Here is a 72,089-nt window from a genome sequence, read left to right as displayed (position 1 = left end):
ACAACACAAAAAATTCATGGAAGAATATACAATATGATTCCATTTACATAAAGTTCAAAATCCAAAAGTAAGTCATATACTGTTTGGAAATACATATATAGCAAAGCTAAAAGAAAAGCAAGGAAATGATAAACACAAAATTCAGGAGAGACGTTATTTCTATGGAGGAGGGTAAGGAAATTGATGTAAATGTGATAACATAGGAGCATCAAAGATATTTCTTAAGCTAGATGGTAGGTATAGGTGTTTGTTGATTTTTAAAATGGTATACATTATATATTTTTATATCTATAAAACTTTAAATAACACAAACAAAAACCCCATAAAATTATGTTTTCACTTTAATGAAATATGTTCAGCAGCAAGTAGTTACTACATATTTTCCCAAAGAAGCCTCTGTAATCGCACTATCCAAATCAGCACCCTACATCATTCTTTATCACAGTAGTCAATTTTATTTTGTTCACAGAATTTAACTAAATTTGTGGTGATTCATCTGTTAGCTTAACTTACCCACCACGATATCAACTCTAAGGGAGTAGGAATGCCAGCACACTAGGTACTCAATAAATATTTGTTGAAGGGACAAATGAGTAAATATACATGTGCTTATTATGATCTCAGCACCCTGCAGTATACAACTATAATACACAGTTTATGCTTTCAACAAGTGTATAAGTTGAGGAAAACAAACACTTAACAGTGAAAGAATATGACACATCTTTATATAATTAAGTGCTAATGGTACAGTCTTTAGGTGTGACATGAATTAGAGACAAAAAATAAGACCAATGTTAACTGGAAAAGTTGGGAAAACTCCAAAACAGAAGGGGACTAGTGCTAAGTACTGAAGGATGAGAACACCATAGAGTCACATGGAAAGGAAGGTATTCAGTGAGGTGATAAAGAGCAGAAGCAAAAACAGAAATGGACAGACATATCTAGCAAAGACAGTGAGATGTAGGCATAATGTTTTTAGAGCCAAAAGAGTTTGCTGACCCTGCAGTCCCCTCTCTACACACTTCGGAGTTACAAAGGAAATAAATGTAGGTGGTTAAATAAAATCATATTTCAAAATAGCTCATAAACAGTCAAAACTAATTACTAATCTTTATAGAAGAAAAATGCCAAGTCTACTGAAATGCCAGCAGTCCAGCTTCCTAGCACACAGGGTACATATGATAGGAGGTAAGGCCAATTAGGCAGGCTGGCTGGACAACCCAGTAGGGAGGTGAGAGGTAAGAAGACCTGCAATAACCCAGGTTGGCAAGTAGAAATGTTGACCTGATCTAGGCTGGAGGTAGTAAAAAGAAAAGAAACAGGGAGAGAGAGGAGAGGTGAAGGATGAAAGAAAAGTTCAGGTATAGTCAACACGCCTTGATCACTACTCAGACATGAAGGAGAGAGGAATCAAAAATGACTTACTAACATGACAGAGCCTGAATGACTGAGACAAGTGATGTCATTTCAAAATTGGAAAATCAGGAGGAAGGTAAGAAAGAGCTGCTCAGTACAGGAGGTAATGAGTCAGATTTAGGATATAAACGAGGATTCCTCAAAATGTTCACAGAAAGATTCCTATTATCTTTTGATCCCATTTTTCCATGAACTTTTTGAAGTATGCTAGTATGTTTAAGATTTTGTTGAGATACACAGCTGCAACATCTTGCTAGCAGGTTGCAATATGAGTGGCTCATAGGAAAGGGACTGACGCTAGAAAGCTTTAGACAGGAAGGGAATAACAATGGATACTTTTAACACTGCATTGACTAATTATTTGCTCAAATATCTGTTCCCTTCCACTGGCCTATGAGCTCTTTGGGATTAAATCATAATTTCTTAGTTACCCCAAATCCTCATTCAGTGCTTTGAGGCAGTATTACACAGTGTTCAGGAGTCCGGATTCCAGGTTCAAATCTCAGCTGTACCACTTCTCAGCTTTATGATCCTGGGTGAGTCAGTAACATATCTCTGTGCTTCAGTTTCTTCATCTGTAGATAGGATTAGGCATAATAATAGTGCCTATCTCATAGCTTTGTTAGGAGAATTAAATTTATTTATTACTATATTACTGTTAATTTTCAAAAAAGCCAGATCAGAATGGTTTAACAAAACAAAGAATGGTTGAGGGCCTTCAAAGGACCTATATCGTAGGCACATTCCATTCCAAGATCTCCATATTTGGAAAAGCAACTTTGCAGTATGTCATGTAGAACAAAAGATGAGTAAACTACAGAATTTTTTCTTAATATTTAAAATGAGCAAAGACTGCAAAGTGGAAGAAATGAGAAAGAAATGATGCTAAATACATCTTTTTAAAAGTCTGTCCCTAAGATTACAGCACCAGCAATTGAAGCCTCATTACCACAATTTTGTCATCCCCTTCTTTTCTCCCTCCCTCAGTCATGCATAACCACAACTTTGTCATCCCCTTCTTTTCTCCCTCCCTCAGTCATGCAATATTACTGCATGAAAAGAAAGATAAATCCAGATAGCCTTTGAGGCTTATTCTTCTTCCATTCCAGTGGCTCGGCAATTTGCTGGCCCAGCAGATCTTAGTGACCTCAACAAAGAATAGTATAACATGAGTTGCTGACGTCTTGGAGGTGCCCCTTTTCTAAAAAGGCCACTCCTCTGGTCAGGGAGTTGCCACTATTACATAGATAATTAGATACTCCTTGCCATGTCATGAGAGTCAGGTCACTATTTACTAGGATACAAGCCATGCTGAGTCCAGTCCAGCCACCTCCAGCCTAAGCATACACTCTGTGGGATAATAAAAGTTTGGAGATTATGCATGCTCTGATACTTGCTGTTAGTAACTTTTACCCCAATACATCGTATTGAAAATTTCCCTAAATGGTAATAACAGTATGTATTTCCATGCCCTGTTAGAACAAGAGAGAGACTATTTTGAACCAAGCAGTAGGAAAAAAACCAAATATTCCTGTGCTTGTATGTAAATTATACTTAATAACAAAGATTAGAAATAAACTAAACTCATATCAAATGAAGCTTGATTTAAAGTACACCACAGGTATAGAGAGCATACATAAAAATTTTTAGAACACACAATCAATTGGTGAATGAGAGGGTGCTTTCCTCTTTCGTGACTCCTGAATTGAAGCTATTCAAATTGCATTACCTATTAAAAAAGGTAATTAAAAAATAAAGGTATTAAATGATTAGAAAAAATTCAGCCCATCACTTGTCATATCACTCCATTTTAACTCTTTGAAGACCACTTACTATGTCTTCTTATACTGTTATTAATTAATGTCTCCTCTCTATAACTTAATAGAAAGTATGCTCCATGAAGTAGAGATTTTGTTTGCACTGTTCACCCTGTAGCACCCAGCACCTAAACATGATCTAGCACCTAGTAGCTGCTCAATAAATATTTGTAGAATAAACCTAAATTGAATTTGCCACCTTAGCTCCTAAACTCCCCCTCCAGAATTCTACTTGGTAGCCTTCTTCGACGTTTTCATTAACACCTAGTGAGTATCTCTATCTCTCGAGTTTTCACATCATATTATAATGTTCTGTTTGTGTGTTGGGCTCACCCAGAAGACTGTCATCTACTTGAGGGTACAGACTTGAGTGCCTAGCATACAGGTGACAATGAATGTGTGTTTAATGAAATTAATCAAAACCACAAGCTGACACCACCAGAGGTCCACGGGTCAAAGGGACTGCTCAAATAAGAGCATAGGAAGACTCAGGTGCGTGAGCGACCAGGCCACCAGCAATGCCTTTGCTTCACTGGATTGACACCTGTCAGAAAAGCCCCAGAAGCTCCAGACTAACACACACCAGGTTGCAATGGCCAGTCTCCAACGCACCTCCCCCTCCCCCCAGAAAAACAAGATTGACAGACACCACGTGAGCTCGTGCTCCAAACACAAACACGTGTACCTTAAACACTGACAGAACGATCCAACGCACAGACACCCTACTGCCCACAGACCGCAACAGGGCGCCGCCCGGATCCTCCCTCTTTTCCCTGGGGTCTCAGCCCCACACCGGTGGGGTACATAGAGAAGACCGAAAGAGGCCAACAAGCGGAAGCGGGGATTTGCACCCATTGTATCCGCCAGCAAGAAGTGCCGCACACCTCCGCCTCGACTCGGGCACTGTTCTCACACGCTAATGCTCTCTCCTTCGCCAAACTCTCCACTCTAGCCCGAGAAAGCCGCGGCGGGTACTCACACATCACCTCACCTGGGCGCGGCCATGTTGGAGAAAACTGCACTACATTTCCCATGAGTCAACGGGGCGACGAGCAGAGCTCCCACAATCCTCTTCGCCTCCCAGCCCCATATTGACCCTTTCTTCGCTGGCTGTCTTTTGTTTATAAACTGCCGTCTATTGCAGTGATAATTCGGTTGTCTTATTTGGAGGAATAGTAATGGTTGGGAGTGCAGCTTGCATTTATCGGTCGCTCCCCAAATAGACAAGGTCAGACAGGTTTGTGTCCTTCGGTCCCTCAATAATGGTCGCCCCACTTAAGGCTCTTTGTGCATCTTTCCTCCTGAATCTTATTAGAGGCATGGGAGAGGATCCTGGGGTCTGAAAGATGACATCGCAGGGGCGGGAGGAAAGGAGTTGAATGAATATGCATGAATGTGCCAGGGGAATGGTGAGTACCGCAGAGTAATAGATGTGTGGAGGTACGTTGAAGGAGGCAAGGCAGGATTATTAGAAGACCTCACGCCATTCTATTCGGTAGGCCTAAGGGGGTCCGGAATATTAGAAAAATGGAATAATATGACCGGATCTTCTTGTGGAAGGTGGGAGGAGAGACTAGAAGTAAAACGACTGTTGAAGTGGTAAAGTATAAAGTAACGAAATATTAACTGGAACACAGCAGTGGCAGAGGGAAAGGAAAAAGATTTGGTAACAGATCAGAAATAAAAGACACAGGAGAGGGTGATCATTAGCAGTTGTTACTGCTGTAATGTTATTCGTGATATGAATGTATTATTATCATTCTACCCGCATTGAATTATGAGCTGTGTAAGTGCAGGGAAGGAAATCTGGGGTGATGAGGTGGGAGGGAATCACATTTCTATGGTGGTGTTACAATGTCCCATCCGCTCCCCACCACAGTAGACTGGCCAGGAAAAGTGGCACTGAAAAGAGCGTGTTGTTAAGTGGAGGAATGATTTGTGTGGAGAATAGGTAAACAGAGGAAGAACAGAAGTTGGGAGGCAGATGGAGAGCCATTGCAATAGTCCAGGAAAGAAAGGGTGAGAACGGAAACTGAATAGCAAAGGTTAGGAGGTAAGTGCAAGCTGGAGAGGTCAAATCAACCAGACATTGCAAACTACTTGGGTGTGGGGGAAATATGTCAAATCTCGCCCATTGCAATCTTGCTTCTGCACTACCAGATGCTTTCAGAAACACGTCCCAATAGAAATTTCTGCAGTGATAGAAATGTTTTATAATCGGAGCTGTCCAGTATAGTAGACACCAGCAACAAGTGGCTTCTGAGCATTTCAAATGTGGCTAGTACAACAAAGGAACTGAATTTTGAATTTTTAAACTTTTGTTTAGTTTTTATTCATTTAAATTTAAACAGCCACATGTAGTTAGTGGCTACCAAATTAGGCAACAGCATAAAATATAACTTTATCTCCTATTGGCCAAATTCAATTACTTCACTTTAGTATCTGTCCTGCTTAAAGGTACTGAAGCTTCTAAAACTTTTGAATTTCTAAGCCTCCGTGGAACTACTGTCTTTTAGTTCTGTTTACTCATTCTGATTGCTTCCTTTCAGAGTTTTCCACTAGCTTCCCTCCCTCTGCCAGTAATTAAACACAGGCAATCCTCAGGTTTTGTTTGACCCTTTTCTCTTATTATAGTCACTGCCTGTCTGCCTTCCCCAGAGTTTTAAAGAGGTTTATGAATCATTCCCTAATCTTTATCTACAGCCCTGGCTTCCCTTTAGGAAGCAGTTTGGTTTAGTGAAAGGAATTATGGACACTGGAGTATGACCTGAAGTAGAAACTGCAAAACAGAATTTACCTTTTGGGATGGACGTGGTAATTAAATAAAATACCATACATAAAATAGCAGTTAAGTGGTTGTTCATTCCTTTTCTCCTCTTCTGCTCCTAAGTTACAGGCCCAAATTTACAACCATCTACTGCCTCAATGTTCCTAGACAAAGGTGGATACATATAAAAATTTTTATGCAATCCTTTGTATACAGGACCTTGGAGTATTGCATAGACTATTTCTCCCAGAGAAGATGATTCACCGAACAATTTTCAGTCACATTGAGAGGCTGTTTTATTATGTAACCATAGTGTCTTCCATAGTCTTGTAATAGAAATTTAATAAATGGTTGAAATGAATAGGAATTTAATTCAAAGATAGAATTCATCTTCACCGGTGCCATAGCTTTACATGGTGACCACAATAATTTTTTTTTAAATTAAATGCTGACCTAATGACTTTCCTTAGTAAAAACCTAGTCTCAACTTCATGAGAGGTGAGTCTTCTGTATGACCAGTGCAGGGGGTTGGCAAGGTTTTTCTGTAAATAACCAGATAATAAATATTTTCAGCTTTGTAGCCACATACTTTTCTTTGTCTTTATCTTAACACCCCTTTAAAGGTGTAAAACCTTTTCTTAGCTCCCTCTGCTTATGCTGGCAAGACTTTGCCAATAGGCTATAGTTTGCTAACCTTCTTGCTGAACTCTGTAATTGAGAGCACATTATCAGGGTAAAGCTGTGATCAGCCCCACCACTGAAGACATTTATTATGAATTATAATGTAGTATAAATGAATCTAATCAGATTAGCAAAGACTCCATTTCAAAAAAACAGAGTTCCAAAAATTGGGGCTAGTAGTAACATATCATTTAGAATTACTTTTAGTTGCCAGTGACAGAAAAAACTAGGCTGGTTGCTTGAACAAATACTTATGTTTTCTCAAATGACAAGCTATCCAGAAAAGGCAATCACTAGCATTGATTGGTTCTGCTGCTCAAAAATGTCATAAAGAACCCAGGGCCTTTCTATTCTCCTGCTCTGCTATCCTTGGAGTATTTACTTTTTATCCTCATTCTTGATGTCTCCTGGGTGTGATGTGGCTGCCACAGCTCCAGACATCTTGTCCTTATAATAGTGTCTCTAGCTGGAAAAAAAGGAGCAGTTTCTTATCTTTTGATCCAGGAAATGAAACTCACAACAGACTTCCCATTGTTTTTTTGAACACACACGCGTTGCATACTCCGGTAGACAGAATAATGGGCCCCCATGGACATTCACACTCTAATCCCTGTAACATGTGAATATGCAGATGTAATTAAATTTGCAGACCTTAAAATAGATTATCCTAAATTATACATGGCCCAATCTAACCACACAATTCCTTAAAAGCAGAGCATTTACTCTAGCTAGAGCAGGAGAGATGAAGCAGAAGTCAGAATGATTCCAAGGGGGAAGGATTCAACTCTGTTGCTGGCTCTGAGATGTAAAGGTCCCTGTGAAAGGATTGGAGAGAGGCCTCTAATGAGCTAAGGGGCCACCCCCTGCTGAAAGTCAACAAGGAAATGGGTACTTCATCCTACAACTACCAGGAACCAACTTACTCAGGTTGTTGGATTCTGCCAACAACCTGAGTAAGTTGGGAAGCAGATCCTTCCCAGAGCATCTTGATGAGAAAACAGCCACCAGACATCTTGATTTTGTATTTATGAAACTCAGAGCAGGGAAACCAATCCAACCAACCCAAACTTTTGACCTATGTAACTGTGAAATAATAAATTTGCGTTGTCTTGAACTGCTAAATTTGTGGCGATTTGTTACATCAGCAATAGAAAACTAATACAGGTACACAAGCTTACCTCAGATGAATCACTAGTTAAGGTGAGTAGAATTACCATGACTGCTATAAGGCCAATCATGATTCGCCCTATGGGGCTAGGATGAAGCCTACCCTTCCTGAGATCAAGAGACCTTGATACACCTTGTGGGGTGGTGAGAGGGGCGGGATTAGGATTCTATTAAGAAGGAAAAAAGAGAGACTTTTGGAGGGGGTTGAACACTTATGGGCTGAACACTTATTTTGGCCAGAATATCATAATATGTATCTCAAAACCTAAGAGAAAGGGGTGCTAGAAGGATGAGCACTCTCATCTATTAACAATGCATCTAAAGGCAGAATTCTAACAGCTATTGTATTCTACTTCAATACTCTTCAATCAGAAAAAAATTGAAAATGGCCCCAACAGACCTTGAAAATTGCTATATTTTTACTGTGGTTCCAAACCGTGATACTGTAATACTGCAGTTTCAAATTCAATTCCTGTAGTTATGAGGTTTCTAACATCCCTTCCCTTTGTTCCCCGCCCCCCTCCCCCCCCTCCATTTTTCTGGGCTCTTTCTGGTTTTTCTTCCACTTGTCCCTGATGGCAAGTACACTAGTTCTGCTTTTTTTTTTTTCTATTTATGGTTTTGGGTTTTTTTTTTTTTTCTTTTGAAATGTTTATCTCCTAGACTTTCCTCTCCACTTACTCTTCTGCTACTTATTTTATCCCTCCTGGGTAAATGACAAATTAGTACGAAGTATCCTTTCCAAACTTGTGTCTTCTCTGCTGTTTCCCCAGATTGCTGGCTATATGAAACTCCAGAAAGAATGCATTTTGTAACATGATTTGATGTTCACTGTGACATTTCAGGACTGAATGCATTATTCATGCGTTGGTGATAAAAACTCCATGAAAAATTTGTAGTTTTATAAGGCAGATAGTGACAGTATTGTACCTTATAAAAGTATTTGTACCTTATTAAAAAAAAGTATTGTACTTTATAAAAGTACTTGTACCTTCTGAAATTAAAATATTTCAACTGAAATAAAATCCCAAATACAAAGGTATTTCAAAAAGTCCATGGCAAAATAGAACTGAATGAAGGGTAATATGAATCTTTCCATGAACTTTTTGAAGACCCCTTGTATACCAGAAATCTGACAGTAACTGTAGGCAAAAAAATTAACCCAAAAGAGCAGGGTGGGTGGGGACGGCAGGAAGAAAAGGGGCTAGCCTTAAAACAGGTTGGAGGATTGGTTATTGGTCATTAGCAAAACATAAGATTTTAGCTGTCAAGTATTAACCTCCCAAAATGATTTGTTTATTCTTTGGGCTGAAGACTTGTTTACTTTACGGAATAATTCATTTTTTCAAGGTACTTTTCAAGTAGAAGAGAACAAAGAAATAACAGACAACTCAGAGTGCAGGAAAATCTTTGGGGTGGCTAGAGGAATGGGATTTGTAGACTTTAAAAGGTTATGATAAAATAATCTTATAAAAATGTTTCCCTTAACTCTACAAGAGAAAAAAACCTCTTTTAAAATTTTATAAACACTTCGTTTTAGAATGTCTTGCTACTTTGATGGCTTCATACTATCATTAATCTCTCAAAGACCCAAAGATACAAAGATATTTGCCCAAAGAGGGCAAGCTTCATCATTAACTAAACTGAATGTAAATTCACATTTCATACGGTCTTTGTGATCATTTCTAATTTGGGGACTACTGTAGACTTCTTGTCAGATCTGATTAGATGGTCTTAGCTGTACTTACACTGTAACTAAGACCTCCTAATCGGAGCATCAATTTTGCCATTTTGTTGGTTATTAGTGTTCAAATTATCTTTATTCATCTTCATGGTAGAGAATTTAGAGTTTTCTAACCCACTTTTCCATTTTGCAAAAATAGTTTTTAGGTTATATAATCCAAAAATCTATTTACCAGGCACAAAAATCATGTCTCACTCAAAGCGAAAGAGGGAAGGTGCCAGAGGCAGCTCCCCTGGCTATGAACTCCCACACCCTCTTCTTTTAGAGCACCTCTCGTCAAGTCTGTGACATGTGACAATCAGACATGAAGACCTATAGAAGGCTCCAGTACATTAAATGTGAGTGGAGATTAATTGATTTTAGGTGAAAATATAAATAGAATTTCCAATACATCCTTCCAGATCCCCTATATTGTACACACTTCACTTTAGAGGCCACTGCACGAGAGTACCCTCTTATCTCTCAAAGGCAGTTCTTAGACTTCCTGCTTCAGAATCACTGGAGTACTAACTAAAAATGTAGTCTTCTGCCCCACGAGACATGACAAGTCAACTAAATATAAACTTCAATAGTTTCTCCGAACTCTAGTGTGCATTCCAAAATCTCTGGGGCCAGGGCCCATTAATCTGCATTTTTAACAAGAAATCCTAACCTAAGAATACTGGAGATGGGAGGAGGTGGGGGGGTTTGGGGAGGGATAGGTTGGGTAAAAGACATTAAAAAATCACGATTTGTAATAATAATATGCTTATGATAATTTATTTTTAAAAACTTTAAAAAAAAAAGAAATCCTGCTGATTTTGCATGTGTTCAACCATCCAAAAAAAAATTTGCATATTTGTTGACATAGACCGCTTTAAAAATCTCTCCCAGAGTGATAAGTTGCCAGATCTCTAGTGTGTGAGGGCTCTTCAAAAAGTTCATGGAAAGAGTCATATTATCTTTCAATTCTATTTTTCCACAAAAATTTTAAAGTACACGTATTTGGAATTTTCATTTCAGATGAACTATTTTAATTTTATTAGGTACAAAGGACCAAGAAGCCAAATGATCCAACACTCAGAATATTAAGTAACCCCTAAAATTATGCCTCAAAACAATTCTAAAATATCTCCACATCTTATTTTAGAGATGTAGGCTTGAGACTTAAAGACAAAGTGTATGAGCTGTTTAAGTAGGAGATAGTTTTTAAAAGAGTGATTTTAAATTCAAGTCTGTGTTATCACATGAATAAAAGGAGTCAGTTTTATAAGTTAAAATATATATCTCTTTATCTATAACTACCTTTTATTGAGGTATTAAGTACTAATTGTTTAATACTATTATTGAATACTATTATTGAATCCTTTAAAAGACCGTGCATGTGAGTTATGTTCTTCCAGTTTTACAAATGAGACCTGAGGCTTAGAGAGATTAAGCAACTTTCCCAAGATCACATAGTTAGTGATGAAACCAGGAGTCCAGCCTAAAGTCCTTCCTCTTTACCAACTGCACGCATTATTGATCAGGGACACAATTGCAGAGAAGATACGTCCTTTTTTAATATTTTGAAGTATATCCAAGTGTAATGAGACAAATATAGACATGACAAATATGAAAAATGTTTTGTTTAAGTGGTGTATCTGTTATGGAAGCACATACAAGAGTAATTTACACAGTATAATTTTAAAACCCTTCAATAAAGATAGATATATAAGGGCTGGCTAGTTAGCTCAATTGGTTGGAATGTGATGCTGATAACACCAAGGTCTAAAGTTTGATCCCTGTACTGGCCAGTCACCAAAACAAAGAGAGATAGAATAAATAGAATCTTAATTGAAAGTTTAGATGCTATATTATCTCTAAAAGACAAACATCATAACTTACTTTATTTTATTCTCTTGCCTCAGCTTTCAGAGTTTGAAATAAGACTGGATATCATCATTTGTTCACCTATTTAAAATATGGCTTAGGGGACCATGTGATCAATAGAAAGTTAACCAGACCTAGAATTTACTTTTCAATATCTCTAGGAAGCCTGTTGCCATTCTCAGGATGAAGAATTAATAATTAATTAGCATGAATTATGGCACTCTTCTTTATGAAAGTTAACCCACTGCCATGGTCTAAATGTTGATGTCCCCCCAAAATTCATAAATTGAAACTTAATCCCTAATGCAACAGTATTAAGAGGTAGGGCCTTTGGGGAAGTGATTAAGTCATGAGGGCTGTGCCTACATGAATTGGATTTGTACCCTCATAAAAGAGGGTGTAAGGAGTGTGTTGCCCCTTCTGCCATGTGAGGACACAGCAAGAAGTTACCAAGTATGAGGAACAGGTCCTCACCAGACACCAAATCTGCTGGTGCCTTAATTTTGGGCTTCTCAGCCTCCAGAACTGTAGGAAATTAACTTCTGTTGCTTAGACTGAGTAATTTATAAGGTATTTTGTTATAGCAACAAGAATGGACTAAGACACATACCACATTGGAAACAGCCTTGAAAAAAGTCACTTGAAGGAAGGTTAGTGAAATAAAATTATTTACCTGGTAATACAGGTTGATATGGCTTGAATGTCCCCTCCAAAACTCATGTGAAAGATTGACCCCCCAGTGTAGCAGTACTGAAAGGTGGGGCCTTTAAGAGGTAATTGAATTGTGAGGACTATGCTCTCATGAATGGAGTAATGGGTTAATGGTTTAGTGGGTTATCATGGGTGTGAACTGCTGGCTTTATAAGGAAGGAAGTGAGCACACCGAAGTGCTCTCACCCAGCCCTTGCTATATGACACCCTGTGTTACCACAGGACTGTGTATGGAGTCCTCACCAAGAAAAAGGCCCTTTTCAGATGTGCCTCCTGGACCTTGGACTCCCCAGTCTCCAAAACTGCAAGAAATAAATTTCATTTCTTTATAAATTACCAAGTTTCAGGTATTCTGTTACAAGCAACAAGAAATTAATATATAGGTAGACCATGATCTCATATTAAATATTTTTCATGCCTGTCATTATTAGTTGAGACTTATAAGTTGACTTATTTCTTATGTCATTCCCCATATTACAAATTTCTCTGTAGTTTTAAATGCTTTCAGTCCAATGAATACAAATAAATGTTATGGCAGCAATGGCTTCACATTGATTGGTTCTAATCTAACCCAAGAAGACTGGGGTCAGGTGAGGTGGTTAGACAAGCTTTGCTGGAAATTCAGGAAACAAAAGGAATTAGGGACAAATTATTAAAGACATAATGGTCTAGGACCTATAGAAATACAGTAAGCTCCTAGCCATGTGCCTTTCAGTGCGGCAGGCACCTTCGACCAGGAGGTGGCAGCAGTGGAAGCAGGAACTTCTAGGGAAAAAAAGAATCCTGGGCAAATACCAATACAATAGTGAGACATCAGGATCCTGTCTCAGGAGTTCCAGAATCACCAAAGGCTTCTGGATAGGAAAGAGGCTTTTAGAAGGTGCCACTTTGCTGAACTGATCCTAGGTTGCTTCTGTTCAGAGTTCAAAAGAGGAGCTTAAGTACCAAAATCAAAGATTAGGACTTTCGAGCAAAGTTACCAAGCCACAGTAACAAAGATCTCCTAAAAGTCAGCCCAGTTTATACAAAGAAAATTCAACTAGAAGTAACAGACACCAAACCACTGCAAGGAAAAGCAGAAAGATGAACTAGGAGTTAAGCTGCAAGTCACCGAACAGAGCAAAAAGCAAATCTGACTGGGAATCAAAAGGTTGATGCGATGGCCAATCCAATGAGGTAGGCTGGGCTTCCGGTTCCACCAATTGTTAAAGCAGTGGTAGAGAGCATATGCACAGGCCACCTGAAAGCGAGGGGGTCTGGGCTAGGAGATGTTCTGGCAATGGAGAGCATACTAGAAGAGTCTGTGAGAACAGTTAATCTAATGGTGTACATAACTGTTTGAGTAGTGATGAAGAATGAAATGAGTGTACCAATTAGTCAGATAAAAGAAGGCCAATGAATGGTTTTCCCAGTATCTTGAAGAGGTGGGTAGGGGCGGGGGGAGGAAAAAAAAAAAGACAGACCATGTTATCACAAGAAGGAGAAATGCTACAGTTAAGAAGCTCCCTTCTAGTACAATGCCTTACATTCTTGGTTGTGCTGCTTTGTAAGGCATGGTGTGGCCGCAAGACTAGAACTGCCTTTAGTTCTTCTAGGCAAGTCTACATCAGGGTAGTGACTGGAGCTGTAAGTACCCAGGGACAGTGAAAGTGGAGAAATGGGGTCAAAGTGCACTAACCAAGGAAAAGCTGAGAACCTTTGTTTGGTGTTCTAAACAAAAACACTTAGATTTGTGAGATCCGTTTGCACTTCCCAAGGGAAAAAGTGCTGCAGGAATATTACTTCCATTAGCCATACTTCTTAGGTTTTGTGAGCTAGGTTAAGACCAACATGGATTGGGTTGTTCATCCAGGCCAAAGCTCAGGATTAAGTGAGAATCAGTCCTCCTTTCAGTTATAGGGGTAGTGGTCAGAATGAGAGACACAGTACAGCCCGAGGGCAGCCCTGCTGGGTCCAAACAGTCCTCTTTCACATCAGGACCCCAACTCGTACTCTCCTGTCTAGGTCAGGTTTGGAAAAAGTGCTTGGCAGAGATGGTCCCCAGGTAAAGGATGGCAGGCAGACCGGAGTTACTCACAGCCAGAGTACTTGGTTTTGTTTCCTATTCAAACGGGATGAGGGCGCTTCCAAGGAAGTCTGAAATATAGAAATTCCTGAAAGATTTGGGTTTCAAACTTTGATCACCATAATTGAGGCCCTCAGGCCATGAAACACATGGCAAGAACACCCCTTGCTCCCAAAACACAAAAGGGAAGACTGTTTCTATTAGCTATGGAAAGCTGGTCTCCACAATTAAAGGCCACAGACCACAAAAGTTACAGCTTTCAAAAGAAGGCCCAACTATCAGGTGTACCAGGTTGAGTTAGGCTATGCCGAGCCACATAAGAAGTACTAAGAGTAGCACAAGTTCAAGAAGCCAAGTGCCTACAGTTGAGATTGTTGTATGGACCTGGAGATTTAAGTTCCAACCAATGATCTATTGTTGAGAAAATTCTTGTAAAATGCCTCTGTAACTAAATGTGCTTATCTCCCAGGGACCCCAGAACTCAGCCTAGCTAAATAATCAACTGCCTGCAGGCATTTCTGCTTCTGTAATCTCGCTTGCTTGCCCCACTTGTCTTCCTAATTTTGCCTGTTCACCTAAGTCATGTGGGTGAGAAGGAGCTATAACCAACAGCTGCTTGTCAACGATATGTTTATGGATCCCACAAAACTTGCCTATAAAAACCCTGTCAAACTCATGTTCAGGGTCCCAGGATTTCAGAACAAGAGTTCACCTGGGTCCTGCACATAATAAACCTTCTGACTCTCCGATCTTCTGAGCATCTGGAGCCTTTCTTGCCAAATTCATTCCACAACACTATCACTAAAGACAGAGGAAAAGCTGCCAAAGATCCAGTCCAATCAGAAGAGGGTATGAACAACGCAACTCCCATCCCTCCAAACAAGGTAGTTTCCATACCAAGCATTGGCCAGGAAGCTAGAGTTGCAGGACATGTGCAGGTGCTGGAAGTGGACAACATAAAGCAGCCCAGACAGCAGAGATCTTCCAGGCCTTTAATATGGAACTGAGCCATCTCTACCCTGTGTACAGTGGACGTATGGCTGGAAGAATCTCAGACTGCCACAACTGACATAGGTCTGCTGTAAACAGTTGGGGCATGAGCTCTTTCTGCTGTGACACACTCCAGTTTCCATTGTGGAAAGACCTGTAGCCTAGAATTAAAAAGCTGGTTTACTGCTTCTCTCTCATGTCATTGCTGCCCCCTCCCCGAGAATTTGTCAGGGCTTGTCCATAAATGTTATCATAGAGGCATTCAATGACTGCCATTCCACAGCACATTGCTTACCCCTTAAGGCAAATGATATTCAGTGGAATTCATAAGTAGATTCTAGCCTCCTAGAAAACTAGCAAAAGGTAAGTCCACACCCAATAGCTAGACAGAACTTCCATAACTCCTCCACACATGTCTGTCGGTGAGATAGGCCATGCTGTGATGAGATGTCCTGCATGCTGGATCTTCAAGAGTTGTCCTCCTCAGTAAGGAAGGAGATGTAATTCTTTCAGTAACAGCTGGTCTAGATGACACAGAGCCACACTACAGTTTTACCAGTGCAAAGTTCAATGCCTGCAAGGCACAGGTGAGGCTTCTAATCCACCCATGTTCTTCTTTACAAGTTAGGTTGTCAAAAACAACCCCTTCCCCTTAGTGGAAATAAGGGCCTGACAGGTACATATGCACCTCAGTAAGGACAAAGCACACTCCAGCAGTCCAGTAGCAGCTAAGACCAGGAGAAGCAACCAGCAAAAATAATCAGGAGGTCTTCAGCCACTGTCTGCAAGGTCCACTTAAAGCCAAAGGGAAGATGCAGAACAACACAAAGAACTAGATCAGTCCACTAGGGTGGGGATGTCGCCAGAAAACAGTACATTCAAAAAGCAGGACACAGACTTATGATGTAAATGCAACATAATGTAGCACAGTCATCACAAAACACAGTGACAAAAAAAAAAAAAAAAAAGAGTAGACAACTTTTGGAATTCCCAGCAAGCATTTTCAGGAAAGTTACCAGCAGGTAAAAGGCCTCAGTCACCAGGGTTTAAGGGTAAAGTCCACTCCTTAGGAGAAGAACTCCCAAAAGCAAGGCAGAGCCTCACTTCTGAGGAAAAGTAAGTTCCTGTAGAGGGTTAAAAATCTTGATTCTCATTTGACTTTTAGTATAGGGCTTTCAGGTAATGCATGTATGGGACAAAAGTCCTCAGTTAGGAGACAATGGTCTATAGCTAGGGGGCAAAAGCCCATCTAATGAACTTTAATCACTGTTCATGGATGGGATTATGTACTTTGATTATTTAACATACTGATTATCATTAAAAGATATTGAAAGAATTGCTGTAGGGAAAAATGTGAAAAAATGTTTGCTAAGGGCAAGCTGTTTGTTGGTGGAAATTTTAGAAACAATTATACTTAGATTTAATCATAAGAATGTAACTCTTGTTTAAATCATTTAAGGAGAAGTTATATTTTAGATTAGGTAATGATTACAGTTTGATCAATTTAGCTTTTTGCAAATTGTATTTTGGAATTTCACATTGTTAATTTAAATGATGTTACTAGTTTCCATTGTTTAAGTTATACTTAGCCACAGATAACTTTTGTCACATTGCCCATGTCTTTGTGTCCTTTTGAAATGATTGAATCAACTGATTTTTCTTGTGAAACTTCCTTGTCTTTACAATAAAAGCAGAAGCTAACTTTGAATCAGGGCTGTACCCAGTTTCTCCTTCTAACAGAGGAGTTGCTGAGGTGCAGTCCCTTCGGGCTTCTCATTGTATATAAGCTTTGTCATACATATAAGTTATAGAACCAAAGTGCATGCATATAATTTACAAGAAAATGCATATACACATATTGGAGCCACATGCTAAGAAAACTTTTTACTGATTAGGAGAATGACAGAAATTTTGGAGAAACACTGACATAAGCTAGACCCCCAGTCTTTTTCAAGGGAACAGACATAGAATCCAGTACATACCATGGGCACTGGGTTCTATCAAGCAAACCACATGTGTGGCCTATCCAGAGAGAGTGAGAGACATGGGTACCCTCTTGAAGAGCCATTACCAGACTCTGAAGCTCTTATCAGTGCCACCTTGCAGGTGCAGTGTGGGAAACACAGAGGTAAGTGGACTGTGGTCTCCCCACTCACCTGCAGAAACCACATAGCTACAGTCCACAATAGTCTCCAAGTCAGAGGTGAAAGCCTGTGTCAGGTCAAGCAGAATGAGAGGTCAGATCAAGGTAGAATACAGTGCAAGGAGTTCAGGCCCTCCCAGGGTGAGCAGAGCTGCAGGGAACAGTGCGCAGGAAGTAGGGAGTAGAAGCAAGGGAACCTCAGGCATCATCAAGCAGATACTGGTGACCAGTAGCACACACCACACCCAGGAGAACTCGAGAGAGGCTTGCTGTTAAGAATGATTTACATGTACATTAGATTGTTACAAGTGTCCTACTGCTTTTGAAAGATAGGCTAAAGTGTGAAGGCAATGGTCTTATTTAATAATTTTTTAAAAATACACTTTGATTTCATATATGGAAAATTCACTGGAATTTCTAGAATATTTGTTTTGGATCACATAAGCAGTTCTGGGGAGAGAAAATAAAAATGGACTGTTATGAACTAGCTCAACTATATTTAGTGGTTATATAGTGACTTGACTAGTTAGGCAGGAGTATTAAAAATATTGAAAAAAATCAAACATCAGATCAATATTTCTAGGGTCCATATCCACTGATTATAGTCACAAATTGGCAAATTTGAGAAAGAGTCCTAGCTACCAGGCCAAGCAATCACAGTGAGCAAACTTAAGCATGGGCAGGTTCTTCCATGGCAATACTTCAGTGGTTGTGAGATAAGGTTATCTAATCAATAATCAAGTTTGAGGGAAGGCAGCCTCTGTGGCTACACTTACCACTGAAAGATGATGTCTGAAGAACAAGTGGAGAAAGAGAAGTACAGTTTTGATGCCAAAATCAATCTCTTGGACACATCACTAGACGTAGGAAATAAACTGAAATAAAAGTCTGCTAGTCTATCCACTGCACACTGTCTACATTACCCAGCAATCTTCTGCAGTGTGTCATCATTTCACACACTCTGTGATCACTAACACACTGTGCAGCAATCAGATATACTCATGAAGGGGAAGCCAGATGTCACTAAAAGACCACAGGAATGAGTGGAAATCTTGCAACTTGCTCTCAGAGATATGGCCATCAAATGAGATATTTCATTGGATCATGATACTGGCCTCACTGATGTATGAATAAACAAAGGGGTGGTGGAAAAAAACTGTAAATTACAAACTTGAAAAAAAGTAATACCTGATGATCTCTGGAGATACACCTGATCACCTCTATCTTTAATGTCATCCTATTGGTTTCATAGGCTATGGTGCCTATGTTCTTTTTATTAGGGTAACATTCTTCCTCTTAATTAGCATATGAGTAATTTTGCAGTGATCAAGCTCTTGCTTCTTAAAACACCCTGTATGCAAATTATAAGCAGACTTTAGTGTTTTTATAAATGTGTTCCTCATTTTATATTATTTCTCACTAGCATTCACTGGTTTTCTGAGGGGACAGGGCTGGGGAGGTGAATTAAAATGTCTAGTTCATGGCCTGTACCAGGAATTCCAGGACTGATAAAGCTTGAAATCCAAAGCAAAGGGAATCAACAGGTCCAAGCTGAGACATTAATTGAGGTAAGGTTAGTGAACCAAAATCTTACTGGCAAGTCTATCACTTATGAATTTTTACAACATCAGAGTATAACAAAATACAAACAGAATTTGGGAGCAGGAAATTTAAGCCTATAGCAGAAGGTACTTCAAAGCCCACAAGGCATTTCACTATCTTGATCTGTTTCTTCCTTCATATATTGAGTGAGTTTGACTAGATCTATATTTCTTCATTGTTTTTCAAATTCTAAAATTATGTCTCTTAATCGAAGCTAAAAGCCTCCCTCCTGGTTTCTTTTTCTGGACAGAGGAAATGAGCAGCTGCTCATGTCCAGAAGTGGGCCTGGTGCTCACGGCACCAATGCCACATAAGGCTACTCTGAGACCGTGATAAAGTGAGACAAAATGAAGAAAGTTTGTCATGTCTTCTAAGTACAGAGAAAAAACAGAGTCACTGTGCCACCCAAAAAATGCCAAACAGTCCACTCACTTGGTTAAAATGAGTGGTATCTATTCATTTACCAGTAATGACTTTTTCCTGGCTATAGTCTTCCTTCCTGTAGATAATATTTGTTGACATACTGAATCACAGAATTGTCTTTCCTTTCTACATTAGATCAGCATCTAATCTAGAGTGACAGCCCCCCCAACCCATGTTTAGGCCCTCCCCAAATCAACCAAAGTCCAAATTGTGTAATATGCTTTTTTATATAACACTGTCCTATGGACACCCCATGGCTGCTGATGGTGTGTGTCTTCTCTCACTGCACTGAGCAATATACCTGATTTGTTCTTGGTTCAGCTTGTACAGAGGTGTGTTCCTGGTGGTCTTTTGCTGCAGGTCATGAATGATCTCATCTGACCCAGCTGACTCTGGGTCCTCAAGTTGTGCACCAATGCTTCAGCTCTTGCCCTAAGCTCTGCCTACTCCAGAAAGCCTTCTCTGACTCCCCAGACAAGCTCAGTTCTATTCTCCAGACCCCTTGCACTTCTTCACTTATGACAGCCACTGCATACACCTGGACATGTTTCTACCTGCAGGCTGAGAGCTCCCTGTGGGACCTAGTGAGGAGTGAGCTATGCATGACCACATTCCCAGTTCATACTCTAGTGCCTCTTTAAAAGTTTTCATAAAAACTTAATGAATGGGCACAGGAATCAATGCTTTCAAATCTACCTTACATTGTCACACCAGTGTAACGACATTTTTTAAAGGGCCTTAATTCTTTCAAGTAGCCAATATAACGTTTTCAGAAGAATGTCTAAAAAATAAAATAGCATTAAAACTTCCACCTTAAGGGTGCAAAGAATCTTCCAAATTATTAAATCTAAGTCACTATTTTATAGGCCACCTGTGATTATCCTTGTAGCTTTTGAAATTCTTCAATGTAAAACTTAGGTGGTTTCAGAATACAAATTAAAAAGCAATTTTACTTCAAAATATTCTTTCTATTACAACACAAATTCATTAAAAAAAAAACTACTCCCAAAGAAGGTATTTCCTTAAAATAATTTATATATGCAACTTGCGATAGTTACATCTATAGTAAGCCTACTACTCTAAAAACAAGGAGCAACTATCCATTGTTTACTTTAATATGCTGAAAAGTCTGTAGAACCAGTTGCTTATTAACAACCATATGTAAAGTAGTAGTGATAATTATGCTTGCATTCTTTGCTGTTTGAAAATTGTTTTTGAATTATCGAAGATAATTGAAAATATTTTAAAACACCTTGTTTGAAAGATGCGTAAAAGAGAGGGTAGAAAAATATGACTGCATGCTTCCTGCCTAACAATTTAACTTCTATTACAAATACACACATGTAGCTTACTGGTTAGCTCAGCTGCTTAGAGCACAGCCCTGTACCACCAAGGTCATGGGTTCAGATCTCTGTACTGGTCAGCTGGGTGGGGGGAAGACACACACACACATTTGTATGCATAAGTGCGTGTGTGTGTGTGTTTATGTACTTCGACATCCTTAGATTTGCATTACCTATTTCATTATTTCTTCCCTAGGAAGTACTGTTTCATTATTCTACAAAACATGGCACTTCACAGTTAATCAGTAGATTTGAAGCTCAGCTAACTGTTCCAGTTCTCTCCAGAACTTTCAGCCAGGTCTGCCTGTCCTTGGATTTGGGGAATTCCCTAGCTGTTTCTCTCCACTGGCAGCATCTCCAGCTTACTCTGGTCCCCCTGGTTCCACCCCTAATTCACCAAAAATTCCATTAGCATAAAGAGTTTTCCCCTCAGGAAAAAAGTGGATTGCTCTGCTACTGATCAACTATGGTCTTATGATGAGTGATCAATCCATGTGATTTGTCTGTAAACCTGAAAGGGCATGCTGAATACTTTTCCTTTTTCTCAGAACAACTAAAGGTACATATTACTCTATTACTGAAAACAAAAATTCATTAAAAGATATGATATAGCAGGGGAGGGGAGAGAGGGAAGGAGGAGGAGGAACAGGTAAAGGGTAACAAAAATCAACTACAATGTATATTGAGAAGTTAAAATTAAATGAATAGATAGATAATTATAAATAAATAAGAATCAAGAACTCTATCTAGCCCTAGATCCCAAAGATTTTCTCCTAGAATTTTTTTTCTAAAAGATTTATAGTATTACATTTTATATTTAAGTTTATGATCCATTTTGAGTTAATGAGCGTGTAAGGTGTAAGGTTTAGGTTGAGATTTGTTAGCCTGCAGATGTCCATTTTATCCAATACCATTCGTTGAAAAGACTATTCTTGCTCCTTCACTTGTTTTTGTACCTCTGTCAAAAATGAGTTGGACATATTTGCATGACTCCATTTCTGAGTTCTTTGTTCTGTTCCACTCATCAACTGGTCATATCTCACCAATATCACACAGTTTACATCACTGAACCTATAAACTAAACCTCAGTGCCAAGTAAAATTATTTGTGTACTTTATTCTTAGGTAACTGTTGTAGCTACTCTAGGGTCTGTGCCTTTTCATATAAATTTTAAAATAAACATATCTATGTGTACAAAAAAGCTTGCTGGTGATTTGATAAGATTTTCATTAACTCTATAGATCAATTTGGAAAGAGGTAACATTTTTGCTATGTTGGGTCTTCCGAACTATAAACATAGTGCATCTCTGAATTTATTTAGTTCTTTCATTTCTTTCAACATTTTGTAATGTCCATCACACAGATTCTGTAAAAGTTTTGTCAGATTTATGCCTAAGTATTTCATTTTCTTTGGAGCAATGGTAAAGCTATTAACTTTTTAATGTCAGTTTCCACATACTCATTGTTAGTACATAGACATGTGATGGGTTTTCCAGTATAGATCCTTTATCCTGTGAACTTGCTGAAGTAATTTATTATTTCTATAAGATTTCTGTAGATACCATGGGATTTTACATGGACAGTCATGTAATCTGCAAATAGGGACAGTTTTATTTCTTCCTTTCTAATCTGTGTACCTTTTTTTCTTGCCTACTTGTACTGGCTAGGATTTTAGTGCTGAGTCTAACAGGAGTGGTGAGAGCAGACATCTCTGCCTTGTTTCCAGTCTCAGTGGAAAGCACTGTCTGTCATCATTAAGTATGATTTAGCTGTAGGTTTTTGGTAAAAGCTCTTGGTAAAGTTTGGGAAGTCCCCTTTTATTGCTAGTTTTCTGAGTTTTTATCACAAAAGGGTGGTATACTTTGTCAAATGATTTTTCTGCATCAATTTACACAAATCGTTTTTCTTTAGCTTATTGATACAGTATATAACATAGATTGAGCTTTGAATGATCAATCAGCAATGCATGATACTTGAAATAAATCTCACTTGGTCATGTGTGTACTTCTTTTTATATACCTTACTGTGCTCAATTTCCTAATGTTTTGGTGCAGATTTTATGTCTAAGTTTATGAGAGATATTTGTCTGTGGTTTTCTTTTTTTGTACTGTCTTTGTCTGGTTTTGGTATCAGGGCAATACTGGCTTCATAAAATTATTCAGGAAGTAGCTCTCCTATTTTTTAGAAAAATTTGTGCACATTGGTGTTAATTCTTTAAATGTTTGGTAAAATTCTACAGTGAACAATCTATGCCTAAAGATTTGGGGGGACAGGGAGCTGCTTAATAACACATTCAGTGTTTTTAATAGTTATAGAGCTACACAGGTTACCAATTTCATATTGGCTCAGTTTTAATAATTTGTGGCTTACAAGAAATTGTTCCATTTCTTATAAGCAGTTGAAGTGATGAGCATAACCTTGTTAGTAGTATTCACTATCATTTTAATGGTTGCAGAATCTGCTGTTTATTTCTGTTAGTCCTCCCCAATTTCAGATGAGAAATTTACTGTCATTCAAATTTGTGTCTTCCTATAAGTACACATCATCTCTCTTGGGTATGCTTTCAAGAACTTCTCTGTCTTTAGTTTTCACAAGTTTTTATAAGACATGTCTTGACATAAACTTCTTTGGGTTTATCCTATTTAGGGTTCACTCACCTACTTGCATCTGTAGGTTTCTGTTTCTGTTAAATTGGGGAAGTTTCCAGATATTACTTTACTTTGGTTTGTATGCCTTTTAAGTCCCACTATTTCTCTGTATTCTCTCACTGGGTCTCTGACGATACACTGCTAGTTATTTTGATGCTGTCTGACAGGTCCATGAGACTTTTTTTTTAAGCCTTTTTTTCTCTGTTGTTCAGAATTTGTTAATTCTACTGATCCGTCCTTGAGTTCACTTTACTATTGAGCCTATCCAGCAAACTTTTATTTTATTGTATTTTTTAATTTTATAATTTCCATTTGGTTCTTTCTTATAACTTCCACTTCTTTGCCTACACTTTCAAAGTTTTCATTTGTTTCAAGAGAATTCCTAATTGCTTGTTTGCACCACCTCACTCGGTGTGGCTTATTTTCCACTGGGCCCTGCTGACAACAGGAGTGGCAGGAAACCAAAGTTCTCACTATCCTATACACGTACCGCTTTTGCCAGGTGAGAGATGTAAGAACAGTTCCAGAAGGGATATCAGAATGCCACCTGTTTCTTCCAGTGGGACACAGAAGATCAGCTCCCTGCTTGGTCTGCTGGTACCATCAGGCAAGGAAATCAAAGTGTCACTGCTTCCTTCCACTTGGTGGGAGTGAAGTGGATAATCACCTAATCACTTGACCTCACTGGAATCATGGAGGCAAGTGGTCTGTCCATTGATGTTTGGCTGCAGCAAGGTGGGTATTGTCAGAAAGGGTTCCTGTTAACTTGGCCTTTTTCCGGTCCTTTGGCTGTGCCTATTGGTGGTTTTGTCTGTGCCTATTGGTGGTTCCTGGCTGAAGGCTTCTGCACACTTTTTCCAGGGCACAAGGGAATAAAAGGGAAAAGCCAGAAAACTCAACACTGTGTCATTCCCCAGGAGTCCACCTTCTTTTTATCTTTCAGGCTCTTTCTATGCTTGTTTGTTGTTTTAAATCCAGGGTTTTAGTTGGATCAGGGATAACATGTCAGTAATAGAGCTTCTCCATCTTGGCCAGAATCAGATGTCTTTTTGTCTTAAAATTATATGAGCTATTTTTTATTATTTGAATACTTCAATAGATTGGTGAGCAGCCTGGAGAAAATTAACACACCAATTAGAAAGAAAAATTCATCAATGCCACAAGAAAAATGATAGTCATTCTGTACGATAACTTCATTTATCCATTTTTCTTTCTAATCTCTAAAATGTAATGAATTGGAGACATGGATACAATGAGTATTAATAGTCTTATTTTCCATTATCAACAATGAATTATTTTATAAGCTATTAATGTCATTATTTTTCAATAAATAAGCAAATGGCAATTTGTGGAGAGAATTATGTTAAATAAAATGACTGAAATTGAATCATGCTCAAAGGTTAACCCAGCAACTTTGGGGAAAAGATCTCAACAATTTAATCCATCACTACAGAGATGAGCACAATTTCCCAGGTATGTTGATGATTCAAAAAAAGAACCTGATCTCGTGTGGTTTGAGTTCACCTGGCTGAGCGCCACCTGATAACCACAAATGCCATTATTCAGAAACTCATCTGATTCCAGAGCAAAAGAAATATAAAGACCTGTGTATGCATTTTTTATAGTTGCATAAGAAATTACCACAAATTTAGTGACTTAAAAACAACACCCATTTATTAACATGCAGTTTCCAGTATGGCTGGATTCTCTGCTCAGAGTATTATAAGGCTGAAATAAAAGTGCTGGGCCAGGTGGATCCCTCCTCTGGAGGCTCTAGGGAGATTTCTGCATCCAAACTCGTTCAGGTTGTTAGAATTTGGTTTCCTATGGTTGTAGGTACTGGGGTCTCTGTTTCTTTGCTGACTGTTATCCAGGGTCCACTCTCAACACCTTACAGCCATTTACATTTCTTCTCATGAGTCTTCCTCTGCCTTCAAGCCAGCAATGGTATGTTAAATCCCATTGTGCTCCACATCTCCCTGACCTTCTCTTCTGCTGTCAGCCAGAGTAAGGACCATGTTAAGAATTCTTCCTACCACAACCTACATCCATCAGTCTGTAAAGAGTGAAGTCCACATTCAGGCACTTCTGGGAATTCCCAGAGGGATCTTGGTGGTGAGAAATTCTAGTCAGTTACCAAGTGATACATTTTAATCCTCTTTCTCTTCCTGGGCCCTGCAGTGTCCTTGTCCTCTTTCACACTTGCAGCTTCCATAAACTTCCTTAAGGCACCACCATTTTCACCTGGTGTGGCTGAAAATTTCACCAGTGCCAAAGCAAGAAATTCTGTGAGGAGTCCTGTGATGAGAAGTGGGGTGGGGGGGATGGTCCTCTTTCCCCCTTTTGTTTGCATGCTTTAAAATTAGTGTTAAAATATGAACACTTCCATGATACAGTTTTTTGTTTTATTTTTTACTTTTACTATAACCTATAACTCTTTGTCCTTTTCTCCTTGGGCATCTGACATCAATTAATGGGACCAGTCTAAGTGATGAATCTAATTGACAGAAACAACCAGAATCTCACTCGGACCAGATTTCCCCTAGGGTGTCTAAGCTTTGGCCTCATTAATTATGACCACTAACTTCACGAGGGCCCTTGGTGTTGCCCAACAACCTTAACATATTCGCTGGTGTGGTGGTTCTCCCATGCTCCTAGATTATTTCATATTTTCCACCTTCCCTTTCTGCATACCTCCAAAACCTCCTCCCCAGTGCCCACTCTTGGCAGAGGACCTTCCTCCTATTGGACTGAGAAATAGAAGCAATTGGGAGAGCCCTTCCATGTTTCCCCACATCCGTCCACCCACATGCCTGTGTGCCCTTGCACCCCCCTTCCCTCCTGATGCCACAAAAGCCCTCGGGCTTCTCAGAGACCAAACCCTCCACATTGCACTAGAATCTGTCCACTGTCCCCTGCACAAGGATACACCTCCAGGCACTGACCAGAGCCCCCTCCTGCATCTGTAATTTTCCCTCACATTTAGTGATTACAATCAAAATACAATTAAAAAATCATACTATAACTTTTGCTTCTTAAAAAGTAAAAACATACTACCACTTTTGACCCTGTATTCACCTCAAACTACTTCTCCATTTCTCTTCTCCAATGTACATGAATATTTGAGGATTTTGACTCCTCTTCCGACTCTATCAGAACTCACTCAAGCAGTTTTTCATCAAAACTGGCTTTGTCAGCCATCACTGGCCTCTTGCTAGACCCAAAGGTTAATTCTTGGTCTTCCTCTTGACTAACATTGGAGCAGTAATTGACATTTGTTTCCACATCTCCCTCCTAGTTGTAAAGTTGCCTTCACTTGGCTTCTAGTATCTGTTATCCAGGGTCCACTGGATATCATCTGTTCTCTCAGTTATACCCCCACCTCAGAAACCATTTCTTCTCAGACTCTGGATAATTTACCCCAATTTTCTCATACTGATATTTCTTTAAAAAATCACTTTTTAGGGGAGTTTATGACTTTAAATAACATCAATATGCTGATGGCTCACAAATTTATATATCCAGCCTGGATCCCTGTTCCTGAACTGTAGTCTTGTATTTCCAGCTATCTATGTGATGACTTACCCTCACTGTCTAGGAGTCATTGACCTTGACAAGTCTCCTGCCCTTGTCCAACCATTTCTCCAAAAGGACCTGATTTCTTATACTGGAGGTGTATTTAGAAACCAAGATTTGTGCTCATTGTTCTTGAGTTGTATCTTCTTGGTAGAACTAGTAAATATGTGTGCATAATAACCCATGTGTATATATGTCTCTATCTAGCTATCCAACATTTCACAGATCTATATCTATCTACCAATCCATCTATATATCTGTACATCTATGTGTATATATACTGATATCTTTGACTCTAATCCCGCAACACAAAATTTATCTAGCTCAAATTATCTACAACTTATTTCCTTATTTCTTCTAGCTTAGTATACATGTATAGTAATGTCAGAATTAGGTGCACAAAGCAAGCTATGTAGCTAGGTTACAGAAGCCAAAAAGGAGCCATTAGAGAGAGCAATCAAGCATACAAATTTTCATTGGATATGGTTCCTGTTCCCATGTAATAATTCGCTGTGTATGGCTCCTGTTTCTATGCAATGGTTTTTGTTTCTATGAGGTCAATGGTTTCTCACACGGGAGGTAGTCTGACAATGAGAATGGAGCACCTATCCAAGATGGCGTTGGTATTGCTCAGGATTCTCTGCTACACTTCCTAAGGGACCCTTTCCTGTCCCAACTAGGTCATATCCCCTTATTACACTTGCATAGAATTCTGCACTTACTCTGTTACATTAATGATGGTTTTGTTCACATTTCAGTTTGTATCATTCATTTCATATTCCTCTTCCCATCACCTCTCTGCAGGCCATGAGCTCCAAAAGCCCAGTCAATCATTGTCTTTCACTCCCCACTGTGCCTGCCACCAGGAGGTGCGAAATCATTAAGGAACGACAAAAACACACTTTTCCTCTGAAACACTGTTATTGTCCTGGAAGAGATCTTCCAGTCTTTTATTCACGTGCTTATCCTGAACGTGGATGTAACACTGACATTCATACATTTCTCTCTCCTCCAGTCTTCAGATTCATTATCTTTTTTATCAGAAAGCAGATCCTTTTGTTTCACTCTATAAGCTATATTCCTTTCAGAAAGCAGTCCCAGCTCCCAAAATATCTTTTCCTGTCACATAGAAAGCTTAGAAACATATTGTCCAACACTGAAACATGCAGGGCCACATATTTTGAAGATAGGACATAAACCACTTTTGGCATCTTTTTTTTTTTTTTGAAGTGTTTTAAATGCACGTACATATTCCCGACCTGTTATAGATGGCCCAGAAGGCACCTGCTGACTGCCCACCCATCCAGCATTGCCCACAGCCGGCCCTCTGCACCCACAGTCCAGGCTGATGCAGAGGTAGCGGCTCTCAGCACCACACGCTGGGGCTCACTCCCTGGCCTCAGCTCCCTAGTCTCCTCCCACTGCCCTTGAGGAGCATTAGCCTTGAGGAGTCTCAGCTGTTGCCATTTCACACAGACAAAATGAGGACCACAGGTGAAATGTCTTTGTTCGAGAGACATGTTTTTTGCAGCTAGAGACTTCTTTCCTGCCAGGTCTTAAGTCTATGACTACAGGACCGAGGGGAGACCCCCACACCACCTGAAGACGAATTCAGCCCACAGGCTATTCAGGAAACGGACAAGGCCCCAGTTAGGAGAAAATGTAGGGCGGAAATATAGTATCTTTTCCTCACCCATCGCAAGGTTCATAAAACTCCAAGAACGCTAATTTAAGGAACATCCCTGCAGTTCTAAGTACAGTCTAGTTAGTCTGACTAACTCAAACGGAGAGTCTGGGAGAGGAAACAACGAATGACGCACCCAAGAGCTGGCAGTTCCTGACCCCTCAGGCAGCCCCAGGAGAGTGTCTGGGCGAGGGCGGGACAGAGGCGCTGCACTCCATTTGTGTTTGTAGCTGTGCTCCAAACTTCTGGATGCAAACGTCGTTTGCACCCGCCCGGAAAAATCAGAAACAACGCGTGTGAGTATCAGTGCCTCTGGGCGAGACCCAAAGAGAGGGTGCAGGCACCACCCACAGGACTCCAGGACGCCTCGGGCCACCGACCCGCAGCGGCCCCGCCGCCCCCGAGGACCTCCCTCTCCGCCTCCTCCCGCCCGATGTCGCGCTGCCCTCCTCTTCCCGGGGCGCCGCGGTGCGGGCACAGCCTGCCAAATGGACCAGGAGGCGGCGGGGCTGGGACGGCGGGCGCGCTGTCGCCCGGCGCCCGACGGTGCCCGCGCGGGGAGGGATGCGCAGGTCCGCGAGGCCGGTGCATCTGGACGCGCACCCCCGCAGCGCCCGCGCCAAGGACAGGCAGCCGGGACCGGCTCGAAACGCATCGGGACCACCACTGAGTCGTCTCCCAGCAGCTCAGAACGGCCCCCACGTCCAGGGAAGCGCAGGTCCGGGGACACCGCAAACAGGTGGTTGCCGGGCCGCGCTCCCGAGGCCACCCGCACGAAGCCTGACGCCTTCCCGGGCACGGTGGAGGCGGCAAGGAGTGATGTGAACGAGGCGGACCTCCGAGGCCGTCTGCACAGATGCCCCAGGTGCCCTTCAGGAGAACAGGTGTAGGGAGGGGGCCGGGCCCTCTGGAGCCCCGGCGGAAAAGAGGGAGCCCAGACCAGGGGCAGAAGCAGGCAGAGCAGCGCCAGCCGCGTAAAAGCTGTCCCAGGGGCCTGGGAGCGTCAGGCCCGAGGACAGCGGTGTGCGTGTGCGTGTGCGTGTGCGTCTCCGCCCTCGATCCTCGGCAGCCAATCTGTTATCCCCGGTGGGCTTGTGACCCCGCCCCTCTCCGTGCACCTCTCTAGCGATCCGCGATGCTTCCCTCCCATGCTTTGCCTGACAGAACCAGGCTTCCTATCAGTTCGTGCCGAGCAGTATTTCTCTTACCACTCCCCCGGGTCAGGATGCCTTTCAGCGGGAACCGAATCCCGAGACATGGCCTCGACGCTGTCTACCCACCCGGGGCCACTCCCCAGGGTGTGCCCATCCTTGCTGCAGCAGCCTAGATGCTGGGCAGAAGGATCTTTTGTGCACTGTGCAGCCGCTGTCGCACTGCATGGCGGTCTAGAGCCACAGAACTGAGCGCTGTTGTCCACAGTTGCTGCGTCTTCTCTTGGCTTTCGTTCTTTCCTTGAACGAAGCTTACGCCGCTGAGAATGATCTGGAGCCTCTTCCGGCTGAGGTTGCTGCTCAGTTCGGTCAAAGAGGTCCTCCATCTCCAGGTGCCTCGTTTCCATAAATCCAGGGTAAATGCCAGAAGCCAGACAAGAAGCTAATCTATCTTTAAATCCCAGGCTATATTTACTTGTGTAACTGTTATCTATAAAACAGGGAAAATAGGACTACTTAGTTTATGAAGTTGTAAAAGGATTAAATGAAAGAATGCATGTCAAAGCACACAGCACAGTGACTAGTACAAAGTAAATTCTGAATAAGTGTTTATTGTTATTAGATATGGCCTACTTCAAAACTCAAGCTGGGCCAGAATTTTGAAATAAGTAATAGTAGATCAAGGAAATTAATAAATGGGAATTGCAGCTGAAAGGATGCCACGACCCAGATGTAGGAATATTTCAAACCAAAATAATAAAGAAGCAGGGAATGACTAGGCAGAGGTGAAGGGAAGAGCAGAAGAGATGCAATGAGATGCAGAGAAGCTATGAAGGACGGTGCACTGAAGAGAGACCCTGATTATTTAAGTAGTCTTCGCTCCTGACACTTTTTCCTGCAAATTCCTCCCTCCCCAACTTTTATTAAGGTAAGTTAACTTCTGCTCTTTGCATGTTGAAGCACTTGACTAGAGGATTCCCCAGATGTGATGGAAACAAACTGACATAACGTCACTTGGGGTTGCTCTACTTTCATGTAGAATTAAGTCAGCAACTGTAAAGTAGGAGTTTCCAGTTGTTTCTCTGCTCCAGAGAAGCAGGTGGTCACTGATCTTTTTTTTTTTTTTTTTTTTTTGAGGTTTGGTGGTAAGGGGATCCGAACCCTTGACTTTGGTGTTAACAAAGCAGTGATCTATCCAACTAAGCTAACCAGCCAGCCCCAACAGGTGGTCAATGAAAGAGTAGAGACCCTAACTGTGATCCCATAGGCATCTTTTATGTGAGTAAAGCAAGCTTCAGAGCTTGTATTATAAATATGACCATGAAAATTCTTTGTATTTCACCACTAAAGATGACTGAATTTTCAAATCCAATTATAAAAAAGGTAATAAAATGACTAGTATTTGCTCATATTAAAGCTCACTAAGTAAGGAGTTAAGAAAGCAGCTCAATATTAAAATATAAATATATTACTAAGCTCACCTTTTTGGAGGGGTTTATAAGAATTATAAGTCCTTAACAACATGAAATGTATATTGCTAGTTACCTGGTCCAATATACTTATACTTCATTTAATAAGCCAATCCCTAGGTTTAACTCTTACAAAATTAATTTCTAATGCAATACTTAATGATTTTTAAAGACAACACTGTGTAGGAACTATGAAAGTGCTTAAATTGCTATGTATTAGGATCTAGACAAGAAGAGATTTTGAGATAATAATAACTTATGTTTATGCAACACTTGCTACATGACAGGAACTGTGCAAATGCTCTACTTAAAGCTGAATTTTTGTTTATCAACAATAACCGTATGGGATAAAAATATTATCCTCATTTTATTATACTTTGTCATTGTAGTTATGAAATCCACTAAACAGTAAACAGTATTATAATTGAATATTTGCAGCAATTACTTGAGCCTATTTTTCATTTCTATAAGACATTTAGCTTATTAAGCTGACAGATATTCCCTCATTCAATAGCTCATCACAATTTTATAGGTAAGCAATAACTTAATTTTATTTCCTTACCAATGATACTATCAAGAAAGAAAGCCAATTAGTAACTGCTGTAAATGATCTGATAAATTTTTCTCCAGTCATTAATAGTCTTAAAAATTCATATTTACAGTCCCACATCCAGAAGAGCAGTGTGAGAAGCTCTGCAGACCTCCTCCCCAGTGAAACAAGCATAGCTGGTGAACATCTTTTTTTTTTTTTTTGTGACCAGTAAGGGGATTGCAACCCTTGGCTTGGTGTTGTCCGCACCGCACTCAGCCAGTGCACGCACCGGCCATCCCTATATAGGATCCGAACCCCCGGCGGGAGCGCTACTGTGCTCTCAGCGCCGCACTCTCCCAAGTGAGCCACGGGGTCGGCCCTGAACATTTTTTAAAAATTAAAAAAAATAAAATAAACATGAACACTGTTATGCCCAGAAACTCAATAACAGAGTGGACCAATTCCTCAAAAAACACAATCTACCAAAACTTACAGAAGGAAAAATAGATCATCTGAATAAGCCTGTACTATTTAATAAACTGAAACTATACTTAATAACTTTTCAAAATAGAGAGCACCAGGCCCAGAAGATATCACTGGTGAATTCTACCAAATATTTAAAGAACAAATGATACCAATTCTCTACGATATCTTTCAGAAAATAGATGCATAGGGAATACTTCCTAACTGTTCTATTAGGCCAACATTACCCTAACACCAAAACCAGAAAAGGCTTCACAAGAAAAGAAAACCACAGACCAATATCTCTCATGAACATAAACGTAAAAATCCTCCACAAAATATTAGCACATTGAATCCAGCAATGTATGAAAAGAATTATACACCACAACCAACTGGAATTTATTCCAGGAATGCAAGGCTGTTCAACATTTGGAAATCAACAAATTGAATCCATTACATCAATAAGCCAAAGAAGAAAAATTATATGATTATATCAACAGATGCAGAAAAATTTTTTTACAAAATCCAACACCCATTCATGATTAAAAACTCTCAGCAAACTAGGAATAGAGAAGAACTTCCACAACTTTATAAAGAACATCTGCAGAAAACTGACAACCATCATACTTGATGAGAAACTAGGTGCTTTCCTCCTAATACCAGGAACAAGTTAAAGATGTTCCCTCTCAGCTTTCCTACTCAACATTGTACTGGAGGAAGTCCCACCTAATGCAATAAGACAGGGAAATGAAAAGTGTACATATTCAGAAAGAAGAAATAAAACTGCCTTTGTTCCCAGATAACATAATTGTTTATGTAGAAAATCCCAAATAACTGACAAAAACAAACAAAAAACCAACCCTCTTGGAACTAATAAGCCATAACAAAGTTGCAAGATACAAAGTTAATACTAGTCAATTGCTGTTCTATATATCAGCAATGAACAATTAGAATTTAAAATTAAAAGCATAATAGAATTTACATTAGCACCAAAATAATCAAATACGTGTAAGCCTAACAAAATATGTACAAGATCTACATGAGGAAAACTAGAAATCTCTGATGAAAAAAATAAAAAATCTAAATAAATAGAGAGACGTTCCATTTTTATGTACAGGAATACTCAATATTGTCAAAATGTTAGTTCTTCCCAACTTGGTCTACAGATTCAGTGCAATTCCAATGAAAATTCCAGCATGCTATTTTGTGGATATTGACAAACTGATTCTACAGTTTGTATGGAAAGGCAAAGGATCCAGAACAGCCAACATAATGTTGTAGGTGAACAAAGTTGACTGACACTACCCAATTAAGCAGTGTGGTACAAGCAAAGAATAGACAAATACATCAATGGAACAAAATTGAGTCCAGCTATAGACCCACACAAATATAGGCAACTAATCTTTGACAAAGGAGCAAAGGCAATTTAATGGAGAAAGGATATTCTTCTCAACAAATGGTGCTGAAACAGACATCCAAATGCAAAAAAATAAATAAAAATAATAAAAATCTACACACACCGTATACCTCTAATGAGAATTAACTAAAAATGGACCATAGATCTAAATATAAAATATAGGGCTGACTCTGTGGCTCACTCAGGAGAGTGCGGCGCTGGGAGCGTGGAGGCCGCTGGTTCGGATCCTATATAGGGATGGCTGGTGCGCTCACTGGCTGAGCGCGGTGCCGTGCGGATGACACCAAGCCAAGGGTTACGATCCCCTTACCGGTCACAAAAATAAATAAATAAACAAATATAAAATATAAAACTGTAAGACTCCTAGAAGATAACACAGGAGAAAGTCTAAGTAACCTTGGGTTTGGTGATAATTTTTAGCTACACCAAAAGCACAATCTATAACAGAAAAAATTGATAAATTGTATTTCATTAAAATTTAAAACTTCTACTCTGTCAAAGACACGTTTAAGATAATGAAAAGACAAGCTGAAAACTGGGAGAAAATATTTACAAAACACTTATCTGATAAAGGACTTGTATCCAAAATATACAAAGAACTTTTAAAACGGTAAGAAAACAAACATGGGCAAAAGATCTGAACAGATACCTTACCAAAGAAGATATACAGATGGCAAATAAGCATATGAAAAGATGCTCAACATCGTGTCATTATGGAATTGTAATTAAATTGTATTAGAATGGCAAAAATCCAAAAACACTGATGACACCAAATGCTGGTGAGGATGTGAAGCAAGAGGACTTTTATTCATTGCTGGTAGGAATGCAAAATGGTACAGCCATTTTGGAAGACAGTTTGGCAATTTCTTATTAAGCTAAATGTAGTCTTACTGTACCATCCAGCAATTGCATCATTCCTTGGTATTTACCCAAATGGGTGCAAAACTTATGTCCACACAAAACCTGCACACAGATGTTCATAGCAGCTTTATTTATAATTCCCAAAACTTGGAAGTAACCATGATGTCCTTAAATGAATAAACAAACTGTAATATACCCATACAATGGAACATTATTCAGCAATAACAAGAAATGAGCTATCAGCCTTGAAAGGACGTGGAGGAGGAGGGAGACCCAGTGGGAAGGGGGGACGGGGTGGGGACCGCTGGTGGTCAAGAGTTCCCTTGGGGTAGGCTTCCTCATCCTCCAAGGGTGGTTGGACTGCATCCTCTCCAGCCTTCTTACCCCTCGAATTTCTCGATTCCATCCTTTCTCCCTCCCAGCGGCGCGCCCGCTCAGCCTGGCCCCTGGCTTCTGCCCGGTGGTGCCTTCCGCCTGCCGCTACACGTGCTGAGCGTGGCTCCCCGGGGCCTGCGCAGCGGGAGGCTGCCCCTGACGCATCGCATGCAGCTGGAGGAACTCGGCCTCCAGCACGGGGACTTCCCGCTGTGGCTGTGCCCAGTTTGGCGAGTACCGCGCCTCAGCGCGCCTCGGTGACTGCGCCCTCGCCTGCCGCCTCCGTCTGCACGTGGGCCAGGCCTCCAGTAGGTGGGGGCGGGACGAGGGGAGAGGGGCTGGGAGGAGGGCCCCCCATACACCGCCGCCCCATGAGCAGGAAGGGCTGGGGCACAGGGGCGCTCCAGACCCTGCCTGAGAGCCCCCAGAAGGAAAGAGGAAGGGGCTGGGGAGTTGGATTGCGGAGTGGAAGGCGCCCACAGAGAACACGTGTGTGGGGGAGAGCCGTATGGAGAGACTGAATCACCCCTCGAGCTCCCATTCCCCCACCCACAGCGGGAGTGCCCTGGTGGAGGTGGGGACGCACGTCTTCTGGGAGGTTAGGGAAGAGTGTGGGACTGGAGTGATTCATTTCAGACTTCTGTAGCTCAGGGGGTGGGCTTTGTGGGGATCCTCAGGCAAGTCCTGGTGAATGGGAAAGGTAAACAATACCAAGTAAACTCGAGGCAGGAGCCCGGGCAAAGTAGATTTGGGGGGATTTACTTTAAGAATCTCCAGGTGCCAGGCACTGAGCTGAGGGGAGCGGGGTGCGATTGCAGAAGAGATATCTGAAGCAAGGACCCTGTTTCCAGGAGCTTCTGATGTGGTTGGTCTGCTGTGCTGGGAAAGTGTTTCCGGTGGGGCTGATCAAGTCTTCTTCCTCCTTTTACAGTGACTGCCAGCCCCTCAGGGTCTCTCAGGACCTACAATTGGGTCATTTTGAATTGCTCCTTCAGCCAACCTGATCACCCAACTTCTGTGCACTGGTTCCGGGACCAGGGTCAAGTCCCTGTCCAGGAGTCCCCCCATCACCACTTGGCCAAAAACTTCCTCTTCCCGCCGGAAGTCAGCCCCTCAGACTCTGGGCCCTGTGGCTGTGTCCTCACCTACAGAGGTGGCTTCAATGTCTCCATCATGTACAACCTCACTGTTCTGGGTAACTGGCACAGTCTGTATTCACACTTGACCACAACCCCTTCCTGCCCCACCCCCACCCACTCTGAACCAGGTCCCCAAACCAGGTTCTTGCAGCTATTGCTGCCTGTGATTGCTCCGGGTCTCCCTGTCACCTGTCTGACCCCCTTCTGGCAGCCTTTCAGCTGCCTTCTCCTCTTCTGGCTTTCCCTTGGCCATCCAGCCTCACTTGCCAGCCTCTGGTCTCCTGCCGGCCCAGCCCACTTTCTGGGTTTCTGAGCGTCCTCAGTTCATCCACCTCATTCTGCTCCTTAGCACTCTTCCAAGGTGGACCACCTCCTTCACTCTGCTGCCTCCCTCTCTGCAGTGCCAGCACTCCCCCACTGCAGCCCCCTAGCAGCTTTGACTTTGGGTTCCCTTTTCTCTCCAGGTCTGGAGCCCCCAACCCCACTGACAGTGTACACTGCAGTAGGTTCCAGGGTGGAGCTGCCCTGTCACCTGCCTCCTGGTGTAGGGACCTGTTGCTTTGCGTTGCTTTGCCCCCCACGGGTTTGTCAACCCACTTCCCCTGGGTGACAGAGATGCAAAGGATTACTCAAAGCCCATATCTACTGAGCAGTGAGAGGCCCTGAAGTGGTTAATCTCCCTTTGGGATGCTCAAGTGAGAGCCATCCCTTCCTTGGGAAATTAACACCGAATTGGAGTTCTCTTCCTGCATTTATTTTCCAGACCAGGAAGTTACAGGAAGAGAACAAAGGTGGGGTTATAGTTTAACAATATAGGCTGGTAACTTTCAGTGAAACAAGCCAGATGACATTCCAGTAAGGCAATTAAGTGGTCCTATCAACAACAGTTTGATCTTAGCAAACATTCCTTCCTATAGCAATTTCTCAGTATCTTTATATAACAATCAGCAACTAGTCTGTCTTTGAGCCAGCAACCTGCTGTGCCACAATTTTTATCTTGCAACAGAGAATTATAGCCTGAGGGAAATTTCCAGTCCTCTGTAAGGTCAATATTTGAAACTGCAAGGCTTTGGAAAACCAGGCCCTGTGAAGTACATATGCTTTTTAGTATATTCCACAGGGACCCATCTTCCCTCACTGCCAAGCGGACTCCTCCTGGGGTAGGCCCTAACCTCCTGGTGTCCAGAGATAATGGCAACTTTATCTTTCAACTTGAGGCTGTAAGCCAGGCCCAGGATGGGACCTACAACTGCCACATCCATCTGCATGGGCAACAGCTCAGTGCCACTTTCACTTTGGCAGTCCTCACAGGTCAGCCCCAGGAGGAAAAGGAGTAGCTCCCATCCCAGGGGAGCAAGGACAGGGAGGGCTGGCTGGACAAATTCAGCCCATGATGCCAGGCCACTGGGCACAAATTCCAGAGGCTGCCCATTATGGCCTACTTTTTTCTCACCCCCATTATAAAGAAGCCAAACTGAAAATGTCCGCTTGAGCCACAAGATAAACATTCCAATGTTCTTTAAGTGACTCCCCTGCTCTGAATTGGTGGGAGGGTGTGAGAAGTTAGAAGAGAGGTGGCAAAAGTTTGAATGGTTCAAAACAGGTGGAATATATTTCTAGAATCCTTGTCCACTTTGGGGATAGGGCTTGGGTTAAAGTTGCAGGAAGTGGCCTGGATTTGGGAGGAGTTAATAAATCAGTCCCTTGGTTAGCAAATATTTACTGAGCAAGGGTTTTCCAAGACAGTATAAAGCAAACAGAAAAAAACAAAAAAACCTCAGAATGTGTGTTGATTATAACCATCAGCCATGACAGATCAGCTATAGCTATGGTACTCACCTGTGGCCAATAAAAGCAGCACCACATAGAAGGTGCTTAATAATGTACATTGGTTGAATGAATACACAAGTAAGCTAACAAATAATACATCTGAGGGCCAATCCTGAATTTCCACCTGCTTTCCGGATATCTGTGCCACCCAGCCTCACCCTAACCCCATCTTTTCCTCACCCTAGTCCTCTTACTGATGCAGCCTGTCAGTAACTCCACTGGTACCCCACTCACCCTGAAACCTGGCCTCCTGCTTCCCCCACATCCAGTTGGTCATGCCAGACCACCAATTCTTTCTGTCCAATGTCTTCTTGAGGGCCAACTTTCATATACAACTCTATGGGAGAGACATTGTTACCCCTATTTTATAGAAAAAGAAATTTCTCAAAGTCACAAAGCTGGGAAGTGCCAGACTCAGAGTCTAAAATCCAGTGTCTATGTCACCAGATCTTCACTCTCCCATGTGCCGTACTCAGAGCCGGGCCCTTTGCCACTTGTCTCCTCCTAGCTACCTTGTCTCTCACTCTACATCTTTGAGAATGCTCTGTCTCTAGATCAATGGGTCAGGTCACTGTTTTCTAAACATCCAGAAGGAGATAAAGTTCATTCAGGGCACCACAGGCAGGGAGCACTGATGTGAGCCAAGTCATGGAAGAGAGAACATTGCAAGGTATATTGGGGGCCAACTCACCTGACAGTGAGGGTCCTGAGCACTTAAGTAGAAAGTAATGTAAAAGAATCTGAAATAGTATTTCATATGTGTTCCTTCAGGGCCAGTTTGAACAATGTCCTGAGGGCAATAGGGAGACTGGAAAGTTTTTGAGCAGGGAAGTTTCTGAGCAGAGCATTGTCTTAATGAGATCAATTTGGCCATAACCCCTAATCTCCCTGCAACCTCACTCAGTCGGAACTCAGGTGAGTGCGGGGTGATTGAGATTTAGGATCAAACCTGTAGCATTAAGTAAGGGGGTCGGGACCCTAAAAGATCTCTTCCCTCTAATTTTTTCAGTGACTCCCAAATCCTTTGGGTTACCTGGCTTCCTGGGGAAGCAGTTTTGGGAGGTAACTCCAGCATCTGGACAAGAGCACTTTGTGGTGGAGTGTCCTGAACAACTGGCTCTGGAGAAGTTCCCCAGGACCCTGGCTGGAGATGCAAGAGGACAGGCTCCTTTCCCAACCCTAGCAATGCCAACTGTACCAGGGAGAGAGGCTTCTTGGAGCAGCGGTGTACTCTACAGAGCTGTCTAGCCAAGGTCTGAGACCCCAAAATGCGATGGCCCCAACTCCAGAGTGATCATCTTGATCCCCCTTTCAGACCACTTCTTGCTGCCCTCAATCCTGGCTCTTTTCTTTCCAGGCAGGGGCCTGACCCCAAACTCTTGTCTAGGCCTGAACCACTTCTGCCACTGATTAGCTGAATGACCCTGAACAAGTACCTTACACTCTCTGAACCTCACTGCATCTGTCAAGTTTGAAGGAATGGCATGATGTCCTTTTTAGCCCTGACCCTATGCCTAATCCTGTACTTTCTCCACAAGTGCCCAATGCTCTGGGAGAGCCCCAGGTATCTGCAAAGCAGGCCATCTCCCTGCCATTCTCATCCTTGCTACTGTCTCACTGCTCCTTTTGGTGACTGGAGCCTTTGGTTTTCACCTTTGGAGAAGACGGGTGAGCTCAGGATGCGCCCCCGCCCCACTGGCTTCCCTCTCCTCTACTCTCAGAGTGCTGGTTCCCTTTCCTCAGGGAGGATGACCAAAGTAGACCCTGAACTTGCCTTCAGAGCCCGCCTTTTCATAATCCTCTGCAGTTCAGGGGCTTCCCATGCCTGGGAGGCTGGAAAGGGCTAAGAGAAGGCCTGAGACCAGATGGAGAGGGCGAGGGGGCTGGGAAAAAATAGGACTCAGACTCCTTCCTATTCTTTTTTTTTTTCATCCTTCCCCTCCCACCCTCCAACTCTCTCTCTCCATCTCTTTTTACAGTGGTGACCAATTAGATTTTCTGCCTTAGAGCACAGGGTTCACCCTCCTCAGGCTCAGAGCAAGCTAGAGGAGCTGGAGCAAGAATCAGAGCTTGACCCAGAGATGGAGGAGCTGGAGCTGGAGGAGCCTGAGCCAGAGCAGGAGCTGGAGCTGGGGCTGGAGGATCAGGAGTCAGAAAAGCTCTGAGCCAGAACTGAGGTGACCACAGACCTCAGCAGCTCAGTCCAAATAAACTCCCTGTCAGCAACAAGCCTGAGTCTGGCTCTTTCTTACCTAGTGAAGGCTCTTGTCTCTCCCCAGCCTCTGGGGGCTCCCTTCTCCCACCTCAGCCTCATAACCTACTTTCCAGAACCAATCTCCCTCATCTTCCCCTTTTCTCTTTCTGTTTCTTCTTTGGTCTCTCTTGCTCTGTCTCTCCTGGGCAATCATTTTTCTGAAGCTCCAAAAAGCCCTCACCCCTTACCTCTACAGCCCTCTTCTCCCAACTTCCATCCACATTGTGCTGGCTTCCCTGGTTTCCTTTATATTTCTGTCCCTCTGGCATACCCCACCCCACACTCAGCTGCACTTCAGCACTTGCCCTTGGCCCCTGAGCTGCAGGTGTATTAGTGCACATGTGCACACATGCACACATCCACACACACGTACACACACATGTACACACACAGAGGAGCCCTGCCGTGTCAAGTCCTCCAGGAGATCGGGTCTTGCAACCTTTCTGGGCAACTGGCTGAGGTTCCTCCTTCTGCTCTAATCCCCAGGTTCCTCAGCCCTTGGTGGCTTTTCTGGTCTCAGGCATGAGAACACACTGCCAACCAGTGGTCACTGCTAGTCACACCCCACCAGAGGTCACTGGGCCAGCTGTTGCAGGCCTGAGGAGGTTTAACATTGCAGGGGACAGGGCAGAACACAGATCACTGCCCCTGTAGGCACTGCGTTTGTAGTGTGCATGCTGTGTGTGCAGCCAGCAGCTGTCACGTCCTATGCACCCTTCAGAAGAGGGACTGAAAAATGCATGGCTCAGGAGATATAGCCCTGGAAACCCCCCTTTTGTCCCCCACAAAGTTATAATCCAAGTCCGACAAAGGGGCAGGTTGTGGACAAAGGCTGTAGGCGGGGAGAACAGCAAGCAGCAAGACAGCTGGCGTGGCTGCAGCTCTGGGACAGGAGCCCCAGCTTCGTATATCAGCTCTGCCGATGTGCCCATAGCCAACCACCCTGAGCCTCAGTTTCCTCACCTAGTAAGTGGAATAATGAGAACGACCCACCAAAAGGGATTGTGGTGAATATCAGATAATAAAATGGCTTTGAAAACTGTGAAGTATTCCAGTCAATCCTCCAAAAAAATTAAAAAACACAAAACTGTGTAGTGCTCCATGTGCGTGACATACTTGTGAGGGACAAAGTAGGCCTGCTCTGGTGACGGCAATAATTACACTGAAGAACTCCAAGCCCACCTGTGCTCCCTCTCTGTCTGACTTGGAGAGAGTATTCTTGCAACAAAGCACACGTGGCCTTGGCCCATGGCACCCACAAGGCTGGCTTAGGGACCCAGTCCTCTGCCTGCAATAAGCGTGGGGCTTGGGACATAGGCTGTAGACAGCCCAGTCAGAAGAAAATATTGAAAGCAAGTGGGAGCAAGCCTGCAGGAGGTGCATGGTGGCACATGCACATGCCCTGTCCCACTGAGCCTGTGTGCAAAGTGACACAAAGAGACAAGCCATGAAGCTGAAGACTTGTCCCTGTGGAGACACAATGGCCAGAGACTTAAGGGCAGAGAATAGAGAAAGGGACACCTTTGTTCTGTGTAGAGCCTTAGGGAGAGAAGGGCACCCTCAAGCTTGAATAATGAAACATTTAAGGCAACCTGAGGTTCTGAGCCTAAACGGGTGGTGGTGACTCTTGCCTTGTCACCAGTGGAGAAATGGGCACAGAAAGGAGGAAGCTCTGGCACTTGCCAGGGATGATCGCACTGTAAAGTGAAGTCTTAAAGTCCCCTTTAGAAGTCCCCAAAGCATTATCCCCACCCTTTGTGGTGGGGTGGAGACAACTGCTGTAGAGACTCCACAGCTCTGCCCATGACCCTGCTCTCCACAGCCTTAGTAGAAGCCCCTATGTTTTAATGGGGCAGAGGTTTCCTGGAAAGTTCTGTGGGTGGCATTTTCCCTTTCTACTAGATAATATCCTATGCCCTTTGGACTTATGAGAGTAGTCACCAAAGATTCACTGGGACCTATGCAGGGACTTCTCCATACTCTTTTATGAAGGGCACAGGGAATGGACAGAGGTGGAGTGAGAGGCCACCTTGTTCCTCCACTCCCCAGAGAAGAACAAAGGGCAGAAGAAAGAGGGGATATGAGGGCTTGTGCTTACAGTGCTTCTCTGGGTGCTCTCTCCTAGGGGGTGGCATTCCTGCCCCCACTACTTTGCCCACAAAGCCCCACTCCCCATCCAGAAGAATAATTTCCAGCCCTTTTCACATCCTCCTAAAGCCTCCAGGGAGCTAGGTCAATTCATTCTGCATCTCCAAGTTCATCTGTAATCTAGTGCTCCAGGCTGCTGTCCTGGAGGGGAAGGGCATGGGGGGACAGACAGAGGGTTCAGGGACCATCAGTGGACAGGGATCATCTTGGGTCATTGTTAAGAAGGAAGGGGGTGTATTAGATAATATAGCCACATAACAAACATCCCAAAACTTACTAAATGAAAACAATAAATTATTATCTCACATGGTCAAGAATCCAGGAGCAGTTTGGCACAGGCTCTCTCCTGAGGCTGCTGTCAAGATGTCGGCCAGGGCTGCAGTCATCTGAAGGCTTGGCTGGGTGTTTTAGTCTGTTTGTGTTGCTATAACAGAATATCTGAGACTGGGTAATTTATAAAGGAAAGAGGTTTATTTGGCTTACAATTCTGGGACAGCTGCATCTGGCACGGGCCTCAGGCTGCTTTTACTCATGGCAGAAAAGTGGCAGGAAGCCAACGGGTACAAGCAGGTCACATGGTGAGAGAGGAAGCAAGAGAGAGAAGCAAGAGGTGCCAGGGTCCTATAAACAATAAGCTCTCAAGGGAACTAATAGAGCAAGAACTCACTCATTACTCCCCCCACCCCCAGGGAGAGCATTAATCCATTCATAAGGGATTTGCCCCCATGACTCAGTTTCCAACATTGCCACATTGGGGATCAAATTTCCACATGATTTTTGTCTTCTTTTTTTTTTTTTTAAAGATGACCGGTAAGGGGATCTTAACCCTTAACTTGGTGTTGTCAGCACCATGCTCACACAGTGAGCTAACCAGCCATCCCTATATGGGATCCAAACCCATGGCCTTGATGTTATCAGCACCACACTCTCCCGAGTAAGCCACGGGCTGGCCCCCACATGAGTTTTGGAGGGGACAATGTTGGTTTGCCTCCCATGGATTTGTCACCCCTTTTCCCCTGGATGATGGAGCCATCAAAGATTACTCAAAGCCCATCTCTATTGAGCAGCGAGAAGCCTCAAAAAGGGGTTAATCTCCCATAGCCCCCAAGCATGAGGCATTTCTTCCATTTGGGAAATTAACCACAAATTGGAGTTCTACTCCTGCATTTATTTTCCAGCCCAGGAAGTTACAGGAAGAGACATAGGTGGGGTTTTGCTAAGTACAGTTTAACAAGTTTAACAATAGAAGCTGGTAACATGCAATTAAGTCCATCCACTAACAAAAGCTTGATTTTAGCAAACATTATCTTCTTACAGCAATTTCCCAGTATCTTTACATATCAACCAGTAACTCATCTGTCTTTGAACCAGCAGCCTTGCTGTGTTACAATTCTTTATTTTACAACAGAGACTAAATAGCCTGGGGAAATTTTCCTGTTTTTTTGTTAAGTCAATATTTGCAACTGCAAGGCTTTGGAAAACCAGGCCCTGTGAAGTACATTTGTTTTATGAATCCTCTACATCTCCCCCCGTTTATTTATTTAAAAGAAAAAGCAAGAGCTATAGATCAGGTTTGCACAGTTAAGACAAAAGCATTTAAAGCAAAGCTGGTATCATTTAGCATGGCAAGTCCTTTTAATTTACTTCAGGTAAGGACTGATGCTGTCATTGTCTCTCAGTGTAGCTGCATTGGCATCACTCCAGGTGCTGTGAATTGGGTGTAATTACCAACTGTTGAAACTCCAGAAAGGGATTCTGCTCCTTATAATAGTTGATTCTGAGTCCAGAGAGTTTGTTAATGTTAAACTGTCCAGGACATTACTGCTTTCAGAGCGTCTAGTCTTATGTAAAATTTTTGATCAATTACAATTCTTTTGTTTAAGAACAGGATGTCTCATCCAAGTTACAAACACCCTCTTTAAGGCCAGGAAAATTTAGAGAACTGTTTTTGTAGGGAAGACGTTATTTCCCCCCTTATGATCAAAGCATTCCTCATAAAAGCATTGATGATCAATATCTTGATTGAAGAGGTCTTACTTTTCTTTGTATAAGTCTCTCAGTGTTGGGAAGGCTCTTTCCCAGATGGTGATTGAAAGAAGCATCTCAGCTTACTTTCTTTCAGTGATCTGTCCCACGTTGCTGGGATTAAGAGTCACATGCTCTACCAACTGAGCTGACCAGGCAGGGAAGGACCTTTCGCAGGTGGTCTGTGTCCCACGTCAGGCAGGGGGGGAGATGAACAGCAGGATGAAGCAGCAGTTAGGTCAAATTGAGGCAACATGAAAGAGGGGTCAGAACTTAGAAATGAGACATGCTATCTTATATCCAAAGTTTTTAAATTATATCCTGTTATAAAGAGAGGGTAAATTTTCATTGAACTTATAAAAATAGCCACATTGCCATAATAATCATAAGGATACTTAAAGTTATTAAATTTGGGGGGGATCAAATAGGGAGAAAACAAATACTTTTATTTCTGTTTTAAATGACATTTTACCAAGCTAGTGTTAGTTATAGATAGCTTAAGAGAGAGAGTTTTCTTACATTTGGAAAAAAAAATTAGGAGAACCAGTAGTGTTTCAAAATAAGGAAATTGTAAAAATCCATAATTCTTTTAAATTAATTTACCAATTAACTTTTCTATAAAGAAAGCCACACCTTGTCATCATAGTAAAACTGCTAACAAACAAACCAAAGGCAAAGAAAATGCTAACAGAAAATAACCAACAACCCAGAATTCTATGCCAAGTGAAAATATCCTCTAGAAATCAAAATGACTTCAAAAGATTTTCAAATGACAAAACTGAATTTGTCAATAAAAGGAAATAATAAAAGAGATTCTAATTTATATGAGCCTTGACTACATTGAGATGCATGTTTTACTAAAAAAAAAACTAAAAGGAAAAAACTAATCTGAGGGATACGTTTATTCGTATGTTCTAACGAAAATGCACATTTAGAGGGGAAATACTGGCAGAGTTAAACCAGAAGAGCACGTGTTAGAATCCAATTATGAAATTTAACTGCTTGACTACAGGCTGTTTTGCCACTATACTTGTCAAATTCAAGCAGTCATGAATTAAAGAAAGGCACTGGTTTGGGGGGAAATGTATAGGCTTACCACTGTCTGCCATTCCATCACCTTCTGATGGTTATAAATGTACTTTGACAGCAGTTCTTGGAACATTATTAAATTAGAATTTTTACTTAAGCATTAGCAAATTCTTCAAGATTTTGTATTTTCCTTCATCCTTTAAAATTTTCATTTCTTTTCCTTTTTTCTTTTCTGAGGGGGGAGTAGGAGGTACTCATATGTCCAGTACAATGCCTGCTTTTACATGTTTTTAACATATTTAAAAAAATGTTGATTTCTTTCCCTAGATGCAAGTATCATGTTCATGGTTTACCTTTCAGTTTTCACCTAACACAGCCTGAGCTCATTTTATTTTATCAAACCCGACCATTAAGAACATGCCTTTCACAACATGGATGGACTTGGAGGTCACTACGTTAAGTGAAGTAAGCCAGGCACAAAAAGACAAATACCACATGACCTCACTTATATGTGGAATCTAAGAAAGAAAAAAAATGTTGATATTACAGAGGCACAGGCAGTGAACAGGACAGTGGTTACCAGAGACTGGAGAGGGAAAAGTGGAGGAAGGGAAAACAAGGAGAGGCTGGCCAACAGGTACAAAATTACAATTAGATAGGAGGAATAATTTCTGATGTTCTTTTACATAGTAGGGTAACTATGGTTAAAAGTTAAGTTTTATACATTATATAATAGGTAGAGGAGAGGCTTTTGAACATTTTCACCACAAAGAAATGATAAATGCATGAGGTGACTGATACATTAACTACCTTAACCCCTTTATTATATAACATTTATGTATCAAAATATCAGACTGTACCCCATAAGTATGTAAACATGTAAGTTAAAATTTTTTTTAAAAAAGCTTTCTTCTTTGTTACATGGAAACTGTAATACTGCACTAACAATATTCAAGGATGAAGTGAAAACACGGTGCATACTAAATTGATATTGCACACAAAATACTTGTATAGATAAACTACAAATTCCTCTTCCTGAGAGATGTCTGAAATAGGTAACTGAGTGAGCGCTTTCAGTTCATTCACCAGCTGGCCACAGCTAGCTATCATCTGGTCCATGGCATACAGCTGATCTTTAAGCCCTTTAATGGCTTTCATATTCTGATTATCAAGTTTGGCAACAGTTTGACAGCATTCTGCTATAAATGGTCAAATAATTCATGAGTCAAGCTAAATGACAAGGAAACATTTATAAATAAAATATTCAACAAATAGTTTTAAATATATTTCACACTAATTTGGTACACAGCTTCAGAGAAAATAAAAGTGATATAGAAAGATACAGAAAGATACAGAAAAGCAAAAGCATGGAAGTCTAAGGTCAAGAACAGGATAAATACCATCCTAAACAATTAATCCCAAATACACTAAAATATATAATTGGGAACATAGTTCCAGGAATCACACATTTGTCATACAATTTAATCAACTCTCAACATCCCTCAGAAAGTGTTATTTGCAAGTTCTTATGAAGTACAGCAGACTTAATGACTAAAACTCATTCCTTGGTCATTAATTATCTTACCTATCCAACTTCTCTCTAAAACATATCAACTTCTTCCGTCAAACTTACCTCTCTCCTGTAGACTGAAGATAAAACTCCGTTATTCTCAGTCTCAATCTCCTCAAGGAATCTGATTAATTAACTGTGCTTTATTACTCTTCAATCTCTCCTGTCCCCTGGTTTTAATTCTATAAATTTGTTGGATTTCATGAAACCTAAAGAATTTTTCAACACTGCTTCCTTTCCCTTGAAAGAATATTTTATACTGGCTGCCTTTTTCTCTTCATTTTCCATAACAACTGGTTGGACAAAGATCACCAATGACCTCAACTCTACTTGAGGCTCTTGTACATTTAGCATAGCAGACAACCTTTTCCAAACTCCACAGACTTTGGGACATTCCCTCTGCTGGTTCCTCCACAGCATCGTTCTCTGGCTCCTTTTTCCCTATCTCTGTGGGAGGGGGGTCCAGTCCCCTTCTGCATGCTTCAGGTCCCCAGGCTGGCTCCAAAGCACTGGTGGGGTTTGCCTGGAAGTGGGAGTGGGGTCCAGTCCCCAGATACAAGCCTCCAGTTCCCAGGCAGGTCCCAAGGTGCTGGTAGTGTGCCTGGGCCGGAACTAATTCTTTGTCCTTTGCTTCTAACATGGGGGAACTTCCTGTGGGAACCAGTACTTGATCTGTGTGGTTGTTTAAATTGCTACTTTGCTGCTGTTTCCCTAGGGAAGGCTTTTTGTACAGCTCAGGGTTTAATGGTTGATCTTATAGGTACTTCCGGCTCTCCAGAGACCCGGTGGATCTGTGTTCTATAGAATCAATGATCTGGGCCTGAGTTTTTTCATCAAATTGCACCCCATGCAATTCTGCATTCCTGACCAGTCTCCTCTGAGTGGTCCTGTGCTGATTAGGGGGCAGATCAGCTGTCCTTGCTGTGTCCCAGTGATCCCCTGGTGGGCACGTCTCCCCGACTGCCAGTGCTCCAAACACTTCCCATGGGACGGGCCCTGTGCTGATCCCTTGAGATGACTCACCAGCCTCTTAACGGCTCCCTTTTTTCAGTTGTTCTGGCTCCTCACTCCTGCGTGGTTCCATGGGAACCCTAATAGTGATCTTGCTGTCCTGGGGGCCACCAAGGCCCGCTTCTCTCCTGCTGCCTCTAAGTAACTCCATCTGAAGGGCACAGCTGCAGCTTCTGTCGGCTCCTGCTCCATGTGCTCAGCAGCTTGAGCCTTAAAGAGACTGCGGCCCGAAATGTTCAAAGCAGCTTTTTCTTTCTCTCATTGTAGTTTCTCCTGCCTTCATGAACTCCGTAGGTCTCTCCTCCTCTTCCCCTGAGCTCCAGCTGCCCCAACTTGGCTGATGTTACATTTTTATAGTTGTAAATATATAAATTCACACACACACACACACACACACACACACACACACAAACCGCGGGGGGGGGGGGGAAGAAGATATAACAACCATAATTATTTGAAGTTGATATGACAAGCAAACAGAAAGGACATTGTTGGGGGGGAAGGGGGAGGGAGGGAGGTTTTGGTGATGGGGAGCAATAATCAGCCACAATGTATATCAACAAAATAAAATTTAAAAAAAAAATAAAAAAAAATAAATAAATTAAAAAAAAAAAAAAGGATTACATTTAAAATGGGATCACTGGGACAAGAAAAGGCCTGTACTGAATAGGAGTAAAGCAGTACAAAGAGACACATGATTTCTGTAAGACACTAAATATGAAATCTCTTCTAAGTAATAATCACTGTATCAACTTTTTTTTTTTTTTTTTTTTTTTTGCCTTTTTCGTGACTGGCACTCAGCCAGTGAGTGCACCAACCATTCCTATATAGGATCCTAACCCACGGCGGGGCGGGAGCGTTGCCGTGCTCCCAGCGCCGCACTCTCCCGAGTGTGCCACGGGCTCGGCCCTGCATCAACTTTTTTTCTTTTCTTTTGTTTCCTTTTAAATCTCATTTATCTTTTTCTTTTGATATAATTTCACACTTAAAGAAAAATTGCAATGAGACAAAGAACCCCCTCAAATACAGTCCTCCATTTGCTTTATCATTTGTACATGCACGTGCTCTCTACATACACAGTGCACGTGCTCACTACATACCAGTGTACATGCTCTCTACATACACAGACACAGAGATATACTTCTTTCTGAAACTTGAGAACAATTTGCAAACAGAATGTCCCTTTATCCATAAATAATTCAGAGTGTGTATGCCCCAACAGCAAGGATTTTCTCATACCTAACCAAAGTACAATTATCAAATTGTGAAATTTAACACTGATGCACTATGATCACCTAATCCACAGTTCATATTCAAATTAATGCCCTAATAATATCCCTTATAGTTCCCCGCCCTCCCAAATTCAGGATCCATTTCAGGATCACATAGTTCATTTAGTCGTAATATCTATTCAGTCTCGAACAGTTTATCAATCCTTCTTTTTCTCTTCACGACCTATGGCTCATACTGCTCTCATTCTATCAGAGGCCATAGAAATCATTAAAGAATAAGGATGACCTCAGTTAAATTCCCCCATTCCATGATACTTACATGAGGGAAATTTTGATAAGCTATAGCAAGCTATGTGCCTTTTAACAAACACCAATCTCTTCATCTGGTGCTCACACTAAGAAACAGCTCAACCTAAGAACCTACAATCATTAACAATGCTGGCCAGAAAAGATGACAGAACTAAACTTATTTGAGAATTAGTTTGTATGTACACCTCATAAAGAATTTAAACAATTTCAAGGATAGTTTTCATTGAAATGACTCTAGAACCTATATTAAAAATCGACTCCATTATATAGGCACACATGATAATACCATTTGTTATTTAGCTCATTTCTAATAGCTTCTAAGTGATGTTAATAACAATATCATTTTGAGAAGCAACTCCTGACCTACCCTGATATGACATCCCATGTTTTCATCCATTTTTTACAGCCATAAGACTGGCAGCTTAATCAGAAGTCCCCTTTTGAATCTTCAATCTCTGCATCCTCATTGACTGCCTGTTACCAAAGTCCTACCCACAAATAGCAAAAACCTAACTAGTAGGATCAAGCAACATTTCCCCATGGGTCTACCAACACTGGTAAGTCTGTGAGCAAATGTGAGGTTCCTAGATTTCATGGCCACAAATGCTCTTGTGTATGCCACATGTCCTATGCATATGGCACATAAGATAATCATTACTAACACTTATTGAATGATTTGTTACATACCAGTCATTACGCTAAGTAGCTTTATAGGCATTACCTTGGTTATCATAATACATATGACATTCATGTTATTACTGTTTCCATTTGCAGATGAGAAGAAATGTTTCAGAAGTTATTCAACTTGCCTAAAGGCAAAAGCCTAGTAAATAAAAGATGCAGGTGCTTGAACCCTGGTCAATTTGCTACATTCCTTCAATAAAAATATCACCTGAGAACCTAGTATGTAGTAGGCATTTTCTTGGCTTTGGGAATAAAATAGAAAATAATAAAATTGCCTGCTCTAATGAAACTGAACATCCTAGTGTTAAGCAACATGAAAATCTTATATTTATGCACAAACTCCATGATATCTACTTTCAGAAAGAAAAGCTACATAAAAAGCATTTGTTTTTTTAAGTAAAAACAAAAACTAAACTCAGAAATATATACTTCCACTTTACTGTGTTTTACCCTTAGAGATAATGATATAGTCGGCATGGCAATAGCTACCACTGATTAGAACCATGAAGTAAAGACTATACCAGGAACATGGTATTCTCACAACTCCTACTGTGAGAAAGATTAGTATTATCCCCATTATTCAAATGACAAAACTGTGGCTCAAAGAAGTTCAGTTACTTCTCAAAGTCACATAACAAGAAAGTGGTATAACCAGTTAAAATCTACAGCTAGATCAGGGAGGAAAAAAGGACGTGAATGTACTTAAAACATTACGATCCCTTACATGTGACTACACACTGAAACACACTCTATAACTTGGCATTTTACTGTTCCTTTAGAAATACCAACATTTCTTCCCTGCCTCACCCCTGAACTTTACCCCTTTATGGGATCATTTTTAAATATTCATTTTTCTAAATATGATACAAAAAAAAAAAAGAAAAGGAAAGAAAAAAAACTTCAATATTAGATAAGAAGAGTGGGATGGCAAAACACTTGTAATGTTCTATGTATGTATCCTATGTATACAGCACATAAGTAAGTAATAATCATTACTTAGGCAATGAAATGTAACAAGGTAAAGTTTTCAACACAAAGGAAAGTCTCCATCCAAGAAATGGCATGGACCTAGGTACTAGGAGAACAAGATTTCTTTGGTAGCCAAAAAGAACAGAGCTGAGTGTGACAAGGGCATCCCTTATCCACTCCACTCTCAGTGCTTCCTCCTGCTGCCCAGGGCACACACTGGGGCCACCTACACATAGGGGACTCCACTCCTACTGTTGGCAACTGCAGGGCAACAAGGAGTAAAATCTCAGCCCTAAAGTGGGATATCCAACAGAACACCTGGTCTGCCACCTGGTTTCCAGAAAGAAGAGATGGGTGACTCAGGATCTGGGAGTCTCTGGGCAGAAAGTAAAATGATGTTGGCCTCCACTCTTAGGCTGCCAGGCCCATCCCCTTCAGGCAGTTCCCCTCTTCGTCCAGACAAAGTCTTCGACTGATGGCAACTGGGCACAAAGCATGCCCACCACCCTGAATGGCCCATCCCAGACAAATGGGACCAACTGGGCAAACATTTTCTCTCTTTTTTATATAAGCACCTATACAATAGCTTCAATTTTGCCACTTGGACAGCAAAGCCTAAAATGCTTAACTATCTGGTCCTTTACAGAGAAAGTTTGCGACTCCTGCTCTAAAGCCTGAGCAACTGCAGTCACTTCAGTGAGAGCTGCACATACCCCAGTTACTTATTACCAGGCACCTAACAGTCAAGGACTAAGGCCGCCTGGTAAACCCATGCCATCTGCAACACTAACACCATACAGAAGTGACAGCAACAATAGCAGAGAAGTCCCCCAGAAGACAGGTCCTAATTTCTTGGTTTTCTTTCTAACAGATGATATACTCATAGAACTGATCATAGAAATGACTAGTTCTCTGGCTTATGAGGGAAAAGGGCAGAAAACCAAAAAAATAAGTTGTTTACCTTTACCTCCATCATCCATCAATTTGAATACCCAAAGATTTGACTTCACTTTCTCAAAACTGGTGAGATATGACAATGTTACAACAAGGGTTATTAATAGCTTTTTAAAAAGACTTCCTGGGGACTGACTGGTTAGCTCAGCTGTTTAGAGTGTGGCTTGGTAACACCAAGGTCAAGGGTTTGGTTCCCTGTGCTGGCCAGCCAGCAAAAAAAATTCTTATGAATTAATAAGAAAATCACAACAATCCATAATAGATAAATAAGCAAAGGGCATGAGTAGGAAATTCAAATGGTTAATAAACATGGGAAATATCTGAAACCTCTTCAGTAATCAAATAAATACAAATCTAAAAAGAAGTCAGTATTTTTCACCTATAAAATAAGTAAGATTTTCAATCTCAGAGAAAAGAGATAAAATATATAAAGAAATACAAAATACTGTGGAAAAATTAGTATAAACAAGGAATTTTTTCTCTTTCCATAAAATACATATTCCATAGCTCCACTGAAAAAAAGGCAGTGACAAGTCTAGAGCCATAAGTTCCCATAGTTACCTATGTGGTAAAGAATTAACCTTACCCAAAGAGAGGTCTGGTCTTTGCCCATGGCTTCTGGGATATGACCTTTAGGCCCCTGGAATGTCCTGCCTGATAGGATTATTTTTGTTTGACTGATGGCTTTTGCCACTGCACAGTCTAACAATGTGACTTATGATGATGGTTTTAGGACATATGACATCAGTTTGATCTCCAGGAACTGAAAACTAAAGACATTAATTAGTCTGATCACTAGGAAAGGCTAGAGATTAAAGGTCAGGTGTACAGATAGCATGTGATCAAGCCAGAATAAAAACTCTAGACACCAAAGATTCAGATGAGGTTCTCAAGTTAGCAATACTCTGTGCTAATCATGGCCAAGTAACACTGATTCCACCAGAAATAATGGCCAGAGCTCTGAGTCTGGACCCCTTCCAGACTCTGCTCTCTACATATCTTCCCTTTGCCTGATTTTAATTTGTATCCTTTTGCTACAACAAAACTGTAATTTTAAGTCTAGTGCTTTTCTGTGAGCTGTTCTAGTGAATTCCCCAGACAAACAGTGGTCATGGGGGCCCACAAATTTGTAGTCAGCTGGTCTGAAGTGAGTGTGGTCCTTGGTACCTCCAAACTTATGGCTGGTATCCAAAGTGAGGGCAATCTTGTGAGGACTGTTCCCTCTAACTATAGAGTTGGCAAAATTCATTGCACACCCATATTGTGGTCTCTAAAAGGAAACTTTGGAGAAGTAGCTGATTCTAAAGATCTAAAGTTCACATCTTAAAGTACACCACCAAAGTTAATAAATCTCAAACTCTAGATCCTATAGAACAAGAAGCCCTTGAAATAACTGACAAGGAATTTCGAGTGATAATTCTAAGAAAACTGAATGAGATACAAGAAAACTCAGCTAGACATCATGATGAAACGAGGAAAAGTATACAGGACCTGAAAGAGGAAATGTACAAGGAAATCAATGTCCTGAAAAAAGATGTAGCAGAACTTGCCGAACTGAAGAATGGAAAGATGGCAAGTAAACAACCTAACACTTCACCTTAAAGAACTAGAAAAACAAGAACAATCCAAACCTAAAGTTAGCAGACGGAAAGAAATCATTAAGATCAGAGCAGAACTGAATGAAATTGAAAACCAAAAAACAATACAAAAGATCAATGAATCAAAAAGTTGGTTTTTTGAAAAGATAAATAAAATTGACAAACCATTAGCATGGCTAACAAAAAAAAGAAGAGAGAAGATTCAAATAACAAAAATTAGAAATGAAAAAGGCAATATTACAACTGATTCATCTGAAATACAAGGAATCATTTGAGACTACTATAAACAACTATACGCCAACAAATTTGAAAATCTGGAGGAAATGGATAAATTTCTGGACACACACAAGCTCCCAAAACTGAACCGTGAAGACGTAGAAAATTTGAACAGACCAATAACAATAAAGGAGATTGAAGCTGTTATCAGAAGGATCCCAACAAAGAAAAGCCCAGGACCAGATGGATTCACAGCAGAATTTTACCAAACATTCAAACAGGAATTGACACTGATTCTTTACAAACTATTCCAAAAGATTGAAACAGACACAAATCTCCCAAACTCATTCTATGAAGCAAACATCATCCTGATACCAAAACCAGGTAAAGATACAACCAAAAAAGAAAACTACAGGCCGATATCCTTGATGAATATAGATGCAAAAATCCTCACTAAAATACTAGCAAACAGAATATAGCAACACATACGAAAAATTATTCACCACGATCAAGTGGGATTCATCCCAGGGATGCAAGGTTGGTTCAACATACGCAAATCAATAAATGTGATACACCATATTAATAAACTCAAACACAAGGACCATATGATCATCTCTATAGATGCTGAAAAAGCATTTGATAAAGTTCAGCACTCATTCATGACAAATACCCTCTATAAGTTAGGTATAGAGGGAAAGTATCTCAACATAATTAAAGCCATATATGACAAACCCACTGCCAATATCATCTTGAATGGGGAAAAGCTGAAAGCTTTTCCTTTAAGAACAGGAACTAGACAAGGATGCCCACTCTCACCACTCCTATTCAACATAGTGTTGGAAGTACTAGCCAGAGCAATCAGAGAAGAGAAGGAAATAAAGGGCATCCAGATTGGAAAAGAAGAAGTCAAACTTTCCCTGTTTGCAGATGACATGATCCTATATATCGAACAGCCTAAAGCCTCTACAAAAAAACTCTTGGAATTGATAAATGATTTCAGTACAGTAGCAGGATACAAAAACAACACACAAAAATCAGTAGCATTTCTTTTCTCCAATAGTGAACATGCAGAACGAGAAATCCAGAAAGCCTCCCCATTTACAATAGCCACCAAAAAAATAAAATACTTAGGAATTGAGTTAACCAAGGAGGTGAAAAATCTCTATAATGAGAACTACAAACCACTGCTGAGAGAAATTAGAGAGGATACAAGAAGATGGAAAGATATCCCATGCTCTTGGATTGGAAGAATCAACATAGTGAAAATGTCCATACTACCCAAAGTGATATACAAATTCAATGCAATCCCCATCAAAATTCCAAAGACATTTTTCTCAGAAATGGAAAGAACTATCCAGACATTTATATGGAATAATAAAAGACCACGTATAGCCAAAGCAATGCTGAGCAAAAAAAATAAAGCTGGAGGCATAACACTACCTGACTTTAAGCTATACTACAAAGCTATAATAACCATAACAGTACGGTACTGGCATAAAAACAGACACACTGACCAATGGAATAGAATAGAGAATCCAGAAATCAACCTACACACTTACTGCTATCTGATCTTTGACAAAGGCACCAAGCCTATTCAATGAGGAAGGGACTGCCTCTTCAGAAAATGGTGCTGGGATAACTGGATATCCATATGCAGGAGAGTGAAACTAGACCCATACCTCTCACCATATACTAAAATCAACTCAAAATGGATTAAGGATTTAAATATACACCCTGAAACAATAAAACTTCTTAAAGAAAACATAGGAGAAACACTTCAGGAAATAGAACTGGACAAAGACTTCATGAATACAACCCCAAAAGCACGGGCAACCAAAAGAAAAATAAACAAATGGGATTATATCAAACTAAAAAGCTTCTGCACAGCAAAAGAAACAATTAACAGAGTTAAAAGACAACCAACAGAGTGGGAGAAAATATTTGCAAAATATACATCTGACAAAGGATTAATATCCAGAATATATAAGGAACTCAAACAACTTTACAAGAAGAAAACAAGCAACCCAATTAAAAAATGGGCAAAAGAGCTAAATAGGCATTTCTCTAAGGAAGATATACAAATGGCCAACAGACATATGAAAAAATGCTCAACATTATTCAGCATCTGGGAAATGCAAATCAAAACCACATTGAGATACCATCTAACCCCAGTTAGGATGGCTAAAATCCAAAAGACTATGAACAATAAATGCTGGCGAGGTTGTGGAGAAAAAGGAACTCATACATTGTTGGTGGGACTGCAAAATGGTGCAGCCTCTAATGGAAAATGGTATGGAGGTTCCTCAAACAATTGCAGATAGATCTACCATATGACCCAGCTATCCTACTGCTGGGAATATCCCCAGAGGAATAGAAATCATCAAGTCGAAGGTATACCTGTTCCCCAATGTTCATCACAGCACTCTTTACAATAGCCAAGAGTTGGAACCAGCCCAAATGTCCATCATCGGATGAGTGGATACGGAAAATGTGGTACATCTACACAATGGAATACTACTCAGCTATAAAAACGAATGAAATACTGCCATTTGCAACAACATGGATGGACCTTGAGAGAATTATATTAAGTGAAACGAGTCAGGCACAGAAAGAGAAATACCACATGTTCTCACTTATTGGTGGGAGCTAAAAATTAATATATAAATTCACACACACACATACAAAAAAAAAAACCGGGGGGGGGGGAAGAAGATATAACAACTACAATTACTTGAAGTTGATATGACAAGCAAACAGAAAGGACATTTTTGGGGGGCAGGGAGGAGAGGGAGGAGGGAGGGAGGTGTTGGTTAGCGGCAACAATAATCAACCACAATGTGTATCGACAAAATAAAATTTAAAAATAAATAAATAAATAAAAATAAAGTTCACATCTTAAGAAACCAACTTCAAATGGCTTCCGCTGGTTATGATGAGACAGTTTGAACATCAAAATGATTACAAATAGCTGAATGGCATCAAATCTATAAAAAATCATGTGTTCATAATGATACTAAAAAACAAACAAACAAAAAACACCACCTCAGTAAGCTAGGACAGAAACCATTGTAAAAATGAAAAAAGAAAGAAATTAGGCACTTATCTTGTCTTTCCTAAATGAAACATATTTCAGGATGACCAATTAGTTGAGAAGGCAAAGTACATTAATATAGAAAAATTCCAGCAGGAATGTAGATGAAATATAGAAGATGATCACTTTGCAATGAAGTAATGGATCTAGACATTAACAGATGTTTAAAAAATTAGGATAAATTTATAATGGATAAATAGGCTGACAAAACATGAATACACTGATCACTTGTCACTCTCCTCTAAATGTGGTATTCTGACATAAGTGATTCAGACGGACACAGCCCATCTATAAAGTTTTCTTGAATAAATAAATCTGCATTTAATCAAGCCTCTACCGATAGTTGCCAGTTTAAAAGGCGAAAGATTTATACGATCTGAAGAGAAACCTAGTTGCCAGTTTATAGAAAATATGGGGTAGAGAAAAAACAAACAACATTCTAAGAAATCAGCTAAATTCAGAATTATGAGCATTCCACAGGAAAATACCCTCCTTTCTTCAACAGATAAAAGGCTCCAAAAAAAAAAGAGAAGATGACTTTCATAGATTAAAGATACAAGAGATATAGTAAGCAACTTTAATGTATGGACCTGTTCTGATCCTGAATCAAAACAACTATAAAAAGACATTTTGGGGATAAATATTGAAATCTAAATATGGACTGGGTATTAGATTATATTAAGGAATTACTATTACTTTTGTTTGGATGATAATAGCACTGTGGTTATCAAAACAAATGAACTCTGAAAAATTAATGTGTAAAATGATGCTTGATACTTATTTTAATTTGGGGGGATGCGAGGGGGATGGCTGGTATAGGGATCACCCTGGACCTTGATGTGATCAGCACCACACTCAAACCAATCGAGCTAAAGGCCAACCCTGATACCTGTTTTAAGTTAGTCCTGCAAAAACAAGAGAAGGAAGAAAGGTTAGAAGGAAAAAAGGACAGTTAGTTAGGTGGTGGATAGATAAGATCAGCAAAATGCTGGTACTTATTAAAGAAAATACAATTAGGTTCACTATAATATTTCTCTATTTTGTATGTTTACAAATTTCCACAATAACACAGTACAAAAACGATCACATTACTTTAATCATATTCACCATTCATATTATAGGTGAGTATGTACTACAAATAATTATGACCTTTCTGGAAAGCAACTTGTGTTTGTGGGGGTAGGTAAGCAAAGGTTTTATAAACTCACATCTTCCTTTAACCCAGTAATTGTACTAAAAAACCCAGCATAAGGAAGTAATTTGAAATACAGTTACTACTCATTCTTTTATTACATTGTAAGACAGAATTTTAAAGCCATGGAATAATTTTCAATAAGTAAAACTCAACTGTATTACTGTTGAGTAAAAACAGTACTTACAATATGATCACAAATGTATAAAAAGAATGCAGGGAAAAAAGATTAGAGGAAAAATATACCAAAAAGATAACAATAAATATCTCTAGGTACTGGAATTAGTAATAATCAAGTAAAACATTTAGCTGCTACCAGAATACATGACGTTCCTGGTTATAATTTGACCTAAACAGAAGGAAAAACAACTGACTATAAAGAAAGAACTTAATAAACCTGGTTTAAATCCCTATTCTGGCACTTACAAGTTGGGCAATTTGAGGTAAGTTACTTCTCCTCTAGAAATTTCAACATTGTCATCTCAAAAGTAGAGATGCCTTGCAGCACTACTGTAGGAATTATCTTTTCCTCAAAATCTACAGGACCAGAGTAAAAGAGAATGGAAGCAATGGACATATAGTGAAATAAGACTGGCCATGAGATAAGTATTGAAACAAAATAATGGGTACATATAGTTCATTCTTTTATTGCCTATGTTTTTGTTTTTAATTTCCATAAGACATAATTACAAAAATACAAAAATGAAACAAAACTTGTAGAACAGTTCCAGAGGTTCCACGTCCCTACAACAGGATAAAAATGATATAGCTAGAAACTTTGCTCAATAAGCTGGGGGTTTTTTTTGAGCAATGCCAGGAGATATTTCATAAAAGTAAGTCGATTTTATAAAATGCTGCTGTAAAGAACCATATCTAGTCAAACACCTACCTACTGGGACAATGCCTATACAAGCACTACATGCATGCTAGAAATTATTTACATACCCTACACCTATTGGTCACCTTTCCTCATGTTGATGGATAGAAATTACTGAAACACCCAGAAAGTGGTCTTTCACTGCTGTAGGACAGAGCTAAGAAATTTTCTTTCTCACAATATTTCAAAAAGAATCATCAACATGCTCTTAAATTAAGACTGGACTAAGCATATCATATCAGCCCTCAGGATATCATATTTGCAGCCAATCCATGAACATGAGCAGAATATACAAATAATGTCTACTGTCTAATACACAGGGACTCTGTGACCACCTTGCATCCATGCCAAGGCACAAACACCAAATATGCTTTACTAAATAAAGAGAAAATAGCAACAATTGCAAATATAACAAAAATCACAGCTTCCTATGAGCAAGCACATATACACAGAAACATAGGTCAAACTTCCATTTTGCACCAACACCTAGCCAACATTAAAGATAACACATATTCAAGGTTTTCTTACTTTCAGACTCTATTCTCAGCCTTACTGTTCAACAGAAACCACCATACATGTGAAAAATGAAATATTTACTTGAGGTGAGTTTCCCTGGACCTGTCATTGCATTGAGGGAAAAGCTGATCTAGATGATACCCAATGTGCCTACCTACTAGAGAATCTATAAGGCAAACTGTATGTAAAAGCCAGCTACTTAGGAAAACAGACAAAACTGGGTCTCTGTCTCGAAGGGCTGTGCAACAATGTGCAAAGGGCCAGTTCTGTGATATTAACATCAAATGGAAAAAGAGATGCATTATTCTTTTACATGAGCACTCCGTCCCAGCCAAAGAAGAGATATGGCCCCACTTCTGCTCACATGTATTGCCACCTTTCCATCACAGTAAATATTCCATATATGGTATCTAGGGACAGCAAGTAACTCTGGGACGTAACACAAAGCACTCAAAAGCATCTATTGAGTTAACAAGGTTTCACGAGCAAATGTACTCTTAGGATATGTAAATGACAAAGCAGAGTTCAAAAACTATAATAACTGATAGAGATCACATCCAAGTAGCTAATTTTTGGCAGATTCTTTATTAGCCACTATATTTCCAGGCTTTTATATTTAAAACAAACAAACAAAGGGTAAATAACTTGGCTTAATATGGCTTAACATCACATGTGAGTAAGTACTCCCTGGTCCCACATCTAACGGTAAGTCAGGGTACACTCTCTTCCACTTTATTCCCATTAAGTTCTCTTTTTAAAAATTTTTATTATTTATTATTAATTATAAGCATATTCATTATTACAAATTGTGATTTTCTTTATGTCCTTTATCAAACCCATCCCTCCCCCAAAACCCCATCCTGCCTCCCCTCCATCTCTAGTATCCTTAGGTTTGTTCTCTCCTTCTGAATGTTCAGCATATTGTTATGGTGTTTTCTCTTTCTTTCTTTTCTCTCTCTTTCTCTCCCTTCCTTCTTTCTTAGCACCCAGTTATGACTGAGGACATGCAGTATTTCTCTTTCTGTGTCTGGCTTATTTCACTTAACATAATTTTCTCCAGACTCATCCATGTTGCTGCAAATGACCAAATTTCATTCTTTTTTATGGCTGAGTAGTATTCTACTGTTTATATATACACTGCTTTTTCCTTACCCAGTCATCCGTTGATGGACATAGGTTGATTCCATATTTTGGCTGTTGTAAATACAACTGTGGCAAACATGGGAGTGCAGGCATCCCTTTGACATGAAGATTTCAACGTTGATGGACATAGGTTGATTCCATATTTTGGTTGTTGTAAATACAACTGTGGCAAACATGGGAGTGCAGGCATCCCTTTGACATGAAGATTTCCATTCCTTTGAATATATACCCAGTAGTGGGATTGCTGGACCATATGGTAGTTCAATCTGTAATTGTTTGAGGAACGTGCATACTGTTTTCCATAATGGCTGTACTAACAACAGTGTAGAAGAGATTCCCTTTCTCCACATCCTCACCAGCATCTCAGTCTTTTTAACAATGGCAGTCTAACTTGGGTGAGATGATATCTCAATGTGGTTTTGATTTGCATTTCTCTGATGACTAGTGATGTTGAGCCTTTTTTCATGTACCAGTAGTGCTTACTACTGCATACTTGGGCTCTGACAATTACCTATTTGAGCTTCTTTTACCTACATTCCACATCTCAAATCCATCTTGCAGGACACCACCAACTAAACAATCTTAGGTCCTATTTTACTTCTCCCCAAACTAAAAATGCTTCATAACATCTACTCCATTAAGAATAAATTCCTTAGACTGACACTCCATTACTACCCTTCTATGGCTTACTACAGGAAGCTCCATACCATTTAAGCTGATCTCCTGACATGAGATGAATAAGCCTTGGTTTTTTCATGCCTTTAATCATTTCATTCCACAACTTCCATTTTGTAGCCAAGAACTCACAAACATTCTGTCATAAAGTCTTCCCCAATCTACTGACTGTCAATAGTATATTCCTTAAGCACTTATAATACATGCTTCAAATACCAACTAATGAAACAGTGTTTGCATCCAGAACATAAATGAACACACCGCCCTACTTTTTTTGCTACTTGGCCGAATACTAAGCTTACATTGCCTGAACTATATTGCAAATGGCTAGAGAAAACCTGGTCATGCCTTATACCTCTCTTTGAAACACCACGGTACTTAACATAGTACCTAGAGATGGTGGACAGTCAAGAAATGTTTGAGGCTGAAACCATGGACAAAGACTACAATAAGAACCAAAACTATGAAATCAGAAAGCAAATGTAGAATCCACAGGAACACTGTCTCTATCTATTTATAAGAATTTATAGTTTATGTACATATTCCTATATGCTTGCTATCAAAGCAAGATGATCCAACATCTCCTCTGTATGTAATTATTAAAACATTAAGCCAAAAGGGACAGTAGTAACCATGCACATATTCAATCATCCTGAAATAAGAAGACTTGGGCAGAAGAGATCTGGGTTTTAGTCCTAGCTTCACAGCTTTACTCCTGTGACCCTAAGAGAAAGTTATCCAATCTTTCCGAATCTCAGTTTCCTCATCCGAAAAATGAAAGGGGTGCACTAGATGATTCCTCCATCTTCTATAAAGTGTCAAATAGTCAGATTATATACTAAACCCAGTTCTAACATACAGTCAATGAATACTAAGAAAAGCTTATTTTGTGTGCCAGTGACAAAAGATTAATAAAAAGCACATGCTCTCTGCCTTCCAAAAGCTCAATCACATAAAATGAACATACAAGATAATATATTAAATATTATAAAGCGAGGTATGCAAAAATTATATTTAGAAGTAATGGGTAAGAATTCACACAAAGAAGGCATCATTCCAAAAAAACAAAAAACCAAAAACAAAAAAATATGTAAAATCAAGTTCCAACTAGAGGCTTCCAATTTACCCTCATTGATCACCTTACTAAAACTTAAGAGGATAAGCTTAGTAAACCACTGATTTCTTTTAAGAAAATGATAATTGAAAAGAGCTTATCCTTTTATCAACTTGCAACTTTGGAACTGCTCATTATGTACACTTTCTCTTACAAAAAGTCCATTAAATTTCATAAATGGGTTGAGTCTATATGACCTAGAACTAAAGTTATTGCATGTAATTGTAAGGAATGAGCACAGATACCAACTGCTGCTGAAGGAATTAGAAATTAATTTTGTAAGTCTTATATAAGCCTGATAAATAAGCATTGTATTACTTTTCACCAAATAGTTAAGATTTCCTAAAATGTGACATGATACTCATCTTATATAAAAAGCTTTTCTTGATTTTTATAAAACTAAACCTTACTTAATATCACACAAGTTAGCACAAACCAATTCTAAGTTTAAGGTAATGGGTTAGACTCGCCAGTTAGCTCAGTTAGTTGAAACGCAGTCAATGTCAAGGGTTCTGATCCCTGTACCGGCCAGCTGCCCCCCGCCACACCCCCAAAAAAGATAAAAGCAACAGGTTGGTAACTCGACAACTGACACAAGATTTTCTTAAAATTATCATTTGACTCTCTGCCTAAACTCTTTGAGATGATAACTACTAAGTGCCTATATATATTTAGACACTATAGGAGAAAATAACTGTCCAAAGTACTCTAAACTCACAGTAGTTAAGAGTGGGATTGGTGAACATGCAGAAGGAGAAATCAAGAAAGCCTGCCCATTTACAATAGCCACCAAAAAAATAAAATACTTAGGAATTGAGTTAACCAAGGAGGTGAAAAATCTCTATAATGAGAACTACAAACCACTGCTGAGAGAAATTAGAGAGGATACAAGAAGATGGAAAGATATTCCATGCTCTTGGATTGGAAGAATCAACATAGTGAAAATGTCCATACTACCCAAAGTGATATACAAATTCAATGCAATCCCCATCAAAATTCCAAAGACATTTTTCTCAGAAATGGAAAAAACTATTCAGACATTTATATGGAACAATAAAAGACCACGAATAGCCAAAGCAATGCTCAGCAAAAAAAATAAAGCTGGAGGCATAACACTACCTGACTTTAAGCTATACTACAAAGCATAATAACCAAAACAGTATGGTACTGGCATAAAAACAGACACACTGACCAATGGAATAGAATAGAGAATCCAGAAATCAACCCACACACTTACTGCCATCTGATCTTTGACAAAGGCACCAAGCCTATTCACTGGGGAAGGGACTGCCTCTTCAGCAAGTGGTGCTGGGATAACTGGATATCGATATGCAGGAGAATGAAACTAGATCCATACCTCTCGCCGTATACTAAAATCAACTCAAAATGGATTAAGGATTTAAATATACACCCTGAGACAATAAAACTTCTTAAAGAAAACATAGGAGAAACACTTCAGGAAATAGGACTGGGCACAGACTTCATGAATACGACCCCAAAAGCACGGGCAACCAAAGGAAAAATAAACAAATGGGATTATATCAAACTAAAAAGCTTCTGCACAGCAAAAGAAACAATTAAAAGAGTTAAAAGACAACCAACAGAGTGGGAGAAAATATTTGCAAAATATACATCTGACAAAGGATTAATATCCAGAATATATAAGGAACTCAAACAACTTTACAAGAAGAAAACAAGCAACCCAATTAAAAAATGGGCAAAAGAGCTAAGTAGGCATTTCTCTAAGGAAGATATCCAAATGGCCAACAGACATATGAAAAAATGCTCAACATCACTCAGCATCCGGGAAATGCAAATCAAAACCACATTGAGATACCATCTAACCCCAGTTAGGATGGCTAAAATCCAAAAGACTATGAACGATAAATGCTGGCGAGGCTGCGGAGAAAAAGGAACTCTCATACATTGTTGGTGGGACTGCAAAATGGTGCAGCCTCTATGGAAAATGGTATGGAGGTTCCTTAAACAATTGCAAATAGATCTACCATACGACCCAGCCATCCCACTGCTGGGAATATCCCCAGAGGAATGGAAATCATCAAGTCGAAGGTATACCTGTTCCCCAATGTTCATCGCAGCACTCTTTACAATAGCCAAGAGTTGGAACCAGCCCAAATGCCCATCATCAGATGAGTGGATACGGAAAATGTGGTACATCTACACAATGGAATGCTACTCAGCTATAAAAACGAATGAAATACTGCCATTTGCAACAACATGGATGGACCTTGAGAGAATTATATTAAGTGAAACAAGTCAGGCACAGAAAGAGAAATACCACATGTTCTCACTTATTGGAGGGAGCTAAAAATTAATATATAAATTCACACACACACATACACACACACACACACAAACCGGGGGGGGGGAAAAAGATATAACAACCACAATTATTTGAAGTTGATACAACAAGCAAACAGAAAGGACATTGTTGGGGGGAAGGGGGGGAGGGAGAAGGGAGGGAGGTTTTGGTGATGGGGAGCAATAATCAGCTACAATGTATATCGACAAAATAAAATTAAAAAAAAAAAAGTGGGATTGTAGTGCATTAACAAACAGATAACATACAAAACAACAGATCCAAACATATCTGTATATGCACACACACAGATATATATGATGATGGAAAATTTCAAATTGGGGGAAAGAATGAATTTTTCAAGCAACGGTATTACGACAAATGATGATCCATGGTATTTAGAAAAATAAACTATCTGCAGGCACATTCTCACTAGGAAATGAGAACTAAAATATCAACAAAATACCATTTTTTGTCAGATTACTACTCATGATTAAAATGAGCACTAAATGTTGACAAGATAAGAGTGAGCCCACTGGCACGTTTCCAATGAGAATATAAAATAGTACCACTTTTAAGAAGATTTAGTCTAGCAATATGTGCCAAAATTTAAAATGTGCAAAGCAGCAGTTCTACTTCTGGGAATGAATTAAAAGCATATAATGACATATGTGCATAAAGGTATATACCCAATGATTTTCATTACACCATTACTTTCAACAATGAAAAATTACAAAACTGGCTTTCAGGTTTCCACTGAATGGGGGTGGGGAAGAGGTATCTTCAAATGTACAGTATTCCCCGAGGATAAGGGGAGACTACTGTCTTTGAATACCATTTATTCCACTAAGGCTCAGTAAACTATAAACTAAGCTAAAATGATACCTTTCACAGAGTAGGTGAAGAGGATAGCAAAATGTACTTCAGACTCCTTTACAGTACTAGGAATATATTAAAAGCTTAAAAAATGGTGGTAATTACGGCTTTAATTAAACTCCAGCATCCAAGGACCTCATAAGAAACCCCAGTTTATCTTTCTAAAAGTATTACCAACTACTACCCTATGTGAAACCTAACCCTCACTTTAAATATTCCTGCCAGGTAAATTTGTACCCACTTCTGTTTACCTGAATTTTACTCATCCTTAAAAGCCCAAGTATGGTCTTATTCCCACTTCTGGGAAGTCTTCCCTAATCACAGGTGGCCCACAGTATTCTTTTCCCCTCCTCTGAATTTACAGAAGTCTTAATTGGCTATATAAGGTAGTATGACTTACTTATGTGGGGTAAAGACCTATCTCACATCATGAGAGGATATTTGCTTCTCCTAGGTTTTTCGGGATACAGTCAGCTATAAATGAAGTGGAGAAGGGAAGGTGCATTTTTAATAATATTGATCCCATTGCATTTATTGCCAAAAGTATAGGGTAACAACTGGATTTTCATGTCCATATATAAGGAAAAGAACCAGAAAGCATCTCTCATACTCATAAAAAAACTGTTTATCTAACTTATCAATTGGAGATTAGTTTACAATTTCCTCTTGAGAGTACCACCATGATGATTAAGTCAGTCGTTCCAGCCTTACTTTCAACTATAATATATTTCAAACTCAGAATTAGCTTCCTTATATGAGGAAATGAAAGGGGGAAACCCTGGATGACAATTTCTGACCTCCAAAACTGAACATATTCATTCATTATTTACCCAATTTTTTTTAGCACTGAAATAAGCCAGACATTTTAAATAACTAGGATTCAAATACAGTAGTCTCTCCTTATCCTTGAGGGACACTGTACATTCCAGGACACCCCTCTCCCACCCCCCATTCAGTAGATGCCTGATGGTCAGTTTTGTAATTTTTTATTGTTGAAAGTAATATTGTAATGAAAATCACCAGGTGCTGGGAACACAAATACCTTCAAGTTGCTTTCAAGTCAAATAGAACACATGAGAAATAGATGAGGCCGACTAAAAGCTTCATAAAGAAGACAATTGGGAATAATTTTGCCTAATTTCCAATTCTGAAAATTGCAATTCTTAGCAACTCTACTGCATTGAGGAGTCACTGGCTGCTGCATCAATAAAATGGAGTGCACAGGTTACCCAGGGGCTGAAAACTGGGTGTCAGTCTCTCCAAATCAGATGTTTTCCCATCTGATGCTACCCATTCTCTGCCAAGAGGAAAAGAAGAAGAGAAAAAAAAAAGGAAAGAAAAGTAGGTCATGCATCTTCTTCACATTCCCCCAAAGAAAACCTTTTTCATAAAGGTTCAAGGTCTCCTAAATGTATGCCTTGTCTACAACTAGACAAGCAATGTCATGTAAGGACAGTGCCAAAAGAATGGAGATAGCATTTAGAAAGCTAGTGTCCAAAGGCAGCAAACAGGGAGGTCAAAATAGCACAACAGGAATACTTTTAAAACAAAAATGAAAAAGTCTTGAGTACTATACCCTTCATAAACTTTTTCCCCTGGGTATACAGTAAGTATATGTATATATATATGCAGACCATTTGGTTTTATAAAAATGAGATATCATGCATACTATTATGCACTTTGCTAGAACTGCATAATTAATATAGAAATCTTTCAAGGTCAGTATATGTAAATGTATTACACATTTTGGTGTCCTGCCATTTGTGAAAACTATATAAAATGCAAGACTTTAGTGAAAATTTTCTAGTTGTTTATTTTATAATGGATACTAAGCAAAAAAATAATAAAACCATCCCTATAAAGCCACCAGTCCATGCCCATAAAGAAACAAAAAAATTTTTAAAAATAAATTTAAAAATAAAAAGAAATTTAAAAAATAAAACCAAAATTATCTATACAGCAAATATTGAATTAGTTTCATTAACAGCACGGCACTGAAATAATATTTCAACAGATATGCTAGAGACAGTTACTGACCCATTATTATGTGTGGAATAAAAAGGAAAAAATTATGTAGACAGTCCCAAATGAGTAATCAAAAATAAATAAATAAGAAAATGAAACACAGTTATTTTCATCTCTTAGCATAATTACAAGCCAGTGAAATATGAGAATTCAAAAAAGCAAAATCATAGGTGGAAAAGCATTACACCACAATCCACAGAATGCTCATTAAACAGCTGTGAAAGCAGAAACCAATGAAAGAAAGAACACTTGGAGGCGTTCAGGTACTACACTTGCAAAATATAATTTATCAGAACCTTAAGTTTACAGAAAGATGCGAAAAAATACCAATCTCCCAGGGATCTGGACAATAGGAGTCCAATTAGAGGCAAATTAGGTTTATTAGGTTCATAATAACGAAAGAATCAGAGAAATGTGATAAGTAAACTTTACATCCTTTTATCTATGAGCGTCAGGTAAAAACTCTTCAACCTAGCTTTTCACAGACTGTTTCTCTTGCCTTATATGAGGGTACTTCAAAAAGTTTGTGGAAAAATAGAATTAAAAGGTAACAGAGCCGGCCCATGGCTCACTTGGGAGAGTGTGGTGCTGATAACACCAAGGCCATGGGTTCGGATCCCTATATAGGGATGGCCGGTTAGCTCACTTGGGAGAGTGTGGTGCTGATAACACCAAGGCCACAGGTTCGGATCTCTGTATAGGGATGGCCGGTTAGCTCAGTTGGGAGAGTGTGGTGCTGACAACACCAAGCCAAGGGTTAAGATCCCCTTACTGGTCATCTTTTAAAAAAGGTAATAGAAATCTTTCTGTGAACTTTTTGAAGTACCCTCGTACCTATCCCATCACCTCAAAGCAATCTGCATTTGTCATTTACCTTCTTTAAAATTTCCAATGGTTGACCATTTCCTCTAAATATATGTAGATACACATTCGTATATGTCCTTCTTATTCACTGTCACATTGCTAAAGACAAAACAGTGTGCTGAACGGATTCAATTAACATTTCAGAAATGAATGATTTGGCTCCAACTGCTTTCCTGCATAGTTGGGCTTACTGGAACTCATCTCTGTGCCTTTCATATGCAGAGTTAGAATACATTAGTTTCCTTACTATGACCTACACAGCCTGAATATCTGTACAGCCCCTCTTCATTCTCCTACTACTCTCCCCCTCACTCATGCCAGGCCTGTCTCAGTAACATCTTCATTTTTCCTTGGATATGCCATGTATCTCAGAGACTTCACATTTACTATTCCTTCTGCCATAAATGCCCTTTTGCCAGATAGTCACACACCTAGCTCCCTTACTTCTCTTGGGTCTTTACTCAAAAGTCAATCAATGAGGCATTCCCTCATTCAACTCCCTGACCCTGGGGGATTGAAACCCCAACACTATATCCTCCATTCCCTGCTTTATTTTTTCTCCTTAGCAATTATCACTCTTACTCCACATATATATATATATATATATATATATATATATATATATATATATACTTTTTTTTTTTTAATGAAAATAGGGATTTTAGTTTGGTTTGTATACTGCTGAATCCACAGCATTTCTAGAACAGTGCCTCTCACGTAGTAGGTATACAATAACTATGTGTCAAAATTCCACGACATTTTTAAAAAGAGGCAAAGTGACTTCTCCATGTCACCTCATGCTTTTTCTTCTCCCCAAAATATCCTCCTATACCCTATAAAAGCTCAAATTCCTTAATACCAATATCTAGTAATGACCATATTATAGTTTTTATACAGGACTCCAATTTTCTTTCTTTTAATATGGCAAGAACAATTTCTGAAACACTCATATTCTTCATAGTAACTGATTCAATGGCCTCCCTGTGGTAATAATAAAAGGATTGTGAATGTGTGTGGAAAGGGATAAGCTATACACATGTGCAAAGTAAAGCATACAGGTGCTCAAATATTTGCTGAAGGCACGAATAAAAATTTAAAGAATCTCAAAATTAAAGACCAAATAAAAGCTCTTCTCGAGCTTACATAATCAAAATTTAGGTTCAAAATTGTGGCTTTCAAAAAGAAAGGTCTTGTGTGCTCTGCTCTTTTGACCTTTATGAATGTGATTTGTTGAAAGTCTATTTGCCATATATTCTGACCTTGTATTCGTCAGCAAGGGCCAGGAAAACTTTCTCTCAGGGGCAACAGTACTACTTCATTGTCTTCTCTGTCATCCAATAGCATATAAAGTATTAGGCCCATAAACAATAACTTGATTAACATAAAAGATCCAAAACAGACTAAATCGAGTAACTTTTAAAATGTAGCTTGAGTTCACATCCAATTTCCATCAACAGAAATTTATCAACTTATGTGCTTAAACCATCCCTGACATAAAACTATCTAGTTTTTGAACACAAACACTAAAATGAAAACATGACAGAATATTACAGAGAAATATTTTCATTCAGTCCATATTCTGTTACAACATTAAATACAAAAGGCAAACATATTGTCACACCCCTAGCAATGGTCCACTTATCCATCCAATAACCCCCCCCCCCAAAAAAAATCAGCCACTTCCCTTAGTAGTCCCTTTGCTTCTAATAGTAATACTGATCGGAAGTGGAAGGACCCTCTTTGTGTCATCTATCCAAATATAATAATAGCATTGTTGATCAAACACACATTTAAGTGTGTTTAAATTAAGTCTCCTCCTAAACTGCTAACTTTCCAAATCTATGTATAAATCGTACATTCCCCATCAACACACCAAAACTTAAACTACACAAGGGCTGGTCTGTTAGCTCAGTTGGGTAACACCAAGGTCAAGGGTTTGGATCCCCATACCAGCCAGCCGCCAAAAAAAAAGAAAAGAAACTACACAATAAAACAGTTAGCAAATAGTCACATTTTTTATGTCTATAGCAGAATGGAAGAGAACATGCCCATCTAGCTTGTAGTAGTCTTCTTTATCAACAGGGAGCACACTAGTTTTCCTTGGCACCCAGGATTATACCACTTCATGGGAAGACCACACTTTAAGAGTCACAATGGAAAAGACTAGATTACAAACCATAAGCAGTAAACACAACACATCCACCAGACGGTGAAAGAAACCACAGAGATATTCAACTCAGAAGCTGCCATTTCTCCTGTTGATTAACGTATTTTTGCTTCTACCAAGGAAGCTGTGGAATCCGCGTGCACTCCCATCCCAAATCTATCAGCGGGGCTGTGGGGGCTGAGTCATTCCCAGGAGTAACTTTCTACCGATCCTCGCACTCTGGGGTCGGGACAAAGACATCATCTCTCTGTCCCTCCCACTCGGTGCGCTTCGTTCGGCTTCGGCCCAACTCCGTTCTCCGGTTTCTCCAGTCCCACACACTAATGGTCTCAGCTGTCAGGGCTGAGTCCTGGCAGCGGTGACCACGAGGGAAGGTGCGTCCCGGTGGGTCCCGGAGTCTCTCGCCCTCAACTACTCCCCGAAACTCGACCGGGTGTGGCCGGCGGCGCGCACAGGCAAGGACCCCGGGGGCCCCGGCCGAGAAAGTGACAGGCAGCCCCGCACCTCCCGCAGCCTGGTGGGGCACAGACTCGAGCCGCTTTTATGTCCACAGGAGCTGTCGCGTCGGGAAGACAGCCGCCGGGCAACCCCTGCAGCGGCCGGACGCTCCGGGCCCCACAGGCGCACACGAGCCCGCGCGCGGGCCGACCGGGACCCCGCGCCCTCGGCCCACCGTGTCGGGCGGCCGCCGTGCCCAATTGGGGACGGGGACGCGAGCGGCGGCGGCACTTACCAGGCAGCGCCTCCTCTTTCGCCGGCGACCCCCGGCACCATCTTCCATAGCGGTGCCTCGTCTTCGGCGGCGACGAGCAACCGCCCGTTCGGCGCCGCCAACCGACCCAACCATCGGCGTTCCGGACCCGGATGTAAAACCAGGTATTGCGATTTTACAGTTTGTATCCTTAAACACAACAGCATGCTGCCTCTTAATTGGTGTCAGTCCTGCAGTGGGGAAAAAAGTGAACTTTAAAAGTCTAGCAATAGGTTAAACATTTCTCAATCTCAGCAGTACTAGCATTTTGAGCTATTCATTCTTAATTGTAAGGAGCTGTTTTGTGTATTTTAGGATGTTTAATAACATCCCTGGCCTCTACCCAGTAGAAACCAGTGGCACCCCCAGTGAGACTACCAAAAAATGTCTCTGGACATTTTGCAATGTTCCCAGAGGGACAAAGTCAATCCCTTTCCCAGTATCACAGAGCTAAAGTGCAGCACATCTATATAAGAAAATGCTATGCAGCCACTAAAATTATATTTTAGAAAAGCATTTAAAGACAAAGGAAAATATTCTAGACATCCACTGTATTATACTATTTTCTATATTTTAAAATTTCTGAAATCTGGATAAATTTAAAAGTGGATAGGA

At 40.4% G+C, this 72,089-nt stretch overlaps 1 non-coding gene and 1 pseudogene across 1 annotated transcript; both read left to right on the top strand.

The window, feature by feature from the left end:
• The first annotated feature begins 30,331 nt into the window (after window positions 1-30,331).
• On the top strand, window positions 30,332-71,693 carry LOC134375066 (lymphocyte activation gene 3 protein-like; annotated as a pseudogene).
• Window positions 68,398-68,470, top strand: TRNAV-GAC (transfer RNA valine (anticodon GAC)). Its single transcript has one exon. It is a non-coding gene; the product is annotated as a tRNA-Val (tRNA).
• Window positions 71,694-72,089: the final 396 nt, after the last annotated feature.

Source organism: Cynocephalus volans, chromosome 4 (assembly GCF_027409185.1).
Source record: "Cynocephalus volans isolate mCynVol1 chromosome 4, mCynVol1.pri, whole genome shotgun sequence".
NCBI classification, from domain to species: Eukaryota; Metazoa; Chordata; class Mammalia; order Dermoptera; family Cynocephalidae; genus Cynocephalus; species Cynocephalus volans.
The sequence above is the reverse complement of the archived record's forward strand: the minus strand, read 5'-3'. Positions and strand labels throughout refer to the sequence as shown.